A 72,089-nucleotide genomic window follows, 5' to 3' on the forward strand; every position below is an offset into this window, starting at 1 on the left:
GTTTACGCCCCATACAATGTGTTTACAACCAAACAAAGAAAAAGGAAGATGTTCACAGTCCAAAGTAAAAGAAACATTGAGTTCAAGGTCCTAAAACAATTCAAAGAGGTAGTTTACGGCCATGGAAGTTTCCAAACATGTGTTCACGGTCAAGTCCAACCGTGAACACCTTCTTATTGGGCTAAAAATCTAGGGCTAGTCCACTAATGAAGCGTAAACTCAAGCCATGACCCAACTCTAATCCGTAAACACCCCCTATATATGTTTTTACACCTTAAATCAATTCATTTCTCACATTTTAGCCATGAACACTCCCATTTTTACTCTCAATCTTCATCCGTGAACAACTTCAATTCCTTTCAATCTTCAAGTGTTTACGCCCAGATCTTCAAATCCTCATATTTCCCCACCAAGAACATTCAAACCATCTTCAGATATTCATACCAATATTCAAATCTTCATAAGCTCATATGATCCAACCGTGAACTCATTTCCCTCCTAACCGTAAACCCATAATAAACCATAAACCCCATTTTCCATAATTCCAACAACTCCCATTTAATTTCCAAGTTAATTGTAAGTCTTCCCTATAATTAAAATTATTATTTAACACATTATTGAAATTAATATTCTTATTAATTTAAATACGATGATGATTTGAATTATTTTTATGGTAACATTTTTAGCGCGTACGTTAGCACGAGGATCGTCACTACTATTTCACTACCGCTACGCTATCGAAACACGAGTACCCACTTTATGAGAAGTATACATGCATACATACATACATACTAGAAAAAGTAACACAAGAAGTATAATACACAAGTATTTAGGAAGTTAAACAACACGGGTAGGTCTAGAGATATATAATCAAGTCTTGGGTGGATATAGCTTGATCAACTATATTTAATCAGGAGGTGATTAGCATATGCATAGGAGTGGTCGTGATGTTGCAACAAGCCTAAAACTTACCAACCCTATATATACAGAGGATATCCAGAACAAAACATAAAGTAAAATACTTAGGAGTATTTTAGGATACAATAAGATAACAACAAGTCTAAAAGCATACCAAGTTCATATACCATGAAGCTCTAAAATAAAACATTCAATTAAAATACTATAAGAGTATTTTAGGCACTACAACTAACCTATGTAAAAATTTAAAAGGCACTTATTGGTGAGTCTATAATTGTGGAATGTATACTTCCAGGGTTGAATATAATTGAGATTATATAGACTTAGAATTTGTGACCTATGCTCTACTTCCTGTTCCTTGTTTGGTTGTGGTTTTAGAGTAGGGTCACTTATTCAAAGGTCTATTTAATCTTAAGTTATATACAACTTGTATACACTGTGTAGTTATAGGAAGGCTCAATAAGGATCACACCATAAAATAAAATTCATTTTATTTAAATCTCATAGATTCTTTAGGCATTCCCATTCTCGCACGAACAATATAGATAAGTAGGTGTAGCCACTCCAATACGACAATCAACATAGGAGTTAAGGAGGAGCAAGAGGAGGTTCATGAGGAAAATCCTGAGAAGGGCTGAGTCGGAGAGAAAGGCACCGAAATAATCACTGCCGCACCATACCTTAGCGAGAACATACATAGGGAACTCACTCGGACATCCAAGGTCTGACTTTCCATTGTGAAGTAATGGGGATCAATGTCAAGACCCAAAGCAGGATGGAGCATAGATTCAACACACCTACGCAGGACAAGAACACCATAGGAATGCTCAAAGACAACAAATCCCTACAACTGAATCTAGGATAAACATGTCAAGAACATAGAACAGAGGAAAACACTCACTAGCATCGCACTAATAATTAATAAACTAATACAACCTAGTGAGTTAGTTATTGCACTTCTCACACTACGTGTTAGAATTATCTTGTATTTCGTGACAACTAGTAACAAATATTCAATCCAAAGAAATTCATTCGAGGATAACCACTACTAATTCATATGTCTATTTTACATAGACCTCTGTTATGAATTGTTTTCAGAACACTATAAAAATCGAAACGTGATACACTAAGAACTAAGATAAACTTAGTTAGATAACTCCCGACTTATATCCACTACTAAATAGTCATTACCGTCTCATCTTGTGAACCTTATGGTTGAAAGATGCCTTTTTGTAAATCTATAGGGCGCGATCATACTAGCACTAAGGCACCGATTCCCCACAGAACTCCCCAACTAAGTGTTCTTGTGCAAGAGTAATACTAGAATGGGAAAAGTTAACACTCGTACGAAACCTACTTCTACCCACTACCATAACTCCATCTAAGGAATGTTTATCATAAACATTGAGAATAGTTCAGCAAAGTGCAAAATTTATATATTTATATATATATATATATATATATATATATATATATATATATATATATATATATATATAAATTGTGAGATGCAACTAGCAATGATCATCACTAATCACGAGATCTTTTCTCATCATGAAACAGAATCATGTCTTCACAAGGAGGAAATCAGCCAACCGGCGAGACACCAAATTTGTAGATAGACTCTACTCCTTTTCAAGTAGCGGTCACAGCAGCTATAACAACCATCATGGCACAACTCAATGCTAACAATGCCAACGGAAGCGGAAGCGGTGCCGACAATACTAATTGTGATAAAAATCAAGGACGCCATCAAGTGTCTACCGACATGGATGTCTTAGACTACAAACCTAAGAGTAAGAAACGAATGTTCTAGAACAAAAAGAAGCGCAATGTATCTCGAAAACTCGCTAAAAGGAAACAGCCCGTGGCCGCCCCTGCAGTCACACGAGCAGTCACGACATCTGCCTCAACATCTGCCACAACATCTGCCGCTCCGACACCAACCAGTCGATATGTTAGAACACTCCCAAAGTGTGATAAGTGCAATTTCCATCACAAGGAAGTATGTCGGGTGATACATTGCAAGAATTGCAACAAGAAGGGGCACACTGCCCATCTCTGTAAGACTTTGGCCCGACACATCACCTTGTACACCAATGATAGTGTGAGCCTAGTATGCCACCTATGCGGTGAAATGGGGCACTTTAAGAGAGACTGTTTGACAGAGAAAAATGTCGGAGGGGCAGGAGGAGTTTGACAACCGAACCATTAGAAATAACAAGGAACCTTACTAGGACTTTTGGGACAGTTACAAAAAAAACAAGAATATTTAAGTATCATATGTTTGTACGATACAGGGTTTGTTTGCTAAAACTTCTGTCAAGAAAAAGTAGTTAAAATATCCTCTCGTTCGATCAAATTACGACACTCATATAAAAATTTATACTTAGGATCCTTGCAGGTGAGCTGTTATGACTTAGTGTATACATCATGGTTAGGTATAATTAAGATCTTGCAGCCTTAGAGTGAGTGATTCCACCTTATTTCCTGTTCCTTGTCTCGTTGTGGATTTAGGGCAGAGTCACTCAGTCGACGGTCTTATCAATCGTAATTACACATGACTTGTATACACCAAGTGATCATAGAGGGACCTGATAAGGATCATAATACGAAGTATCATCACTAGCTATCAGAACACTCTTACTGCTGGTACTCGCTTGCTGCAGTACAAGTCATTTGTAGGCATAATAATCCTAATCAAACAGAATGCACTATCGAGTACACACATGATGCACTATCACATACATGCAAGACACACTATCGCCCTAAAAAATGTCTCTCCCGAACACGCTTAACACATATTTCACTAAAAAGATCCGATGTCATCATCCGATAAGGAATGGCTTGGTCCTCACCATACCACTCACATGTACTATCGAAAGGACCCTTCACTCTAACTGACCGACTCACGAGACTCTCATCTCCCTTAATGAAAAACTAGATACGAATCTCAGAAGCGTCTCTCACTTCAATCATCCAAAGTACTCATGCGAGGAGTATTATATCCTCCTAAAACCTTACCCAAGTATTTCTAGCAGACCTTTGGAAATACCACTCGCACAGCAAGTCAAGTTCAAGCACAGAGGCTAGGGACAATTACGATTAGTCTATCACTGTTAAGTGTTTATGTGAGGGTGGTATATAATTAAGACTCTACGAACTTAGGATGCGTGTTTTTGCCCTATCTCCTGTTCCTTGTCTGGTTGTGGACCTGGGGTAGAGTTATCCATCCGACCGTCTTATCAATCCTAATTATATACAACTTGTATACATGAAACGATGACAGATGAACTAGGTATGAGTTCTACCACGAACTTCAGGACAAAAGCTGCCCAGAACTACGAGTGGACATTCTATCAGTTAGACGAACATAGACAAGTAAGTCAAACCCACACACTCTCTATTCATCAGAACAACCGACCCAACAGTGAAGAACCCAAGTGCTACATAGAACTGAACTACCCACCTCTCTCCCTAGTTCATCAGAAAGCACTTAGGAGTTGAATTTCAGGATGAAATACCCTCTAACGGGGGGATGATGTCACAACTCCAAATTTTCGACCTAGCATGGTCTAAACCCTAGCTGAGTGCTAGTGTGAATCACATTGCAATCTTTATTTCATGGTGTCTTCTATAACCCTAGGGCTTGTTATTAGAGCTAACAAAGAAGTATACAAGGAAACCTTAACTAAATTAGGAGGGTGTAATTCAACATTTGGCAAAAAGGTTAAGTTTTAAATCATAAATAACACACATATATGTGTTTTCACCCATAATTAATCAAGAACAAAGGAGTTTACGCCGCATACAATGTGTTTACTGCCAAACCAAGAAAAGGAAAGATGTTCAGGTCTAAAGTCAAAGAAACATTGAGTTCATGGTCCTAAAACAATTCAAAGAAGTAGTTTATGGCCATTGAAGTTTCCAAAAATGTGTTCACGGTCAAGTCCAACTGTGAACACCTTCTTATTGGGCTAAAATTATCGGCCTAGTCCATTAATGAAGTGTAAACCCAAGCCATGGCCCAACTCCAATCCGTGAACACACACACACACACACACAGACACATATATATATATATATATATATATATATATATATATATATATATATATATATATATATATATATATATATGGGTGTGTGTCTTTACACCCTAAATCAATTCATTTCTCACATTTCAGTCGTGAACACTCCCATATTTTCTCTCAATCTTCATCCGTGAACAACTTCAATTCCTTTCAATCCTCAAGTGTTTACGCTCAGATCTTCAAATCTTCATATTTCCCCACCAAGAACATTCAAACCATCTTCAAATCTTCATACAAATATTGAAACCTTCATAAGTTCAGATGATCCAACCGTGAACTCATTTCCCTCCCAACCGTAAACCCATTTTCAACCATCAACCCCATTTCCCTCCCAACCGTAAGTCTTCCCTATAATTAAAATTATTATTTAACACATTATTTAAATTAATATTCTTATTAATTTAAATACGACAACAAATTCAATTATTTTTAGGGTAACATTTTTAGCACGAGGATCGTCACTACTGTTTCACTACTGCTACGCTATCCAAACACTAGTACCCACTAGAGGTGAGTTCACACCCCTACATCTTCACTATTTTTAAACATTTTCAGTGGGGAATACAAGTAAAACTCAAAGAAAACTTGTGTTAATATTCAAAGTATTTCAAACTGGTTTAAAGTACATCAAGTTGTTTCAACTGATTTAAAATATTTAAAAAGTGTTTTCAAACCACTTCAAATATTTTAGACATTATTTCAAAGTACAGGGTTATATGTATATGTCTTATACATATGTGAATACAAATTTTATCTTTAACCCTTTTGTAACATGTCGAGCAAAAAGGGTACCTTCCTTATCGTTTTGTAGACTTATGCAAACTGTTTAGCTACAAGATCTTTCAATGCATACAGAGCATGCATTTCAAGTATAATAGGTATAGTTTATGGAAGACTACTCTAGTTCACTACTACAATGATACACTATTAAAATAATTATTTAAGTATGATTATTTTGTATTACAAAGTACACAACTACAGGATAATACAAACGATTTATAATACAAGAGAACACTGTAACACTATATGCATAACCAGTTAATGCAGGATTGTGAGGCACTACTTCGGGTACTCGCCAGGCTACAGGTTAAAGTCCTATAAATTATAACCAGAGTCTCCCGGATGGAGAGCGTGAGATTTGTGTATAGATCTATACGGTACTGACAATCCCATATCCAAACTGCTAGCTACAGTTAGGTAGGCATGCCTGGGGGTGTGACAAATGTCATAAATACCTACGCTAGAGGAACGTCATAGAGGCCACTAGGTCATATTCGTGTTGTTATATGAAACTCAGGATAGTATAAACAAGGTTTATGGGATTAAAACTACTTCAAAGATTTCATGTTAATATTAAATCACTTTACACTACTAGGTACAATACAATTTTGTATTGGGAAAAAGGATTTCCTACATATGTTTTGATAATTAATAAAACTACAATACACTATTTTACTTTATATATGGTGGATTCCAAGCACTATTACAAACACTACAGACAATACAGACACTACAGACACTACAGACATTACTACAGTATAATGAGTACACTACATTTTCAATAACAAGAGCATAAACTCAAAATGTGCCCATAATTCAAATTATATGATCCCTTAGTTTGTACACCTGGGTGATATATATATATAGGATCTGATAAGCAGTAGAATGAGTGATTTTCACTTCATTTCCTGTTCCTTGTTTGGTTGTGGACTTAGAGCAGGTTCACACAATCTACTACTTATTCGATCATGGTTAGGTATAACCTGTATACACTAAGTAACCATAGCGGGGAAACTGATATGGGTCAGGTCACTCAATACAAGTATTAAAAAGGTCACTAAATACAAGAAACAACATACTATTTTCTAGTACAGAACATACATTTTCGTAAGTACGTTTAACTAGGGCATACATACAAAGAGGTTTGCTTACAAACATAACTGTAATTCAATGCTTTTACATGTGTGAGTCAACAAAACTTTCATTTCTTTACATCAGGAAATATAGGATTTTGTGGCGGAACAAACCAAGCTTTTTAAAGAACATACTTTCTAAATACAAATGCTTATGAACTTACCAACTTTAATGTTGACACTTTTTTTCAAAACCACTTGTATTCTCAGGATACTAGTAAACAGGTACTCGTGCAGTTCTAGAAGACGGAGCCTGGTAGCTTCAAGTCTTTAGTTTTCTATTTACTTATGGAGTCAATCATATGCGATTCAAATACAATCTAAACACTATATTGCCAATACAATGGTTGTGGTTGCTTTAATTACTATTATTCAATTGTTGTGATACTATACATGATGTCCTCTGCCCCTGAACATTTCCACCGTTCTGGTTTTGGGGTGTGACATTCTGCCTCACTCCCTCAGATGCTGGGACCCACACTCGGCCATACTGGGTCAATAGACCCTGTCCGTTACGAACAAACAAAGGAATTTCCCCCGTATTCGCTCTAACTTCAAATTTTATTTCTTTAAACCCTTCGAATGATCCCCCTTGATCATCTCTAACAAGGGAGAGATCACTGTCATCCTCAAACATACGTTCCCAATCAGGAACTTTCCGTATTGTGGCTCAATGCATCGGACACCATGTTGGCCTTTACTGGATGGTACAAGATCTCACAATCGTAATCTTTCAGCAAGTCCAACCACCTTTTTCTGCCGCATGTTGAGGTTCTGTTGGTCGATCAGGTACTTCAAACTCTTATGATCGATATAAATAGTGCACCCTAGTCCATACAAGTAGTTCCTCCAAATCTTGAGGGCACGCGCCACTGCCCCCAATTCCAAGTCGTGAGTGGGGTAATTCGCCCCATGAGGCTTTAACTGCCTCGAGGCGTAGGCGATGACATTCCCCCTCTTCATCAGTACCACGCCTATCCCTGAAATCGATGCTTCACAATACACTACCAAATCATCCAACCCCTCAGGTAGTACTAGAATCGGAGCCTCGCATAACCTCTATCTCAGGGTCTCAAAAGCCAATTGTTGATCCGTAGCCCATCAAAATGTCACATTCTTCTTGGTCAAGCGGGTCAAAGGCATGACGATCTTGGAGAAATTTGGATGAATCTCCGATAGTAACCCACTAGAACCAAGAAGCTACGAATCACAGATGCGTTCTTCTATACTTCCCACTGATTCACAACCTTAACCTTGGCCGGATCAACCGAAATTCCCTTCTGGTTGATGATATGCCCAAAAAACTGCACCTCCTGCAGCTAGGAATCACACTTTGAGAACATGGCATACAACCTTTCCGTCCTCAATGTCTCCAATACCTCCCTCAGATGCTGCTCCTTGATCTTCGAATAGACCAGAATATCATAAAAAAACAATTATTGACCGATCTGGCATCAGCTACACACCTTGTTTATGAGATCTATGAATGTTGCTGGGGCATCGGTGAGCGCAAATGGCATCACCACAAACTCATAGTGCCCATAACAGGTCCTGGAAGCTATCCTCGATAAATTCTCATCCCAAAGCCTCATCTGATGGTATCTCGACCGAAGATCAATCTTGGAAAACCAAGACTCACCCTGCAGCTGATCGAACAAACAATTAATCCTTGGTAATGGATAACGGTTTTTCACCATTAGTTTGTTCACCTCTTGATAGTTAATGTACATCCTGTGGGACCCATCCTTCTTTTTCACGAACAAGATCGGAGCTCCCCACAGGGAACTGCTCGGACAGATAAACCCTCGGTCTAGTAGCTCCTGAATATGCATAGATAGCTTCTACATCTCGGGCGAAGCTTGCCGGTACGGTGCCTTGGCTATCGGAGCGACACCCGACACCAAATCAATGCGAAACTCCACTTGCCTCTCTGGAGGAACTCCAGGAAACTCCTCGGGAAAGACATCTCGAAACTCCTGTACAATCGGTACACTGTCCAAACCCTAGGGGTCTCAACCCTCATATCCGAGATATATGCCAGAAATCCTGTACAACCCTACTGCAGAAATCTCCTAGCCTACATAGCTGAATAGAGGGTTGGACCCTGCGAGGCCCTCTCTCCATGAATAACCAGTTCTCTCCTACTTGGGGTTCGAACCCTTACCAACTAGTGCTACTAATCTATCATGGCCCCATTGGCCCCCAACCAGTCCACCCCAACAATCACCTTCAGCCCTTGCAACGATATCGAGACTAGATTAACACAAAACCTATCCTCAAGCACATTCAAGACACAGTCCCGATACACCCTCACAACACTCATGGTTCGGTCGTCTGCAATCTCAACCTCAGCGGGGAATCCAAAATCCCCAAAGTATCATGAAACTTCTTGCTAAGGGCAAGAGATACAAACTATTGGGTAGCTTATGAATCGAACAAAACATGGCCAGACATACCATTTGTGACAATAGTCAATTTCGGTTCAAGTTAAAGTCAAACAAAGTCAACAAGTCAAACCGGACGACTAAATTAGCCCTTGTATATTAGGGTTTACATTGTGTATTTATTAAACAACCCGCTATTTTAATGAGAAGACATCAATTGGAAAATTCGTATGTTTGAGTTTCCATAGCCGTGATAATGCTAAACATTGAACCAAAGCGATAAAACACTATTGCACACTCATAGGGAGTGAGTAGGACACTAAAATGTGGCTTAACAGGGTTTACAGACCTTGCATTATGAAGTTGGACACTCAAAAAGGTCACAAATGAAACCTCTCTCAATCGTTTTCACTCTATCTCTTTCTATTTGAAATCTCTCCCAAATCTCTCCTAGATCTCTCCCAAATCTCTCTCAAAAGTTCCCGTAACTTTTTGAAGTCATTCGGGTCATCCCAACCCTTAACCGGGTCAAATATCGCTTAAAAGGAGGTTAGAACGGGTAAAATACCCTCTTGGACCGGGTCAAATATCGCTTAAAAGGAGGTTAGAACGGGTAAAATACCCCAAAGGATCCGAAACCTCTCCCTAGGGCCGAAACCTCTTAGAGGTCGAACCCTCTTGGACCGGAAAAGCCTGAACCAAGGCTCTTAGGTATCCGTAGCCACCAAGCCGAAGTCCAGAGCCGCAACCATCCAGCCGTAGCCACCGAGCCGAAGCCCGGAACCACAACCGTCAAGCCACAGCCACCTCGCCTTCGGTCTTCCTGCGGACGAAGTTGCCAGCGGTAGCAGCTCGGACTGTAGCCTCCCTTCTCCCTTGGATCCGCACCAACAACCCCAGCCACTCCGGTTCTAGGCTGCTGATGCCGAGACCTCGCCCTGAACTTCGGAATTTCTCATTTTCACCTGGTTTTCGACCACAACTTCGTTTTAAGCCTGTTTTTAATTATTTTAACGTGGAAAAATCATATTTTAACATATAAGACCCTAAATATTCATAATTTGAACATATTTTTAAGGAAATCCTTATTTTAGAATAAAATCTATTAAGTAAGATTTTATGGTGTAGTGTTAACTTTACCTTAGTGTGTAACATAAGCAACCCCTCCCATGCCCACTCCATGACCAACTATTGTCCTTCCACCATACCTGGTAAGTCAAGAGTACTTTACCCACCATTTTACCAGCCATACTCTTGGTCAAGGTTGAAAATTTATCCTCTCTCCTATCACACTCTCTCATTTTCTCATTCTTCCACCAAAGATTAAACACTTTTTCTCTCTCAATCCTCTCACTAAAATTCGAGATTCAAGAGCCTTCTTCCAAGATTTCTCCCACTTTTGGTAAGCATATTCATCCTCCATATAATTATTTCACTTCCTTTTACTCAAAATCATAGATTGCTTACACAAATTCCATCACATTAGTGTTAGATCTTCGAACCTTCAAGACATCTTCTTAGTGTTCTTGAGTGGAACACTACCTTTCTCCATCATCTATCTACTGAAATCACTCAAGGTGGGTTCATACCCCTACATTTTCATATCTTTTTTAAGTTTTAAGGGGGGGGGGGGGGAATACAAGTTAAATCACCAAGGACACAACTAAATGCTTCTAACAACTTTCATCATAAAAGTTGGACTCCATTCACGGACTGTTTTGGTCAACTAAAACATTTTAGTTTTCAAAATTGTACGAGGTGGCAATAGTTCAAGTTCTTAGATTTAAAATGGCTACTTGCAAATTTTCATACGATTGTCTTACAATTTATAGTGATTTTTACAAAATTGCCTATCATTTCAAGAACCAATCTGGACCAGGTTGTGTTTATGGACGTTTTCCCCTAAGTTGGAGGTCACTAAAAATCATGGAAACATTTATGTACAAACTAGACTTATTTTCCAAACTCTCAGAATTTACGGATTTCGATTTGGATCTGTCATGAATTTTCAATAAATTTTCTAAGAGCAGTAATAAAAACTATTAATAACAGAAAAATGCTAACAATTTCATATCACCTTGTAACATGTTGAGCAAGGTGTATATCTTTATGTGAATGTCTGTTATTGCAAATAAATGACATTTTGTCTTGGTATATAGACATGCATCAGTTAATAAATGAATTTTGATATATATATATATATATATATATATATATATATATGGAATATAAAGGATAACAAAATTGTTATAATCAAAGTACATCCATTTCACACAAACATTTGAATAAACTATGTTGAATATAGTTTACGTATATTACCACTACTACCCTTGTTTTGATAAACTAAATAAGTATAGTTTATGATACATTGCATAACACACTCATACAAAAAGGGTACATTTATACGAAAAGGGATTTTCATTACATTACACGTAAATTCGTTAATGACTTTGTGAGACATTCGCTTCACATTTACCAATAAGTCCTGTATTGTAACCAGAGTCTCCTGTAGGGAGAGCATGATAGTTGTATATAGATCTATATTGGGTTTGACAAACCCACACCTTAACTGCATGCAATAGTTAGACCGGCAAGTCTGGGGTGACAAATGTTATAAACATTTTCGACGCCTGAAGAACGTCGTTCAGGCCAACTAGGTCATAGCATGGTTATAATTAACTCACATAAAGTATTAACAAACATAAGAATTTATGGGAATTTCATTGAAGACAAATTCGTTTATGTCGAGTTAAACATATATTATTTTCTATAAGTAAGAAAGGTTACTTATACACTTCGGTCTTTGGATATAAGACTACATTACACATTTTAAGGAAAATATCGGATTTTTCTAGAACAAACATGACATTTACAAGAGAAAGACTTTTATCAAGTGTAAAACAAAAGCTTATGAACTCACCAACCTTTGTGTTGACACTTTTTCAAACAACTTGTATTCTCAGGAAATCACTAAACAGGTAACCAAGTGCATTTTGAGGATGGGACGTTAAGGCGTCAACATTTCATATTTTGTCAACATAATGTAATTGATTTGGAAACATGTAATTCATACAATGATGTAACTCTTTCAATTATATATATGTTGGTTGTGTTTGCTTAAATTACTATTGCAATTGTGGTTATGGTACTATACATGAAGTCCTCCACCCCCGGACGTTTCCTACATCCTTGGTTTGGGCGTGTGACACCACTGACCAAAAAGGTCCATATACATAAGCATAATGTACACATAAGCAATGAAATAAATATAGAGCAAGAAGATAAAATACATACTAGCCACAACATCTGGCGCTGCCCGAGCCTCTTCGGTGGTCAACTGAAATGCACGACTCTTCACCGTAGGAGCATCTGCCTTAGCAGGGCGGCCATTTGTGATCCTCAATGTGGCGGGCGCAGGAACCGCCACTGCTCCTTGCCCTCCCTTCAACTTCGGACAGTCGGCCCTGTTATGAGCGATCTGGTTGTAGTGAAAACAAATCAAGCCCTTCTTGGGTAATCCTGCTGAAGTGACCCGAATGGCCACATGCATAACATACCGAACCTACTATCCAACAAGCCCTACTATGGTTTACCACACTTGGCACACCGGTCACGGCCCAGCTAGCCCCTACTAGAAGAATCTGAGGTCTTAGGATTTTTAGCCCGACCTACTGTTGTCTGTGCCTGCTCCGACCTCCGCTTGATGCGGAAGTCCAACTCCATCTCCCGCTCATAGGCCTTCAACACCATCTGATTCAGGGTTTTGTAGCATGTAAAGATAACAAAGTCACAAATATCATCCCTCAGCATGGAATGATACCATGTCCTCCTCATGTCCTCATCGGTAGCATACTGGGGAATCAACCATGCCCGTTCCGAAAACTTGGCGATGATCTCCGCCACAATCTCGGTGGTCTGCTGAAGCTCATGAAATTCCCTCATAGGTCGTCGCACCTTGATGGGTGGTGCAAACTCCAAATCAAATCTCCTGACAAACTCGACCCATGTCATCTCAGCCACATCGGCTGCTCCCACCTGGCTAGTCACCTCTCCCTATTAATTTCGGGCTCTATCCCTCGACATACATGAAGCAAACCCCACCTTTGCCGCATCAATGAAAGAACTCATACGCTGGGCGTTCTTTATGTTTTCCACCCAATGTCGGCTAATAATAGGGTCCCTGACCTCGAAAAACTCCGGCGCCCCATATGCCTTGAACTCTCGGAACGAGGAAGTTCGGGCCTCGACCTTGCCCGCAACAATCTCGGCTCTGAATGCCCTAAGCCTCTCCTCTATAATCTGCATCATGCCCTAGTAACCTCTGCTGCAATAAGCTCACACAACCTCTCTTCAATGGACTCGATAGTATCACCTGACCCAGCCTCGGATCCAGATCCCAATCCTGATCCCCCCGCTCCAAATCGTGTCACCACCATACTGCTTTGCAATACCATAAAACATAATAATCAGGATGTCCATAGAGAGGATCCTCCCACACCGGTGCTCCTTAGAGTTTCGATATCTAACACTGGTTCATGTATAGGTCCTATGCTTTCAGTAGTACGGGACCAATTCTACCTTCCACACTTACCTGTACCTTCCCCAAGGCTCTACTTGGCATCTCTAGTTCATTCTAAATCAAATAATATCTTACAGACCAACACATAGCTCAAATCCTAGGCTAACCTAAGATTCCCCCCATTCATATCAAACCAGAACTTAATCACACTAGGTTGCCTTATGCATGAAAATTATACACATAACTAGATCGAATAGGCTTTCGAATAATAGACTTTGCCCTAAGACCACAACCAGACAAGGAACAAGAAATAAGGCCAAATCAATCATTCTAAAGGTATAAGACCCTAACCATATGTAATTTTGAAAGCATACACATAGTAAGATTCATATGATTATTATAACTCACATATCAGTATAACATGGCTAACATACTGGGGGAACTACTTACTTGGCTCGGCTGATCACGCACATTGCACTCTCCTTTTTCTAATTATAAAAAGTTTTTAACTTTTATTTTTTTTGAAAACAATTTTACCATTTCCTTAGTTTGAGTCCTGACACACCTGAGAGTGTGCCCGAATCCCTTAAACCAAGGCTCTGATACCAACTTGTAATGCTTTTCATTTTTAAATTGCCAAAAACATTTACCACAAGCTCTAAAAACTCAATACATTTGTTTTCAGATTCATAAAAATAACAATATTATTTCAAATCATCAGAGTGTCCCATAAAAACGCCTAAGAGAGAGTGCATGCCATGATATCAAGCCTTGCCCTTGCCTTTGGGCTTAGATGTATTTGAAACAATTCCACAAACTATAAGTTAATGTTTAATGAGTTCCCCAGAGCATACCCATATACAATCCACATAAACACATATCATATTAGATATAAAAGCTAAATGTACCATATAAGCCATGCATACAAACATATAAGGATGCCATGGGCTCCTCCTAAGGTCTTACTCCTGGATACCATGGGCTCCCCCACATGGTCTTACACCTATGTGCCATGGGATCCCCTACATGGTCTTACATGCAAGTGCCATGGGATCCCCCATGGTCTTTACTTGAAAAGCCATGGGCTCCCCTACATGGTCTTCCATCCAAGTGCCATGGGCTCCCCCCATGGTCTTCCCTGCAAGTATCACATATATAGCTAGCATAACATTAAGCATAACTAACTATCATACCACTTATCCCTACAACAACGAGTAAACCACATATCACAAAATGGGTCAGCCTTGGTGCCTTCGACCCATTAGTATGGTGAGGAGACTCACCTCTCGTGAATGATGACTAAAAAGCTAAAATCAGATAAATCCCACATGCTGCTCCACCTCAACTGCCTTCAAATGAGTGCCCAAAGTTTGTCGATGCTGGATCTAAAATCTCCTTCCTGTTCCAAGCTTCTGAACCTTCAAACTCTTTCAACAAAAAGCACCAAAACCCCTTTCTCAGCCTCTCAAGCTCAAGGAATAGCAAAGAACGGCTTATGGTCTCTTCTCTAGGTGGTGAAGTGGTAAAGGAGGCCACACGAGGCAAATTAAGTCCTTCATATAGTGTGCAAACCCTAAAGATTAGGGTTTTCCTTTATAGTGCCTACTCGTCAAATCGGGGCCTTCCGACTGGTCGAGTATGATCTAAATTTCGTGTCCTTATAAATTATCTCTACTCGACGAGTTGGAGCTCCCCAACTCGTCGAGTCCTGGCATAAAACCCTAAACTTAATAAAATTTAAATGATACACGGAACAGGTGTTACAACATGAAACCTAATCAGAATCATAGAAAGCTTCAAGCTTTAAACTTGGAGAATTTTTTAGTAGAATTCCTTGCATATGTGTCCCTTTTAGATACTTCAAAACATGTATGACAACATCATGATGAGATTGAGAGGGATTTTGATTGAATTGACTTAGATGTTGAGTAGAAAAAGCAAATTAGGTCTTGTATGCACCAAAAAAATCAATTTTCCAATTAACTATCTATAAATTGTTGGACCAAATAAGGGATGTTCCGTGATAGGTGAAAATTTCAAATGAAGAGGTAAATGAGTACTTGTAGGAGCTGTATCAAATACACAAATAATTATGTAATAAATCCATGGTGATTTTTGGCTGATGAATGATCATTCTTTATCTGTTTCATTAAATTCTAACGCAAGAAAGAAATTGACAAAAATTAAATCTTTAATCTTGAACTGCTCATCAAGAAAGAATTTTAAATCCATAATCTCTATTGAATTATTTCCTATCACTAAAATATCATCCACATAAACATCCATTATGACAAGGGTATTAGCTGTCTTTTTTTAGAAATAATGAGTGATCATTTAATGAATGTGAATATCCCTTTGTTTTCAAGGAAATTAAGAGCTTTGCGTACCATTTCCTAGATGCTTGCTTAAGGCTATAAAGTGATTTATTTAATTTGCAAACAAGAGACGGAGTAACAAAAACCAATCCAGATGGAACTTTTATATATACTTCCTCATTCCGTGCAAAAATGCATTAGTTACATTAAATTGATGTATTTCCATCATATTTTCACTACTAAGGAAACCAATGCTCTTATAGTATTAAACTTTACAACATGAGAAAAAGTCTCATGGTAGTCAACTCCATGCTTTTGTGTAAGCACCTTTGCCTCAATCCTGGCTTTATGCCTTTCAACAGTACCATTAGATCTATATTTGACTTTATAGACCCATCTATAAGAAATAGGATTCTTTCCTTTTGGTACTTGACTATATCCCAAGTATTGTTGGCTATTAAAGCATCCAATTTTTTTTCATTGCAACTTCCCATGCAGGATTCCCTTTGGCTTGATTATAGAAGGTTGGTTCAGTATGAGAGCATGAAAAATTATTTGTAAGTGTGTCTCTACAAATGTAATCTTGAAATCTCGATGGTGGTTGAACTATTATGGTGGATCTTCTCAAAGGTGGATTCTGAGGGGTAATGAATGTAGATATGGGTTCAGTAGGATCAAGATTATTGGTAGGATGGAATGAACGAGCATCATTAGAAAACTTATTTAGGAAAATATGAATAATTTTTTGCATTATAATGATTATGATCCAACGTTAATAATGGAAACTGATCTTCAAAAAATGTTACATCCCTTGAAATGAAAATATGTTTGGTTTGCATGTTCAATACTTTGTAGCCTTTTTGAGTATACATATATCCAACAAAAACACATGGATATGATCTTAAAATAAACTTGTCCCTTTGAATAGGAGAAGAAGAAGCATAGTATAAGCAACCAAATTCATTAAGATAAGAAAGAAACTCCCAATTCAAGTGAATGGAAGTTCTAGCACATTCTCCCTAATATTTAGAAAAAAACTCCCAATTCAAAATAGAGTCCTCTTTCAACCTCCAATATATTATAGTGCTTCCTTTCAACCAATCCATTATGTTGAGGATTATGGGGAAAAAAAATTTATTGAACAATTCCATGTTGTTTAATTTTTTTTAACCTTCTATGCTTGATCCTAACTTATATGCATTGAGACTGTCAATGCCTTTAATGATTGTCCCAAATTAAGTTTTAACAAGATTGTCAAACTCTTTTATTAAGACAAATACATAACTCTATTGGATTACGTGTCTAAGTTCATAACTATTCCTGGAACGTACTTGACCCGATTAGCATGGTCCATTTGGGTTGCATGACATTGCAACACTTGGATAGAGTAAATGAGAGAAATAAAACTTATGGTTTATTAATATATTATAAGTTCTAATATATTAATAATATTATTTAATTGATCAAAAAGAGACTAATTAAATATATGGGGTTGATTGTGTAAATAATCTATTCTTGTATAGTTGGGCTAATCATCCATGGTTTATATGGATTGGGTTAAAGCCCAGAAGGTGATCCATGGATAGTCCATGGAGGTTACAAACCCATGGATCATGGAATGTGAAAAGCCATGATAATTAGGGTGTACATGGTGTAACCCTACTTGTGCCACAACTATATAAAGGCCCATATGTAAGCAAAATTGGCACTACTTGTACAAGATAGAGTGCTAGCCAATTTTAGAGTGTAAGTGTACTTCTCTCATGGTTATTCCAAGTGTTGTAGTGTTGTGTGAGACATTTGAGGAATCAAACTTGAGGTGCTAGGCTCACAAGGTTCTCAAGGAATCCCAACTACAAAAGATATGTTCTTCTTCTAGCATTTATGTTTAAAAGTTCCCCATCCTATGATAAATAGGTTAAAAACCTTGGAAAATCATTTTTGCATGTATCTTAGTAAAACATAGATCCAAGGTTTCTAGGGTTGCATGTACACCTTAGGAGTGTTAGAATGCTCAAAACCCATCAAACTCTTTATCTTTAACAATTATATCCAAGTATATCGACTACAATCATCAACAATTGTTAAAAAATATTGACAACTCTCACAACTAGCAAATTAGGGTTAAGATTTCTATCTTGTGCACAATAATTCTTTGTGTAATCTTGTAACCCTACTTTTGGTATAGGACAAATTTCAATACTATACAAGTTTATGCATCCAAAATTGTGTTTCAAGTCAAAACATCCTCGTGTAAGCCCAAAACCTAACCCAATAAGCTATTCCACTCTACTTTGGGTCTAAACTCTGAGTTCTCGGTTCAAACCTCTTAATGGACCAAGACCTTCTTACTGGGCCCTCCTTGGGCTAAAATTCATAGTTGACCTTTATGTGGGCCGGAAACCCATATTTGGGCCGAAAATCCTTATTTAACACCGTTTGGGCCTCAAGACCCTTATTGGACCGTATTGGGCTATGAAATTCATTCTTAGACCTAATAGGCCTAAAATTTTATTTTTTAGAATCAATGAACCGCAATCCACTATTAAACTTTCCATTTGGGCTGAAAACTCTTCCCCTTAATTTTATTGGGCCAAAAACCCATATATGGGCCCTAATGGGTTAAAAACCTTTATTGGGCCTAATCCAATTCCTTTGGACCTATTATTGAACCGAAAAAACACACATGGCCCTTAGTGGGCCGAAAATTAATATTTTTGGGGCCTTTGAACCAAAACTATTTATTAAGCTTTAATGGGTTGAGAACCCTTATTGGGCTAAATCGAAAATCGGGCTACTCTTCTTTGGCAACCCCTTGGGCTGAGGATCTCTCTTGGGTCAGTTGGCCCATATATATATATATATATATATATATATATATATATATATATATATATATATATATATATATATATATATATATATATATATATAAAGGAAAAGATTGCATGGGATAAACAAGTGCCACGTCATAATTGCACAACAAATATTTATGCTAATTACCCTACATACTTCCATGCAAGTAACCCACCATGTAACAATGATCTAATCTCTCCTCTCTCATCCCTCTAAATTGGCTGATTCCGTCTCTCTCACCCTCCCATTTATTTCAAACTCCACTCACTTCTCCTTTCCTCTCTAATCTTCAAGTGCTCTCTCACTTTTTCGTCGAAGAAACCGTGGGTTGTGTGTGTGTTTTTGCTCAAGAAGGTTTTTTCAACCTTACAAACTTGGTTAATTTATATCACACTCAAGATGTTTTATTTCCAACTTACACTATGATCATTCCTTAAACTACTCTATTTCTGTGTTTATGCTCTCTAGAACCTCTTGACTTCGAAAATCTCCTTAAAGAAGCAAGCTAGGCCGAAAACCCTCACCATCTTCCTGATCAAAACCGAAAAAGCCCTAAGGTGAGCTTAATACCCCTTGTTTTTGAGTTTTTCCTTCTTGGAGGGGGGGGGGGGGGGGAATACAAGTCAAAGTCTTGTGTAAATCTTTGTATATTTGCTTGTATGTGTTTGTTTTACTTGTTATATGTGTGAAATGTTGTGATATCATTCTAAAGGTCCACAAACTCAAGATTCATCCAAGTCTTAAGTTGTTAGAAACAAGTTACCTTGTGTAACTACTTATGTTTGGTTGATATGTTAAAAATGTTTTAGAATTCACCATGATACTAAAGAAAATGTAAAAATGGACCCTATTTGACAATAAAATTAAAAACAGGGTATTTTTGTTCATTTTCGGTAAAGAGGGACAATTTTTGGCAATAAAAGTAAGAATTGGGTTGTTCTTGATTTTATAGTAAAAATGGGTAGAAAATCGACTTTTGAGTAAACGTCGACCATGTTTGAACATTTTAGTAAAAATGGGCCAGAAATGGACTTTTTAGTACACATGCTCTATTTTTGAACATTTTAGTAAAAATGGGCCGAAAATGGACTATTTAGTAAACATGGGCCATTTTTGAACATTTTAGTAAAAATGGGTCAAAAATGGACTTTTTAGTAAACATGGTCCATTTATAAACATTTTAGTAAAATTGGGCCTCTTATGGCAACTTGGGTAAAATTGGGCCTTATGCGACAATTTTATTTTATTTGGGACTTTATTGACATTTTTGGTGAAAATGGGTCTTATATGACAATTTTAGTAAAATTTGGCCTTTTATGACAATTTTGGTAAAAATGGGCTATTTTTTACAACAATGGTGAAAACTTGCTATTTTGACACTTATGGTAAAATGGCTATATTCTTATCACTTATAATTTGTAATCGAAAATACACACTAGTAACATTATTTATAACGTTAAATAATGAAATTCAATGTTTGCGTAAATTCCGTTAAGGCTCTTGTGAGACACTCCTTCACTCGAACCTACCTAGCATACACAGTAATTCCTTTAGTTATAACCAGAGTCTCCTGGAGAGAGAGTGAGATATTGTTTATAGATCTATACGGGGTTGACACGCCCACACATGAGTTGTTTGCTACAGCTAGATAGGCAAGTCTAGGGTGACAATTATCTTTAAAAAGCGACGCTTGAAGAACGTCAATACAGGCGCTCTCGTCACATTAGGATGATTGTAACGACTCACTTAGAGAATAACACTATCATTTTAAAATTTACGCAAGAGATACACTCTACACGTTTATAAAGTACGAAACTACGTAGCACCTATTTTGCACTAATCTTATCAGTCGGGTCTTAGGGTTTTAAGACCACACTATTTCATATAACAGAAAATATAGGATTTTTTGGAAACACTCTCTATGAAAATTTCAAACAAAGTAAACGAAGTATACACCTGCAAATACACATGATTTAAACAAGGCTCTAAAATTATTTTTATAGAAAATATTGGATTTTCTGGAGTGTTCAAACTAATACAAAGTTTTCTTACAAACATGCTTATGAACTCACCAAAATTTTATATGTTGATGCTTTTCAAATGACTTGTATTCTCAGGAATGCATTGAGCAGGATTTATCAGCCATGGACATTGGATTTTGATGTAATTTTGAATTATCATACATTACGTGTTTTTGGTGTAATTTTTGTAAACAAACACAAAGATGTAAACTATACATGTTGATATCGTTAATGTATGATGATGGTGGTTGCTATGTTTCATTCATATTCAATTGTTATGATATTACAAGATGAAGTCACCCACCCCCAGACGTTTCCACCGTCCCGGTTCGGGGGTGTGACAGATTGATATCAGAGCATTGTTTATAGTGAACTCGCATATCTAACCATACAAGATATGCAACGATAAATACAATGAGACTAAAATACTCTAACAAAAATAAAATACATACATGTGGATGCATATTCGGAGTGTGGTCATAATAAGAAATAATTAAAATTCTTTAGAGGAGTTGAACATCGCGGTTAAACTCAGGAAGTTATGTAATCGTATTGGGAGTGATTGTGGTGGGAACCGAATCTAAAACTTACCAATCGTGTATCCAAAAGTTTTAAGGAACCAAACCTAAAGAATTAAAATACTATATGAGTATTTTTAGTGTGCTATCTATTTTCTTATACTTATACATTCTTGTACAGACAGTATGGATGGCTTTCATCCAAGTCCATACATTCCTAATCAGGGAAATGCTGGATGGTTGGAGGCTGAACCAAAGGAAGACCCCGAAGAATTGGAAGTGGAACATGAGGTGCCTGAGATAGATTTTAAGGATGAAGAGATTGATGTTAGAGATGAGGAAAACGAGGAGGATGACTCGGACGCTGAGTCCGAAGTCAATTATCCACCTTACATGGCTAGGGTCACAACACATAGGATGGGCCCCAACGGCCCTACGCCTCCGTGGGCTCACGACATATGGCGATGGAGAAGACATCATGGGATGCGTCCACTGTTTGGCATGGTCCAAGGATTTTTTGATGTTAGCCATGGAGGGCCCATGGACCATGCACTCCCTGTTATAGTTAGGCGTACCCAGGACATTGACAATCAGGCTCAGGCAACCGCTAACCAGATAGATGAGCTGAAGGTTGTGGTGGAGCACACAAAGAGGCATACCCAGGCCGTAGTAAGGGAGTACCAGGAGTGACAGGCCACCCTAGAGGTGAGGATGTGGGTCACTGAGCGCCAGCTCACTAGATTCGAGGGCCCTTCTACATCATCGTCGGCACCACCAGATACCTCCCGACGTGAGTATGACCCATCCTACTCCCCGCTGCTATTGATGGGACTTCTTTTCTTATACTTTATGTATGTACGACTGGCCCTACGATTAAGTGATTACACTACTCGTGGGATTGTTATGTTGTTTGATTTCTCTATCCACTATGTACTGTAGACCTTTAAAAGGTCAATTTTCATGTATCTATGTACTAAGCGTTATCATTTAATGAAACACTTATGTGTTTTTATTGTGACATTGTTATCTGCTATGTTTTCTCTCCTTATTTATATTTGATATAATGCAATTCAATTATAAGTACACTCGAACCACCATAACTGCTAAAACATGGATTTTTGTAAACTCATCATCGTTCCTATCTCATAACAGGAAATGCATAGAAAATACAATCGCAAAAACATTACAACGGCGCCACCACCACTACCACCCTCACCAGAGATAAATTATGCTGCAGTCGCTGCAACATTAGCCCACATCAATCAGGGCACAATGGAGGAGGTAACGGGAATGGAGCAGGAAGGTCCAACCAAGGGGATAATTATAGGCACCAAAGAACATGCACCTACAAAGACTTCACCAATGCTAAACCAAGGTCATTCAATGGAAGTGGGGGTGTAATAGCCGTTAACCCCTTAGCCTTCGACAATGCCAAATGTCTGGCACAAAAGTTATATGACCACAGTGATAGAAAAGGCGCGAATAATTCTAGCACTGAAACAAAGAAGGAGGACAACAACAAGAACAATCGGGGAAACAAAAGGAAGGGGAGAAAGAATCAGGAATCATCAAAGAAGTAGAAAATTGTAGCAGTTCACGTTGTTACTACTCAGACCGCACCAACACCAGCTAGACCAACATCAACCACACCAGCATCGGAAAATTCATACACGAGCACCTTACCAAAGTGCGATAAATGCAATTTCCACCACAATGGCACCTGCCAAGACTTGTAGTGCACCAACTGCTATCGTAAAGATCACACTGCCTGATATTGCAGGTCTCAGCCACAACAAAACAACTCTCAACTCAATAATGTTGGGGCCAGTCGTACGTGTTATGGATGTGGGGAGACTAGCCATTTCAAGCGGAACTGTGCAAATATGAACAACCAAGGTGTTGGGGGATCAAGCAGGGTCCTAACATTGGGGCAGGGAGAGGCTATGCAAGATTCGAGCATGGTCACTGGTACATTTCCCGTTAACAACATCTATGCGTGCATTTTGTTCGATAGTGGGGCGGAATGAAGTTTCGTGAGCCATAAATTAAAGCACTTACTAAATCAAAGCCCTCAGAGGTTAAATGAAGCCTTCACAGTGGAAATGACTAATGGGAGGACTGAAACAACAAACGACATTTTCATAGGGTGCACGTTAACACTAAATAATCACTAGTTTCCAATCAACTTAATGCTGGTTAATATTAAAAGCTTTGATGTGATCATCAGTATGGATTGGTTACGCCCCCACGATGCTGATATTATGTGCCACGAGAAGGCCTTTCACCTTCACCTACCCACTAACGATACAATAATTATCTACGAAGATAAACCTAGTATAAATCTATGCCTTATCTCATGCATAAAGGCACCAAAGTGCATGGATAAAAAGAACCACGCCTTTCTAGCCCACGTAGTGGACAAACAGAAAGAGGAGAAGAACCTCAAGGACATCTCGGAGGTGTGTAATTTTCCAAACGTATTTCTTGAAGACCTCCTGGGAATACCCCCTGAATGACAGGTTGAGTTTTGAATCGACCTAGTCCTTCGAGCCACGCCTATCGCCAAATCACCATACAAATTAGCCGCTGCAAAAATGCAAGAGCTATCTAGTCAATTGAGCGAGCTGCTAGACAAAGGTTTCATAAGACCGAGTTTCTCTCCGTGGGGAGCTCCGATTTTATTTATCAAAAAGAAAGATGGTTCCTTCCGCATGTGTATCGACTACCGGGAACTCAACAAACTCACGGTCAAATATCGATACCCACTTCCCCGAATTCACGACCTGTTTGACCAGTTGCAAGGGGCAAATTATTTCTCCAAGATAGATCTAAGATCTGGATATCACCAGCTACGCGTCCATGAAGAATATGTCCCCAAGATTACCTTTTAAACTCGTTATGGTTACTACGAGTTCGTTGTAATGCCATTTGGACTGACGAATGCACCACCGACATTCATGGATTTGATGAAATGAGTTTGTCGACCCTTCCTCAACAACTTCGTAATAGGGTTTATCGATGACATACTGGTATATTCCCAAAGCAGAGAGGAACATGGCCAACATTTGTGACAGGTCTTGGAGACGCTTAGAGCAGAAAAATTGTACGCAAAACTTTCCAAGTGCGAGTTTTGGATTTGCTAATTAAATTTTCTAGGATACGTGGTCAGTAAAGAGGGGATTCATGTAGATCCTTATAATGTTAACGCAGTTGAGGGCTGGACAATTTCGAAAACACCCACTGAGATCAGGCAATTTTTAGGCCTCGTTGGATATTAGAGGTTTAGTAAAAAATTCTCAAAAATCGCCAAACCTCTCACCACTCTAACTCAAAAAGGGGTGCCTTTCACTTGGGAAAAGAAGCAAAAGACAACCTCTCAAACCTTAAAGCAAGCCCTCTGCAGTGCTCTGGTCTTGTCACTTCCACAGGGAAAGGAGGATTTTGTAATATATTCTGACGCTTCCAACCAAGGATTGGGTTGTGTACTAATGCAACGTAGAAAGGTGATTTCCTATGCGTCCAGGCAACTGAAAAACCACGAGGTGAATTATACTACCCACGATCTCGAGCTAGGAGTGGTGGTCTTTTCTTTGAAATTTTGGTGGCACTTTCTCTATGGGACAAAGTGCACAATTTACACAGACAACAAAAGCCTCGAACGCATTCCAAAATCAAAAGGAATTCAACATGAGGCGGCGAAGATGGGTCGATCTGCTCAATGACTACGAATGTGAGATCAGGTACCATCCATGCAAAGCTAACGTGGTAGCCGATGCATTAAGTCGGAAGGAGTACTCAGGTCGCCGAGTGTGAACACTATTGACGACCCTCCATTCCCACTTGTCTTCACAAATTAAGGAGGTTCAGCAAAAAGATGTGAAACCAGAAAATATCACAAATGAAGCATTACACGGGATGGAAAAGAACTTAACCATCAAAGAGGACGGAGCCTATTATCTTATGGAATGGATCTGGATGCCAAAGTTTGGTGGATTCTGAAGGGTTTTGAGCATCCTAACAACCTTAAGGTGCACATACAACCCTAAATGATTTGGATCTATGTTTTATCTAATTATATATGCAAAATGGTTCTCCAAAGCATTACCCTAAGTAGCATACAATCATGGCCAATAACTAGTTAGAAGACATATTTTTTCTTGTAGCTTGATTCCTTAGACCTTTAAGAGCCTAGCACCCCAAATGTGATGCCTCAAATGCATCACATAACACCACCAACAATGGAGGACTTGAGAGAGAAGACTTGCACTCAAAAATCGGCTATAGCTCTCTTCCAAGAACACTAGGGTGCCGATGTTAGGAGCCATGGGGTCTCTTATATAGTGTGACAAAACTAGGGTTACACCATGTAAACCCTAATGCGCATGACCTTCCATATTCCTTAGGCTCCATGGGTTGTCACATGGGTTTAGTGCAACCTAAGGAATCATGGATCATTGGCCCACACCATAAGAATGAATGATTTACCAAATCAGCCCCTTATATGTAATTAGTATCTTTTGATCACAAAATTATTTCCAAATTAATTCTTGATCAATAGTAATTAAATAATATGATTTCATATTTATATATTAGAACTTTTAATATATTAATAAATCATGAATATCCTCTTCTAAAAAGTCCATCCTTACAAATTTTTCTGGTGCCATACAACCTAAATAGACCATGCTACTCTCGGGTCAAGTACATACCAATTACAGTTATGGGCTTAGACACTAAATCCAACAGTCTCCCACTTGGATAAGTTTAATAACTATACTTGCATGTACGACATAAAACACTGACTAGCAATCGTAGCTCTTAAAATCCTCTATCGAACTGTGACGCTCCATTATAGATAAGTAATCATATAATCCTCTGTTCTCAAGATATCAGCTGGACAAATACATTGAAGAACGTCATACTTATTGTCCAACGATATTTTTGACATAGACCTTAATCGAAAACATCAATTTAGTTCTGACCGCGCCTGACACATAGGTAAAAAAAATCATCGAGGGGCTCAATAAATCACTTTTAATCCTCCAAGGACTAAAAGGAACAGATCAACGTCGACTCATATGCTTGTACTAACTACTCATTAAACCGTACACAACAACACAATTTATAGCATCAAGTTACTAAAGCGGTTTCGTACTATCAATGCACAACCAACTCATAGTCAACACCTCAAATCTCTTGGTTTGAAGACTTATATGATATTATCATCTCACGATCACTTGTGATAAATTCCATTAAGTGATACAAGTGAGCATGGGTTTACTCGAATACTCACACCTTATGAGCACTCATGAATGTTGCAATAAACATTGCTATGTCTAATACAATTCAAACAATCTACAAGCCAAATTCTTGACAGTCTTGCCTCAATACCTACTTCCAACGTATGATCGACTGTGGACAATTTGAATAATATAATTATCCTGGAAGTCAAAACTTGCAAAGTGAAACAATATTAAATAATTGACACAAGACAGCAACATTACCCGTAAATAAAAAACCCTTTTATTTAAATCATCAAATGTCAATTACATTTCAACTATTACAAGTGTCAAAACTAATATCTAATCATTAAAAGTATCTAAAAAACGCCTCGCATGTTGTAAGTGCTTAATCGTACTCAGTCCCTTCGTGAGGGGATCTTCTGGGTTCTCCTTAAATGATACCCTCTTGTCCACGAGGAGCCCTTCTTCTAATCGATGTCTTATGAAGTGGTATTTCTATCGATGTGCTTGGATCTTCGATGATCCCTTGGTTCCTTGGCTAAGACAACTACACTCTTGCTATCACAAAATATATCTCCATAGGCTCCTTAATAACTGGTACAACTCCAAGGTCGCCGATGAAGTTCTTTAGCCATATTTCCTCGGTCGCCGCCTCACTTGCTACTATGTACTCTGATTCGCACATTGAATCAGCTACTGTCTCCTGCTTGGAACTTTTCCAAGTTATTGCTCCTCTATTTAGGGTAAAGACCCAGCCCAACTGAGAGCGGAAATTATCTGTGTCAGTTTGAAAGCTGGCGTTACTATACCCCACCACTCTCAAGTCATCACTCATACCGAGGGTAAGGACCCAGTCCTTAGTCCTCTGTAGGTACTTAAGAATGTTCTTTACCACAGTCCAGTGAGCCTTGCCAATATTCCCTTGATCTCTGTTGACCATGCTCAAAGAAAAAGCCACATCAGGGCGAGTACAAGTCATAGCATACATGATCGATCCATCCGCAGAAGCATATGGTATTCGAATCATCTTAACTATCTCAGCCTCTATACTCGGACTCTGAGTTTTACTCAGTTTGGTATTGCTCTAGATCGGTAAGTCACCTTTCTTAGAATCCATCATTCTGAATCTTTTCAACACCTTTTCAAAGTAGGTACTTTGACTAAGTCCAATTAGTCTTTTACTCCTGTCTCTCGATATCCTTTTTCCCAGAATATAGGTAGCTTCTCTGAGGTCCTTCATAGAGAAACATTTCCCAAGCCAGGACTTAACTTCCTGCAAGGCCGGGATGTAATTTCCTATGAGAAGTATGTCATCCACATACAACACCAACAAGATAACTATACTCCCACTAGCCTTGACATATACACATGACTCATCCTCGCTTCTCGAAAAGCCAAACTCTTTGACTTTCTCAACAAAACAAAGATTCCATCTCCGAGATACTTGTTTTGAATCCAAAAATGGATTTCTCAAGCTTACACACTCTATTAGGGTAGTTTGCATCGACAAAACCCTTTGGCTGACTCATGTAAACATCCTCACCCAACTTTCCATTAAGGAAAGCGGTTTTGACATCCATTTTCCATATTTCATAATCATGAAATGTAGCTATGGCTAGCATAACCATAATAGACTTAATATTCACTAGTGGTGAGAAGGTCTCATCATAGTCAACTCTCGGAGTTTGACTAAAGCCCTTCGCAACCAGTCGCACCTTATATGTGTGTACTTTACCATCCATGTCAGTCTTCTTCTTGAAGATCCATTTGCACCCGACTATCTCACGACCCGATACATTTTCAATCAAATTTCAAACTTGATTGTCATACATGGACTGAATCTCGCTGTCCATCGCCTCTTTCCATTTAGCTGACTCGGGGCGTGCCATGGCTTCCTTGATGTTGTTAGGTTCATCCAAATTTACCAGTGTGCTATCACTGATAAATGTATCACCTTTTGTAGTAATATGAAAGCCATAAAACTCAGGTGGAACTCTAACTCTACCAGAACGCCTCAGAGGTATGGACTCGTCAATCGGCTAAACAGGAGTTTCCTCCTCAGGTTGATCTCTAGTGTTTGAGGTTCCTTCACCGCTTGACTCTTTAAGCTCTTCAAGGTCAATTTGCCTCCCGTTGTTTGCTTAGCCTATGAGCTCTCTCTCGCGAAAGACTCCTCTCCTCATAACAAAGACAACATTGTCACTCGGTCTGTAGAAGAGATAACCAAAGGATTTCTGTCGGAAGCCGATGAAAATAGATTGCTCACTCTGAGGTTCGAGCTTGTCATGAGTCTCACATCTCACAAAGGACTGGCAACCCCTCACCTTGATGTGTGATTACGAGGGAGCCTCCCTATCCACATCTCGTGAGGTGTTTTGGCAACCTTCTTTGTTGGGACTAGATTAAGGATATAGGTCGTAGTCTCTAAGGCATACCCTAAGAATGATATTGGTAACATAGCTCAAATCATCTTGGAACGAACCATGTCCAACAAGGTTCGTTGCGCCTCTTAGCCACACCATTAAGCTGTGGTGTCCTAGGTGGCGTCAACTATGAAACAATTCCACACTCCTTAAGATAGTCTAGGAACTCGATACTAAGATACTCACCACCCCGATCGGATCGGGGCATCTTTATCTTCCCGCCCAACTGATTCTCCTTTTCTTGTTTAAACTCTTTGAATTTCTCAAAGGTTTCTGACTTGTCGTTGATTGAGTAAAGATAGCCATATCTAATGAATACATCAGAAAACGTCACATAAAAGCGGTTACCATGCCCTGTGGCAATTCAGAAAGGCCCACTCACATCGGTGTGTATGAGATCCAATAAACCTTCACCCCTTTCACAAGTACTAGTGAAGGGTGAATTGATTATCTTCCTAAGTAAGCAAGATTCGCAAGTGTCATCCGACCTTAAATCGAATGACTCTAAAACTCCAACCTTTTGCAATTTGTCTATGCTCTTATTGCTGAAATGTCTAAGACGACAATGCCACAAGCATGCCTTATCCAATCTATTGGATGAATAAATGTGAAACACATTATTTCCTAAGTGTTCTACAACCATCGCAGTTTCATATACACCATTACAAGGTAATGCTTTAAAATAAAAAACACCATTATAATAAGCATTAATAGCACCAATTTTATTATCAAATGAACAACTAAAACCTTGTTTGTACAAACCATGAAAGGAAATAATATTTCTCGCCATTTCAGACGAGTAGCAACAATTATTCAAATCTAACTCTAACCCACTACTAAGCCATAAAGAGTAAACTCCAATCTTGGTGACAGGTGAAATCTTCCTATTCCCCATGATCAAGTTTATCTTCCCGTGCTCCACATCCTTACTTCCTTTTAGGCCTACACATCATAACATATGTGAAATCCACAACCTGTATCAAGGACTTAAGAGTTAGAATGCGACTAGTTTTTAGATAGAATACTATAAATACATGCATGGGTGGGTTTAAACTTCCCATCCTTGACATCTTGGAAGTATTTGGGGAGGCTTTGCTGCCAGTCCCCTTTCTCGTGATAGTAGAAAAACTCTACTTCCTTTGGAATGGAAGAGGGATCAGCATAACCAGCCTTGGTCCCACTTGAAGAGGATCCATCAAGAGACTTTCCCTTGCAACTCTTTGAGGGAGCCTTCCTCTTCTTCCCTTTCCTTTGTCCAATTTCCAGAACAGGGGTAGTTACGGTAGGAGTAGAAAAAACATTTTTTAACTTTGAGACCACTTTCATCAGTCCTTAAAAGTCCTTGATGTTTGCTAAGTGTGACATCCTCCTTGTTCGTATGATAGGTCATGCGGAATTGATCATAACATGGAGGTAAGGAGTGTAGAATGTTATCTATAGAAAGCTCCTCATGAAAGTTCACATTCAATCTCAGCATACGATCCACAAGCCTTTTCATTTTCTGCAAGTGGCCCGTGATGGGTTCACCATCCTTCATCTTAGTTGTTATCATGGAAGAGATGATTTCATACCTCTCTTGACGAGCACTCTAATGCTATCTTTTCATCAGGTCCTGGTGCATCTCAAAAGGGTAGAAGTCCTTATAGGGCTTTCGAAGTTCAACTATCATGGTGGCCAACATGATACAATACACCTTTGTGGCATCATTCTCAAGAGTCCTAAACTCAAACGGTCTCCTCAGGAGCAACAGAAGACCCATCGATTTCCTTAAGCTCCTTGTTAAGGACATATTCCTTGTCCTCATAGAGAATGACCATCCTGGTGTTCCTAATGTAATCATTGAAGTTGGACCCATCAAATATGACTCTCCCACACAAGTTCATGAGAGAGAAGGAGCGAGTAGGGTTTGAGCTAGAAGCAGTGTTGGAAGACATCTATAAAGAAGGAAAGATAGAGTTTAGATTAGATAAAGAGTCCTAAATATAACACCAAAAATGAAATATTAAGGCTAGGAACCAACACAATATTTTAAAATTTGGAAGAAGGATGCCGTAATCCAACTTGCAAAATATTTGAAGGTAGGTAAATGACGATTTACCAATTTCCACCATGAAAAAGAAATTGTTATTAAGTTTTAAGTGGATTGAAATTCCTAGATCCTTTGAGATTCATTGAACATTTCAATGGAATGTTTAAATCTCGATTATGCGCTTCAGGTTTGTGACTGCGATGTTGAGGATCAAAAACAAGGTATGAATAACCATGAAAATGTGCTTGGTACTCTCGATGTCATTTATCACCCAATCAATGTGTCGGTTAACCACACACGCTCCATTGATCTTATGATAAACTTCAAGCTAACCTTTTCCACCCTTACTAGTCCAAGTTAATGTGTCGGTTAATCACACACGCTCCATTAACGACTTGGCAATGTGCAGAGTGCAATTTCATGGATTAGCATCAATTTCACATTTTCCTAAAGTAAGTAAGATTGGGAATTTCAATAAAACATTTAGTTACCTTATTATTATCATTATACTTTTAATGAAAATTATAGTCCCATCCTTCCCATTCGTCTAACGACCCTCCACCAGTCAAGGAAGTGGTGGGTGAGAGTGGACACCCATTAAACCACCATTTTATAGGCAGTAACCTTATAACCCCCTTATAGACCGACTTCGTGAATAAGGCCTACTAACAGTAAGACTGACTTGATCTTATACACACACACACACTCACACAATATATATATATATATATATATATATATATATATATATATATATATATATTATTAAACTTATAATACTATAAAGTATAAGAGTTGAATTTTATACTTTTAAAATTCTAGGGTTTGGACTTAAAGAATCTTAAGTGTGACTTTACAAATTCCAAAACTTGAGGACAAGTTTTGACACTATTCAAAACTTTTCATTTTCTTACCTTAGGAGTTTAATGACTTTTATCAAAAAGACTTTTGGTATTCCATAACTTGAGGACAAGTTATGGAGTCCATTAAAAGACATTTAGATCAACAATTAAACTAAAAAGAGGTATCACATAATATCTATGATCTAGACAAACTCATAAGACAAGATAATTCACATTAACAATTTTTAAGAAACCATATAAGCTAATATAAATCTTAAAACTTTTACAATTATCTTTTAATTGGACAAGCGTGATCATTACCTTTTGAAAAAGCAGGTTTCATGGTTCAAAAAATAGTTTGGGGTAATAATCCTAATTAAATTTCTGGCCAAAAGATGAAAATCTGCCCACAGAAGCACCAACTCAACGAGTACAAGAAGTGGACTCGTCGATTTGGTCATTTTACAAGGGAACTCGGTGAGTCACCCAGTGGACTCGGCGAGTTCACTAGGCAGAAGGCATAAATTTGATTTTTTTCACTTTGAAAATCAAAATAACATCAAGTATAATAGAAAACAACCTTAGGCTCTAATACCACTGAAGGCTTTTGAGCATCTTAAGAACCTTAAGCTTCACATAAAACTCTAAATGCTTTGGATCTATGTTTTCTCTAATTATACATGCAAAATGATTCTCGAAAGCATTACCCAAACTACCATACAATCATGGGTACTTGTATAACAAAAAACTAGTTAGAAGACATACATTTTCTTGTAGCTTGATTCCTTGGACCTTTAAGAGCCTACCACCCCAAATGTGATGCCTCAAATGCATCACATAACACCACCAACAATGGAGGACTTGAGAGAGAACACATGCACTCAAAAATCGGCTATAGCTCTCTTCCAAGAACACTAGGGTGCCGATTTTAGGAGCCATGGGGTCTCTTATATATTGTGGCAAAACTAGGGTTACACCATGTAAACCTAATGCGCATGACCTTCCATATTCATTAGGCTCCATGGGTTTAAACCTCCATGGATCATCCAAGGGTTTAGACCAACCTAAGGAATCATTGTTCATTGACCCACACCATAAGAATGAATGATTTACCAAATCAACCACTTATATTTAATTAGTCTCTTTTGATCAAGAAATTAATTCCAAATTTATTCTTGATAAATAGTAATTATATAATACGATTTCATATTAATACATTAGAACTTATAATATATTAATAAATCATGAATATCCTCTTCTCAAAAGTCCATCCTTATAAATTTTTCCAGTTCCATGCAACCCAAATGGACCATGCTACTCTCAGGTCAAGTACATACCAATTATAGTTATGGGCTTAGACACTAAATCCAACAGCCTCTCACTTGGATAAGTTTAATAACTATAATTGCAAGTACGACTTAAAACACCGAATATTAATCATAGATATTAAAAGCCTCTATCGAACTGTGATGTTTCATTTTAGATAAGTGATCATATAATCCTCTGTTCTGAAGATATCAGCCAGACAAATACATGGAACAACTTCATACTTATTTCCCAACAGTTTGTTTCCCGATTTCCGATTTGTTTGACATAGAACTTCATCGAACACATGAATTTACTTCTGACCGGGCTAGATATATAGGTCAAAACAATATCATTGAAGGTCCCAAGATATCTCTTTTAATCCTCCAAGGACTAAAAGGAACAAATAAAGTTCGACTCATATGCTTGTACTAACTACTCGTTAAATCATACAACAACACATTTTATAGCGTCAAGTTACTGAAGCAGTTTCGTACTATCAATGCACAACTAACTCATAGTCAACAACTCATATCTCTTGGTTTGAAGACTTATATGATATTATTATCTCACGGTCACTTGAGATAAATTCCATTAAGTGATACAAGTGAGCGTGGGTTTAATCCAATACTCACACCTTATGATCACTCATGAATGTTGCAACAAACTTTGCCATGTCTAATACAATTCAGACAATCTACAAGCCAACATCATGACAGTCTTACATCAATACCTACTTCCAACGTATAATCGACTGTGGACAGTTTGAATAAATTGAAAATCGGGCTACTCTTCTTGGGTCGAGGACCTCTCTTTGGTTGGTTGGCCCATCTATATATAAAAAAAAGAAAAGATTGCGTGGGATAAACAAGTGCCACCTCATAATTGTAGCAAAAATATTTATTCTAATTACCCTATATACTTCCATGCAAGTAATGAATACCAACCATGTAACAATGTCTAATCTCTCCTCTCTCATCCCTCTAAATCGGCCTATTCCCTCTCTCTCTCTGTCTCTCTCACCTTCCCATTCATTTCAAACACCACTCACTTATCCTTTCTTCTCTAATCATCAAGTGCTCTCTCACTCTTTCCTCTAGTAAATAGTGGGTTCTTTGTGTGTTTGCTCAAGAAGGTTTCTTCAAGATTACAAACTTGGTAAATTTATATCATTAAGATGTTTTATTTCCAACTTACACTAAGATCATTCCTATAACTACTCTATTTCCGTGTTTATGCTCTCTAGAACCTCTTAACTTCGAAAATCTCCTTAAAGAAGCAAGCTAGGCCGAAAAACCTCACCATCTTCCTGATCAAAACCGAAAAAGCCCTAAAGTGAGCTTCATACCCCTTGTTTTTGAGTTTTTTCTTCTTGGGGGGGGGGGGGGAATACAAGTCAAAGTCTTATGTAAATATTTGTATATTTGTATATTTCCTTGCATGTGTTTATTTTACTTGTTATGTGTGTGTCAAATGTTGTGATATCATTCTAAAGGTCCATAAACTCGAGATTCATCGAAGTCTTAAGTTGTTTGAAACAACTTACCTAGTGTAACTACTTATGTTTGGTTGATATGTTAAAAATGTTTTAGAATTCAGCATGATACTAAAGAAAATGTAAAAATGGACCCTATTTGACAATAAAATGAAAAATGGGGTATTTTTGGTCATTTTCGGTAAAGAGGGACAATTTTTGGCAATAAAACTAAAAATTGGGTTATTCTTGATTTTATAGTAAAAATGGTCTGAAAATGGACTTTTTAGTAAACATGGGCCATTTTTGAACATTTTATTAAAATGGGCCGAAAATGGACTTTTTATAACAAAAAATATAGGATTTTATGGTAACACTCTCTATGAAATTTTCTAAAAAAGTAAACCAAGTATACACCTTCAAATACATATGATTTTAAAAAAGTCTCTCAAACTACTTTTACATAAAATATTGGATTTTCTAGAGTGTTTAAACTAATACAAAGTTTTCTTACAAACAGGCTTATGAACTCACCAACATTGTATATGTTGACGCTTTTCAAACGACTTGTATTCTCAGGAACACATTGAATAGGTTTTCTCAGCCATGGATATTGGATTTTGATGTTTTTTTGAATTATCATACATTAAGTTGTTTTGGGTGTAATTTTTATAAACAAACACAAAGATGTAAACAATGTATTTTGATATCGTTAATGTATGATGATGATGGTTGCTATGTTTGATTCATATTCAATTGTTATGATATTACAAGATGAAGTCACCCGCCCCCGGACATTTCCTCCGTCCCGGTTTGGGGTGTGACAACAACCATCATGGGTAGGATGAATGTAAGGACCCCATATATCAATATGAATAAAATGGTTTGAGAGACACTAAATAACTTTTTGGAAAAGGAAGTTTAGTTTTTTTAGCTTGAGAACATGTAAATAAAGAATCAAGAGATTGATTATCAACATGAGATGGAACAAGCATTAAATGTCTCAGTTTATTGATTGGTACATGCCCAATTCTAGAAGCGAAAGTTTTATATTAGACAAAGAAATAGAATCTGTATTACAGAACTTGAAAACTGCAAAAAATCAAGCTAAATGAAAGATTATCTTTAATGTATTGATGATTAAACACTTAAAGATCATTGAACTGATTTCCAAAAGCTCATAGAGCAAGGTAATTCTTGGAAGGGTCCTACATCAAACATTGATTATTAGTATATATACCAAATCTATTAAACTGTGTCGTGAGTTTTGGAACATAAATGAAATTGTGCTTGAAAAAGGGTACATATAGAACATTGTTAGAACAATGGAATCATGAAGTTTAACATTACTATAGTATAAAACAAGAGAACTATGGCCATTAGGCATACCAATCGAATATAGCTGACAAAGTTTATGTGAAGAAGAGAAAAGGGATTGGTTAGAACACATGTGGTATGTGGCTCCAGAATCCACAATCCAAGAGTTATGAAGTTTTAGGAGTGAAGACGATTTGTAAACATTAGCAATGAAATGTTTAAAAGAGAATGGAATACCTACTAGATTCACAAAGTGTTTAGTAATTGTAGAACTGACTTGATTGACTTGACTTAGTTTAGAATGAATGCTATTGTTGTTCAAAATATTAATGAGTTGTTGATATTGATCTTGGGATATTAAGGGTGATATAATGACATTGTGAACAACAATATTTGAATCTTCCTTCTTATTCATGGCAAAATTAAAATTTGAAGGAAACCATTAAGACTGTAACATGGAGATTTTGTGTGTCCAGAATTTTTGCAATGAGCCCAATTCATCGATTTCTTGTTATTGTATTGTTCATTTGAGGCGAGCATAACAACCAATTCTGAATTCATCATAGATAAAGAATGAATTTCTCTTTGTCGTTCTTCTTGAAGTAATAGAGAATATGTAGTGGAAATCAATGGAAGAGGCTTTATCATCAGTATTTGGCCTCGAGTGACTTTATAAGAGTCATTGAGTCCAATTAACAACTGAAGTAATTGTTATTCATTGAGAAATTCACGAATTCTTGCAGTAGCTCTATAAGAACAATTGGGCAAGACTGAACAATACATAACCCATCCTATATCTTTGAAAATTTTGTAAAATACATTGGAAAGTCATCAGTACCTTGAGAAATCGAATAAATTTGAAATTGAATTTGATAGATCATTGCTCCATCTGGTTGAGAGTATCGTTGGTTGAGTTCGTTCCAGATGTCTTTAGGAGTAGAGATAAAAAACACAATATCTGCAATATTCTTTTGAATAAAATTCAATAGCCAACTCGTAACAATTGAATTGATGCGAAACTAAGTATCATAAGTCTCAGAATTAGATGATGGTTGTTCGATCAACCCACCAACAAATCCAAGCTTGTTCTTGGATGAAAGAACAATCGCCATTGATTGCTTCCATGATGAGAATCCAAATCCATTAAATGCATTTGAAACGAGCATAGAACTTGGATTATCATATGAACTGAGAATATATGGACTCGAATGATCAACATAATTATTTTGAATTCCGTTGTTAGATTGCGGAATCGGCATGATGATGAATTAAAGTTAGAAATCATATCAATTTGAAAGAAAATGATGAACGGATTAAACCCACTTTGATACCATGTTACGAAAGAATGAGGAAGACGAAATAAGAGGAAAATTGTTTTATTGATTTGATTATCATAATTACAAATGAGTCGGAAGCAAAAAACTTATATACAACTATCTAACCTTTCTCAATAGTTAACAAGTCAACTTAACTATTGCAACTAAGTTCTAACAAAAAGTGTAACTAACTTGACACGTGGAAAATATAACCAACAAAACTCATGAATCTTAAACCTAAAAAATACCTAATAAATAGACTATTCATAGCCTAAAAATCACAATGAATAAAACCAAAAACCATGCACTATCAATATCAAAATCAAAATCAAGAACCTTTTTTTTTTAGAATAAAACTCTATCATCACAAACTAAAGCATTGTGGTATTGTTGTTAATGTTGGGAAATATAGATTAGAAAACCATCTCAATAGTTCATCATAAGATATTTAATGTTGGTTATCAACATGCAAGGGGTTTTTTCTTTTGCAATTTTACTACAATCAGATGCCTTTGGCTGATATTGAGTTGGTATCTGGTAAAACTATCAGTTTTGCCGTTACAATGATTGAAGATATTGATAAATATAAGGATGGGGAGATTGTTATTAAAACTTGAGGTATTGTTTATATGGGAAAGAAGATAAAGGGTAAATAGAGACGTTTTTTTTTCTAGGTTGATCAAAAAGAGAAGTTTCCAAGTACCAACATTCAAAGTCTTATGATATAAATCTCATCTTGCAGTCCGAATTCTGAGAATGATACAAGAGAAATGAAGTAATTTCTTACATAGTAGTTGGTAGTGCAGGTGGCTTTGTTTAGTGTGACTCATATCTGCAAGTAACTTTCGGAATCCATCGACTCTTCACAAAGAGGGAGTGTAGAGGTAAAGTTTTTTTGAGAAGCAGTTTGAAGCCAGAAAGTCATTGATGCTGAAGACATGAAGCTTTTTAGATATTTTAATTGCTTAAGTAGTCTGTAGAGTATATTAATTTCCTTTTGTATTTACTTAACCTTGTGGGATATTATACTCCTAACAATATGTGTATTTTAGTCTAAGAAGGGAAATATCCTTAAATGTTTATCTCCATGTGTATTTATGGTTGATTGTACTGCACCTCGTCTATCTTATGTATAAGAGATGTTAGTCCTTAGTACTTGGAAATGTTTTTAGTCTTTAAGTATGCTCATAACCTTTGTTATTGGAGCTAATATTGTAATAATGTTTTAGGGTCAGTCAAAGAGTTTAACTAGTTAATAGTTACATAATTATGTTCATTCTATCCATCTTTTCAAATTGGGTGAATTTCATATATTCCCCTCTTAAACTTCAAAATATCATATTTGCCCAGCTTAATTTTTCAATATCATATTTCCCTTCATAAACCTTTAAAATATCATATTTGCCCAAATCCTTTTTTATAATGTTTTTAATATTTTATAATCATTTTTATACCTTTAAATTATTATAATAATTAATAAATTTAACCATATTATACTTACGTCTATGATAATGGAATATGAACTTCTAAATTGTTGGAATGTCGGCCTCTTGACCGACAAAAAAATTCATCTTCAACCCTTGATATTGAATGTATATTTTGATTGTTTAGTTTTTGTTGTTGTTGATTATCATTATGTTGTAGATGGATGATATTACCATTGATATTTTGATGTTTAAAAAGTGCATATACAATATTTTTATATTTAAGTAGGGCATATATGATATTTTGATGTTTAAAAAGGACATATGTGATATTTGGAAATTTTATGAAGGGTAAATATGATATCTAGAAATTAAGTTGAGTAATATGATATTTTGATGTTTAAGAAAGATATATATATATATATATATATATATATATATATATATATATATATATATATATATATATGAAATTCTTGATCTACGAGTTACTTATTTTTGGAGAACGAAAATTGTTATTGTTTGCTATGCTAATAGTTTATTTTGGGTTTAATGAGTTGTAACATGTTTCATTTGAAATGTTTTAAACAAAGTCCATTAGTTATAATTAATTATTTTATTTCTTTAAGAAAAACAGATCTTGCAATTTAAGGGAAATAAGTTCTTTAATTGTTTAAGAATGAATCAAATTAAAGAAGATAAAATGGATCTAAAGTACCATATCAGGGCTAGCCATATATATATATATATATATATATATATATATATATATATATATATATATATATATATATATATATATATATATATATATATTCAAGAGTTTCAAGCCAACTAGGTGCTTCATTGGTACGACTTTTGTATTCGTTGCTAACCAATATATGGCAAGTGGCTTAATATATTTTTCGAAGTGTGTATTCTTGCAGCTTTGAGCAACTTTGCATCAATATCACTTAGGTTATTTAGGACTTAAATCTTTATTAAGATCACACTCAAATATAGCGAGCTGTTTGTTTGCACTAATTTTTCTGAATATATTAAGAAGAAATTGCAAGATAAGAAATTAGTTGGAGCTACATTATATTTATCAAGATATCTTAGATCTTAGTGGGGCAAATGTCATATTAGCCCATCAAACATTTCGTGTTTGTTTTTAAAGGTCACCAAACTATTTTTTTTGCACATTAAAGGAATATACTTTCATATGACCATTTAATTAAATCCTTTTCCCGATTGTAGAATGTTTACCCCATATTTTCGTGACATGTGGCTCCACCGTAGACTATTACTGTTGTAATCTTGGTCCCCAAGAATTTCCAAGTCATCGTTAATGGTCCCCCTTATAAATATGTCTTCCCCACCACTTTGTTACCCTAATCTGTAACCTTCACATAATACCACCGAATTCGCTTATTTGCCAACTACAAATCAAGAAGATGGCCTCTGAACAAAGCTTCTCCTATGGTGGTTTCAGAGTTTCGGACCTAGACGTACCAACTGATTACGAACTTCACGCCATGGAAACCCAAGTGTAAATTGAGGAAATGAGAGATGACATCCGACAACAGCTTGCCGAATTTAGGGAGGAAATACGCTACTTGAAAAAGAAAGTGACCATGATGGGTGTTTTTGGAGTTGCAGTGATGTCGTTAATCGGGGTTCGTGTTTGCGTCGAATGTACTGGATGGGGATTTTGGTGGGTGTAGTTTAGTTCGTAGCTAGCATGATGGCAATTAGCGTTTTTTCGGTTATCAGGGTTGTCGAAGGTTGTTTGTTTTTTTATCTAATTTTATCATCTGCTAGTATTATATGTATGTATTAGGTTATCTGTTGTTGGTTGTTTTGATTAGTGGTGCCCATTATCGATGTTATCGTTTTTAGAACCATATTTTTTGGAGGTTTTTGGTAACATAATAACCTCAGTTGTAATGGATGAATTAAATGAAATGTAGTTCCTATTAACCATTGTTTTGCCCTTTGCTTTACGTATGATGTGATCAATTGTAATGAAATGTACTTATGGTTATGTTAATGGTTTATTGATTTTTTATGTGCTACCACATTGTCATGTGGAAGTACATTGTTATATGAAATTACTTTGTTAATGCGAATTACCTTGGAAGTATAATTATAAAAAAACATTCATGTTATGTTTTAAACTAAAGAAACTAACATTCATGTTACAAAAGAAAAACAAACATGCATGCATTCATTAATTTCATAACTTGGTGTTTTAAAGACATGTAAGCAAGACCATAACAACAAGACACCTTTAATAATATACTCCAAAAACACAACACCTTTAATCCAAGTACATAGGTTTGCTTGATGCATCACCTTCACTGTTTTTGCCTGCAACATTTTTTGCCAATTTTTTCGTTAGTATCCTCTCTGACTTTTTTCTTAATTTCAATGTACCTACTTTTTTTACCATTCTTCTTAGTCACACCACTTGTTGACCCACATTCACCTTCTCCCTTTTCAAAACCAAATCTACTTCCAGTATCACCTTCACCCTTTCCCTTTCCTTTTTTTACACCATTTCCACTTTGCCCTTGACCCTTTCCTTTCTTCAATGCGCTGGTTTCACCTTCACCTTCAGCCTTCCTCTTTTTGACCTGACTTTTTTGGGGCTTTGACACTGCATCACATGTTGACTTATTGTGTCCTGATTTCTTAAAAACACCATAGACGACCTTTTTCCCTACCTTGGATACTCTGTGTGATCCACTAACCTTGGTACTGTCCCTCTTTCTCTTAATAGTGGGTCTCCCTGGCATCTTCCTTTTCAATGGTGGCAAAGGTGGTATGTAGTCTGTTAGGGGCGACATTGCAATCCAATTCATGCATTCTATTGAGTACTTGTAGGTGTTCACATATATGAAAGCACGATATAAATCATCAACAAATGTCTTTACATCTCTATTTACATAACTAATGGCTGCCACTGAGTGTACACAACCATATCCATTCATTTTCTAAATCCTACAAGTACATGTTTTCTTTTCCAATCAACACCATAAGACTCTCCTAAGTTTCTAGTTTCCAATGTATCCAGGCCACTAGGAAGTACTTGACAGTAGATACAAATAATAACAGTTAGCAGGGCTAATAAAGTACCTTTGTTTTATATTCAATTAAGTTATGGTGAATAATAAAGTACCTTTGTTGGACCTTCATTTCATTTATGGCAAGCCTTATGTTTAGGCATACATCAAAATGTCCCCATCCACTTCCTTTCTGCCTTAAACAACACATCCTCTGCATCACATACAGTCTAATATCCTTTAACATTGTAATAATTGGCTTCTTCCTAGCATCCAATATAACATTGTTAAAGCTTTCAGACAACCCATTCTCAACTACATCACACCCCCTTTCTATTTGAAAAAAAATGTTCTTGACCATGAGTTTGGATTCCTTCTCATAACTCATTTGAATCTCTTTCATTGCAAAATTGAAAAGAGGTTCAGTTGAGGCCTTACAAGCCTTCCAAATAATTTCTCATATTGAGCCCCAGGGAATTTCTTTTTCAAATTGGAAAGAACATGCCTGACACATTGCCTATGTTCTATCTCTGGAAATAAATCTTTCACTACTTCAATTATCCCCTACATTTACATCATCATAATATTCAAAAGTATATCACATTTGAAACAAATAAAAGCTATGGGATTATAAAGTAAAAACATACCTTATGTTGATCTGACATCAATGTCTTACCAAACCCACCTTCAAGATGCAAATCTTGCAAGTTTTCTAAGAACCATTTCCAGTTGTCTTTATTTTCAACACAAACTACAGCCCAAGCTATTGGGTATATATGATTGTTACCATCCCTACCAACAACACATAATAACTTACTAGTACACATTCCTTTTAGAAAACACCCATCTAAGTTTATTATCCCTCTACAACCACTTCTCCAACTCTGCTTTAGTGAATCATTGAAGAAAATCCACAAACTCATTGTATGACATACCAGCAAAATCGATGTTCTCGAACACATGATGAACACCATCAGAATAGAAAAAAGGTTTGTTGATGAACACACATTGGAAATGAACTTTGATTGAGAGGAATATAGTCATCGATCTTCAGTAACTATGGTGGGACGATGGTTTTTTTCAATGAGGAGGGGTTACTTCAATGAGGGGGAGGGGATTGTATAACACAAACGGTTTAATTTACAACAAATTAATATTAAAGTACCACACGTGGCCATTTCATTAATTGAGGTGTCACCGATATTTTCCCTCATGGCATGTATATTACCTTTCAACCCGGTTAAAGGTAACATAAGGGTATTTTAAAATAGAGATATGAAAGTATATTCCTTTAATGTGCCAAAAAATAGTTTGGTGACCTTTTAAAACAAATAGGAAAAATTTGATGGGCTAATATAACATTTGCCCATTTAGTGAGAATGTTTCATGTTTATATGCTAAGATAACATGCCAGTTATCTACCGATGTCTTTCGAAAATTGGTTTTATAAAACATGAGTTCTGATGTATTTATTTTTCTATTGCATAGAAACCTGGTGGCGTTATAGCACTTCTTGGTGAAGTTGGTAAGTTATTCTCTTTACTTGTTTCTATAATGAGCTTTATATGGCTTTTTTTTTTCCAAATATAGTAATATCAAGTGGGAAAAGTGTTTAAATTTTATCTTTTATTTTTATTTACAAAGCGACAATAAAAACCATATGATGTATTTAGAGGAGGACACATTATGGGTACAAACAATCTAATGAAGAAACTAAGAGCCACATGATGAATTGGAAGCCTTAAGATGAAAACTTTAAAAATGCAGCAAAAAACTAAATGTGTAGTTGGAAATCATTATGTGATGCAGTTATGTAATGAAGGTGTACATAATAAAATATTGGATATCCTAATTCGTGGTATTCTTTGAAATGCTTAAGTCAATGTCTGATTCACCATTAGGTATATTGGGTCCATGGTACAGGGAAAAGAACATGACACCCCTGCCACGATTGATGTTCCCATAAACTTATTTTGCCTATAAAAGTTTAACACATTCTGTTGACACTTTGTTTGAAGGTTAGTATTTCTAAAAAACATCTTATCCTAGACTTTCTTTATTAACATTTTGATTTTTTTTAATTATAAGAACATCAACTAAGAAAGACAAAAAGAAAAGAATTAATCAATTTAAAGTACATATGTTGGAAGTGGACAAATAGAAAATAAAATATGTTTTTGAACCTTGGTCGATTTAATTTTAAAACTGGCATATTTCTACATAATAGATGACGACATTTGGATATCCTTGGCACGAAATTGGGAGAGTGTTTAGGATTTGTTTTGATGTGTTTGAGATATATTCATTGGTACTTGAATAAGGAAAATGGTATTGGAAAGATAGTTTGAGTGGTGTTAGTCAATGTTCTTCCTCATTTTCAAAGTGTTATACAAAGTTTCGGTGTTTGCTTTTGGTTTTTCCCAAGTTGAGAGGTCTTACATTTTTTTTCAAACTACACATGTTAGCTTGGGGTAAGTCTCCTTTAGGTTCGATTTTTTATCTAATTTTCATTGCTTCTTGATGGACAAAATATTAGGGTGCGACATTATGTAGGTACTGCCTTGGTTATACATAAAGCTTCAATGCTTAGATTTGGTTTGAGTGTGATGTCCTTGCTGTCGGTCTTAGCATTGAATTTAGTTCATGTATAATTTAGGCATTGCTGTTTTCCTTTTTGTTTCCTTTTTAATTTCCGAGCATCCCGCTGGCTTGTTTGTCTTTTTCCTAGATAAAATTTTCGTCGTTCAACAAAATATATTTATAAGGGCATTCTAGCCTTGTAGCTTTCATAATTAAATTCTAAACTACAAATTGTTAATTATTAAACTTCTAAAACCTAAATTGTAAAACTAATATACATAAGTTACATATAGTTAACTCCATGAAATAGTTTAAATCTCGTTATTTCCATTTAATGCTACATATCTTATTAGTTTATGCATGTATATTTGAGGATAGCAATGGATATGAAATACCTATGGACCACATAATCATGTCATATTAAAATAAAGCCACATAGTGAACTTTTTAGTTTATTGTAGAAACTAAAATATTCCATTTGTAGGGAAAAGTGGTTGTTTTTGGGAAGAGATTTCAGACAAATTCTATCTATTATTTTTTATGACAATAGACAAATCATTGTTAATGCTTATTTGAGTTCTTCATATTTATGGAAACAATGAAAAATCTATAAATTAGAAAACATGAGGCTAACTATTGGAATGACTCCATCTAATATTCCAAAAAAACGTGATTTTTTGAAATTGACTTTTGGATATAGGAGAAGGCGGCTTCATGGTTTGAAGAATGGTGAGAAGAGTATTGATGTTCTAGAGCATCTAACGGCCCAAATTTTAGAAAAATTTTAAACTTTTAATTTCACAAACATCATCCATAGGAGGTACAAAAAATCCCAATACGTATCCATATTAGTTTTGATTTCAGATTACAAAAAAACTAATTGTGAAAACACTGTAGAATGCATGCCATGTCATCAAGTCGGGCGTTGCCTTTATCAACAGAAGTATCTAAAACATCCAATAAAACTGTAACCACAAGCTTAGTGAGTTTCCCAATCACACAAATCATATAATCACATAATGCCATGCTTATACATATACAAACAAGTATGACATGGACTCCCTCCAAGGTCTTCAATGGAATGCCATGGCCTCCCCCAATGGTATTGCTAAATGTCATGGGCTCCCGTATGGTCTTTATATAAACCCATACATAAATTAAATATCAAACCATTACACATTCAAAAAAAACATCTCATATCAATTGATGGGCCAACCTTGGAGCCTTCGACCCATGAGTGTGGTGAAATTGTAACGACCCAAAATTCAAGAACAAAAATTTCTTTTAATAAAATATTACTTTAAGCAAAGTCATCATTCCAAAACATAATCAGAGTATTAATTATCAAAAAACATGTTCGTTATCAGAGTAAACATTCCCAGGCTGTCTAATCTATGGTGTGTGCCATGCGATCACCCCGAGCTTTTCCTTCCGCTACCGGAAGTACCTGAAACCAAAACTGAAAACCGTAAGCACGAAGCTTAGTGAATTCCCCACCCTACCACATACCATGCATAACCACATACTGCACATACTGGGCCAAGCCCGCTATCTTGGGCCTCGCCCCCTCCTTCGGGCCTCGCCTGCTACAACGGCCCCGCCGCTCCAGGCCCTGCCTGGCTTCGAGCCCCGCTCGGATACAGATCTGTTTCACTTAGGCCTCGCCTGTCACAGGGCCTCGCCCGCCAACATATAATAACACATAAACATAACACAACACATAAGCTAAACTCATACGACTGATCCTGTCCTAAGGCCTCGCCTATCCTGGGCCTCGCCCTTGTCCTGCTACTGATGAGTCATGGAACCCCGCCCACGCTCCTACTGCTAGTGAGATACGGGCCCAACCCACTATCACTCCTTCCCTAACTTGGGCCTCGCCCCTGTTCTGCTACTACGGAGATATGGAACACCATCCACACTCTGCTATTGGTGAGATATGAGACCTCGCCCACACTCACCTCCCTATCAGGCACATACATGTATCACGCAGACAACAAGCATAAACTACCATATAAACAAATACTTGGGCACCCACCCGGTATTAATGGACCTCGTCCGGAATATCATACTAGCATACCGTGCTTAGGGCTAACCCCCGGGCCTTCAACTCATAACTACATGGGCCGGCATTGTGGCCTTAGACCCATTCACACAAAGGGAAACTCACCTGCACTGGCTGAACTTGCAGATGATCTCACTTGCTGCTGCCCGACAACTCTTGCTCCCCTTGCTCCCCGAACTACCAATATCAATGCAACACTGAGTCTAACTGACCCCCGAGAGACAACCCAGTCAACTCTGGTCAAAGTCAAAGTCCTGGTCAAGGTCAACCTTCCAGGTCAACCCTACTCGCCGAGTTACCCTACTGACTCGTCGAGTTCAAGAACAGACTCGCCGAGTACAAGGCAATCTTCATCTGACTCAACGAGCTGTTCATCCCACTCGTCGAGTTGCTCCTGCTCTTCATGCTACTCGCCGAGTCCATTCAGATCTCCTTACATGCAGAGGACTTTTGAGTCATGCATGGACTCCAAACTGTGGATCTACCCTTCCCAAGCCTATTCCTCACGTAAATTTGCAAACTTTACGTGTAGAGAAGGAGATCTAGGCAAAGTACACCATAAACTAGGGTTTAAGGAAAAGGGGCTCTGTAATCAACTCAAGGGTTGATACTTTATGCTTCTCAAGACCATAATATGCTTAGATCAGAAGTAGCAACTTCAGATCTGGCTTCTAACTCAAAAGAGATAAGTAATCATGGCTAGAAAACCCCCAAAACTCACAACCATACTAGATCTAAAGGAGAGAACGACTTAATACCTTCAATATCTCTGAAAGCTTCCCCAAATCTTTAGATCTAAAGCCAATCCTTGAAGCTTCAATGATTCCCCTTCTTCTTCTTTCTTCAAATCACCCAAAAATGGCTTGGAAGCTTGAATGAGCAACAATGGGGCTTAGGGTTCGATGTTCTGGGTGAAAGAGGCATTAAAAGAACCCTAGGGGAGAGAATGAGACGTTTAAATAGGCTCCAAGTCCCAAATTTAGGGTTTTCCTCGCACAAACTAGACTCACCGAGTCCCCTTGGCCGACTCGCCGAGTCGGTCACTTACTTCTCGACCTGGATCCCGCTCGGACTCGCCGAGTTCCTCCTTGGACTCGCCGAGTCGCCCTTTAAAATTAGGGGTTTCTTTCCTTTCTTGGCCTTCCATACTTTGGGTGTTACAACTCTCCCCCTCTTAAACTAAACTTCGTCTTCGAAGTTTGCTATGATCCACCGCCTGCGATCTGCCTTCAATACCCCACCATTTATTCTAACACCAGCGACCTACCTTCGCTGGCCTTCCGCTCAGTCATTCAGACTAACATCAATCCTTACGGATAATAATCTCGGGTCCATCCTGACCCTGAACATTCTGGAAACACAACTTACTCAACCGACAATCCTTCTAGTAATCTCTAATTACTGCACTGACCCCATAGGGGTCCACCCTTTCTTTCCTTGCGCGATTTCCTTGCCTTCCCAAGGCAATGCTCCATAACCATCTATTTCCTCTGCCACTGTGATGACCCTGTCTTCACCAAATCTATTACTCCTGCTACTCCCAATACGGGTCATTATCGCCAATACCCATTGGGCGTTCTTTCTACTATCATTTGGTGTTTAGCACCCCACGATCAACTAACTGAATTCCACCATACGCTGCATACTCGCACTGCTACTGAATGAAAATTATGCTATCCCTTATCAGGCTTCCGGATGAACTGAGACCACCCTGTTCCCTACCAACCTATCAATATATGGATTACTGGCTCCCACCGATCGCTGACCCAACACAACTACTAGTCGCTCCCAGCGACTTTCGAAGAAGATTCAACCACCTAAACTTGCTCAATCTATCCTGCCATGCAAGCACTTACAATTTCCAGGGATCCCCGATCCCCTATCTAGACACTAAGATCCCTACCAGGTCCCACCTGTGCTGCTAAAACTCACGGTCCTCGCCCACGGGTCTCACCCGCCTCTAACCTTCTAGCCCCACTTGTCTAACCACTCTCGCTTGGGCCTCTCCCACGGGTCTCACCCAACCATACTATTGAGCAACCCTGCTCTCAGGTCTCACCTATACTGCTACTCTCATACGGGCCTCGCCCACGGGTCTCACCCAACTATATCCTAGAACGGCCTCTCCCAAGGTCTCACCACTCTAGGGCTATACAGGCAAACTTCCCATCATTCTCATCCATTACCCATTCCTGATACCTATCTGAATGCTAGGAGATAAGGGCCTCGCCCCAACTCCGCCAACGAAGCTACTACGGAATGCTACGGCTTACCCGCAGTCTTACATCATCTTCTATCACCGTCTGCTAGTGAATGCTATGGCTTCCCCGTAGTCTGACAACACTTTCCACCATTGACTGCTAGTGAATGCTACGGCTGCCCCGTAGTCTTACAACACTTCCCTCCACTGACTGCTAGTGAATGCTACGACTGTCCTGTAGTCTTACAACACCTTCCACCACTGATCGCTAGTGAATGCTACGGCTTCCCCATAGTCTTACAACACTTTCCACCATTGATCATTGCTGAAGAAGGCTGAGGGTCTCCCGCCGCTCTTCCATACTCTACATGTTTTCTCTACCACTATCTACTAACACGAAAGCATCCCATGCTATCTGTCCTCAAAATCTTCATTCCGAATCACATGAGTCCTACAGGCGATCCCTAAATCCTGAATTCCGGACCACATACTCACCATCACCATTACACGCACGAACTGATGGGGAGTTTTTCAAACTCCCAACCGTGAACTACTCAATCCATCAAACGTTGAACTACCTATTTTCCTTCTCAGAAATCGCGTACTCGTTCTGGATTTGTGTGCTCTTACCCTTGTACACTCGGAGGATTCTCCCCCACCTCGATCCTGCTTACACCTCGTTGCTCAATGAATAGAGATCCCAATCCTTGCTACCATTCCATAATCAATCTGCTGAGGAATCCCAAGCTTACCATAGCTAGGGATCTAACCAGTCCATTTCTAAAACTTATATGGCTCCAAACTAGCGAGACATACCGAGTCCCACCAAGGCATGCTACAGTTACTGCACCCTAAGTAACCTTCTCCAATAGAACCCATTCGTTAACTACTATCCAAATATCCAAGGTATGCAGATGGCATATAACTCGATCACAATCACACCGCTCAAAAATAAAATACTCATACTGATAATGATGTAGAACCATAACAATATAATCATTCATAAATAAAAGAACTGAAAACGGATGTCGCATACCTGCAACGTCCGGTGCTGCTCGCGTCTCCAAGGTAGCCATCTGAAAAGCCCTGCCTCCTACCGCAGGCACCTCTGCACGGCTCTGACGGCCATCTGTGATCCTCAAGGTTGCAGGGGTAGGTGCCATCACCCGTCCTGTTGAAAATAAACTGGGGCACTAGGCCTTCTTGTGGCCTCGCTGATTGCAGTGAAAACATATCAAGTTTGATCCCTGAGTGGTGGTAACAGTACAATCCTTGCTAAAATGACCAGTCCGACCGCACTTGAAGCAGCTAGACTCACCACCGCTACCACTCCTGCACGCGCCCCCATGCGCCCTGCCACACTTCCCGCACCGGCTGCGGTCCTGGTAATCCCTCGATCTCGAATCCGATCCCTTGGGTTTTTTTCCCGAATTCGCGGCTACCTGAACCTCATCCGGATTCCTCTTCCGGATCTGCTCCAAATCAATTTCCCTCTCTCTCTCGCCCGAGAAATCATATCTTCCAGCGTCTTACAGCCGGACCTGCTCACGAACTCCCTGATGTCAGCCCTCAACTTCTCATGATATCGGGCCTTCTTCATCTCCTCATCCGCAACATACTACGGTACGAGCAGATCCCTTTCCCTGAACTTGGCGGTGATCTCCGCCACAGTCTTAGTGGTTTGTGTCAATTCCTGAAACTCCCGTGCCAACTGCTGCACCTCAATAATTGGTGAAACCTCCGCCCTGAACCTGGCTGAAAAATCACCCCAAGTCATCGCGTCCAACGCGGCATCATCACCCAAAGCATAACCAATCTCTTCCCACCAATCCCTCGCTCTATCCTTCAGAAGACAGGAAGCGAGTCTGACCTTGTCCTCCTTAGGACACTGACTCGTACGAAATGCGTTGGCAACATCAGCCAACCAGCTGCTGCTAGCGATGGGGTCCCTAGCCCCATGATAATCTGGTGCCCCGCAAGCCCTGAAATCCCGAAATGTCAAGGTACGCGCTCCTATCAATGCCATCATCTCAGTACGAAAGGCTCCCAGCCTCTCATCCAAAATCTCCAATATACCATCGTTGACCGTGCCCAAGATCACATGAGTCTGATCTAGAATACTGCGCGAAACCTCAGCTGATATCAACTCCCTCATCCGCTCCTCGAGCTGCTCGGCCCCTGAACCCGAGGCTGATCCCTCTCCGCGCCTGATCCGCCCGCTGGTCTCTCTCGCAACATCACCATGGTGAAACATATAACATAACCACTATCAGAATACTCCTCACTACTGCGAGACTAAACATACGCACTACCAGATTCCCAGACATGTCTCGGCCTTTCCCGAATAGAGTACGGATCCTCTGCATTCAGTAGTACGGGCTCATACTACCTTCCACATCTATCCGTACTTTCCTCAAGAACTGCTTTGACTCCACCAGGTCCCTTTTCTACAACTACTGCTCCCAGCACTGCCTCATCCTATGCTCACCCTAGGGAAATCGCTGACTCAACTCAAACCAGTCCTCAGCTGCTGAAGGTCTCCTTGTGATGCCAATTAGCCATCACCTGGATACCATCACATGTGACGAAGCTCAGATAATCCTTCAAGTAAATGACTCGTCCCTACAACGGTTGGACTCAAACAAGAGTTGGGCAATAGGACCAAAGCCAACACTCTGAGATTATTCAACCCTGATCACGTGTGACGTGTCGTATCCACCTAATGGCTAACTCCCATCACTCATAATCCCACAATGAACAAAGCAAGCAACATTCAGACAAAGGGAAAGTCTAACCAGAACATACTCAAGCAATCAAAATATCATACCAATAATCTGAACTAGCATGCAACACAAACTCATAAACTCAAGCATAACCTAAACATGTTATCCTACTACTGTCTAACCAGTACTATCATGCAGCTCAAAAGCACATATAACAGGCACATAAGGCATCCTCCCTAGATCCTTAGTCCTAATCTAGCATGCTGTTCTATTAACTGATAATCAAAACATAGACTTGTATGGGTATTTTTGGGTACTTACTTGAGCTCGGTTGATTGCATGCACTACACCTCTTTTCTCTTTTCAAAGTTCTTTTCTTTCTGAATTATTTTTGCTTTTCTAAAACTGTTTTCTTTCTCAAAACTCTCTTTTTACAAAACTATCTTTTCATTTTGAAAACCTCTATACCAATTCCTCAGTTTGAGTTAAGACACACCCGAGAGCATGTCTGAATCCCTCAAACCAAGGCTTTGATACCAACTTGTAATGATCCAAAATTCAAGACCAAAAATTTCTTTTAATAAAACATTACTTTAAGCAAAGTCATCATTCCAAAACATAATCAAAGTATTAATTATCAAAACACATGTTCGTTATCAGAGTAAACATTCCCAGGCTGTCTAATCTATGGTGTGTGCCATGCGATCACCCCGAGCTCTTCCCTCCGCTACTGGAAGTACTTGAAACCAAAACTGAAAACCGTAAGTATGAAGCTTGGTGAGTTCCCCAACCTAACACATACCATGCATAATCACATACTGCATATACTGGGCCAAGCCCGCTATCTTGGGCCTCGCCACCCTGCCTCGGGCCTCGCCCGCTACAACGACCCCACCGCTCCAGGCCCTGCCTGGCTTCTAGCCCGACTCCGATATAGATCTATTTCACCTAGGCCTTGCCTGTCACAGGGCCTCGCCCGCCAAGAAATAATAACACATAAACATATCACAACACATAAGCTAAACTAATATGAGTGATCCTGTCCTAAGGCCTCGCCTATCCTGGGCCTCGCCCTTGTCCTGCTACTGATGAGTCATGGAACCCCGCCCACACTCCTACTGGTAGTGAGATACGGTCCCAAACCAATCTCACTCCTTCCCTAACTTGGGCCTCGCCCCTGTTCTGCTACTAATGAGATATGGAACACCATCCACACTCTGCTATTGGTGAGATACGGGACCTCGCCCACACTCACCTCCCTACCAGGCACATACATGTATTACGCAGAAAACAAGTATAAACTACCATATAAACAAATACTTGGGCACCCGCCCGCTATTAATGGACCTCGTCCGGAATATCATACTAGCATAATGTGCCTAGGGCTATCCCCCGGGCCTTCTAATCATAACTACATGGGCCAGCATTGTGGCCTTAGACCGATTCACACAAATGGAAACTCACCTGCACTGGTTGAACTTGCTGATGATCTCCCTAGCTGCTGCCCGGCAACTCATGGAACTCTTGCTCACCTTGCTCCCCGAACTACCAATATCAATGCAACATTGAGTCTAACTGACCCCCAATGGTCTTGCTAAATGTCATGGGCTCCCGCATGGTCTTTATATAAACCCATACATAAATTAAATATCAAACCATTACACATTCCAAAACAAAACGTCTCATATCAATTGATGGGCCAACCTTGGAGCCTTCGACCCATGAGTGTGGTGAGATTGTAACGACCCAAAATTCAAGACCAAAAATTTCTTTTAATAAAACAATACTTTAAGCAAAGTCATCATTCCAAAACATAATCAGAGTATTAATTATCAAAACACATGTTCGTTATCAGAGTAAACATTCCCAGACTGTCTAATCTATGGTGTGTGCCATGCGATCACCCCGAGCTCTTCCCTCCGCTATCGGAAGTACTTGAAACTAAAACTGAAAACCGTCAGCACGAAGCTTAGTGAGTTCCCCACCCTACCTCATACCATTCGTAATGACATACTTCACATACTGGGCCAAGCCTGCTATCTTGGGCCTCGCCCCTCTCTGTTGGGCCTCGCCCGCTACAACGGCCCCACCGCTCCAGGCCCCGCCTGGCTTCGAGCCCCACTCGGATACAAATCTGTTTCACTTAGGCCTCGCCCGCCAAAAAATAATAACACATAAACATATCACAACACATAAGCTAAACTCATATGACTGATCCTATCCTAAGGCCTCGCCTATCCAGGGCCTCGCCCTTGTCCTGGTACTGATGAGTCATGGAACCCCGCCCACGCTCCTACTGGTAGTGAGATACAGGCCCAGCCCATTCCCACTCCTTCCCTAACTTGGGCCTCGCCCCTGTTCTGCTACTAATGAGATATGGAACACCATCCACACTCAGCTATTGGTGAGATACGGGACCTCGCCCACATTCACCTCCCTACCAGGCACATACATGTATCACGCAGACAACAAGTATAAACTATCATATAAACAAATACTTGGGCACCCGCCCGCTATTAATGGACCTCGTCTGGAATATTATACTAGCATATCGTGCTTAGGGATAACCCACGGGCCTTCAACTCATAACTACATGGGCTGACATTGTGGCCTTAGACCCATTCACACAAAGGGAAACTCACCAGCACTGGCTGAACTTGCAGATGATCTCACTTACTGCTGCCTGAAAACTCACTGAACTCTTGCTCCCCTTGCTCCCGAACTACCAATATCAATGCAACACTGATTCTAACTGACCCCCAAGAGACAACCCAATCAACTCTGGTCAAAGTCAAAGTCCTGGTCAAGGTCAACCTTCTAGGTCAACCCTACTCGCCGAGTTACCCTACTGACTCGTCTAGTTCATATGTTCAGAGTCCTTCCATTTGCATCTCGACTCGCCGAGTCTGTCCATGACTCGCCGAGTCTACCGATTTCTGAGTCATGACCTGACCAACTCACCGAATCTCCACTCGACTCACTGATTCGAGTCTCAACTTGAAGGGTTTGGGGTTTCGTGACCTGACTCGTCGAGTCCAAGAAAAGACTCGCCGAGTACAAGGCAATCTACATCTGACTAGACGAGTTGTTCATTCCACTCATCGAGTTGCTCCTACTCTTCATGCTACTCGCCGAGTCCACTCAAAGGACTCACCGAGTTCATTCAGATCTCCTTACATGCAGAGGAATTTTGAGTCATGCATGGACTCCGAACTGTAGATCTACCCTTCCCAAGCCTATTCCTCACGTAAATTTGCAAACTTTACGTGTAGAGAAGTAGATCTAGGCAAAATACACCATAAACTAGGGTTTAAGGCAAAGAGGCTCTGTAATCAACTCAAGGGCCAATACTTTATGCTTCTCAAGACCATAATATGCTTAGATCTGAAGTAGCAACTTCAGATCTGGCTTCTAACTCAAAAGAGTTAAGTAATCATGGCTAGAAAACCCCAAAAACTCACAACCATACTTGACCTAAAGGAGAGAACGACTTAATACCTTCAATAGCTCAGAAGGCTTCCCCAAATCTTTAGATCTAAAGCCAATCCTTGAAGCTTCAATGATTCCCCTTCTTCTTCTTCCTTCGAATCACCCAAAAATGGCTTGGAAGCTTGAATGAGTAACAATGGGGATTAGGGTTCGATGTTCTGGGTGAAAGAGGCAGTGAAGGAACCCTAGGGGAGAGAATGAGATGTTTAAATAGGCTCCAAGTCCCGAATTTAGGGTTTTCCTCGCACAGACCAGACTCGCCGAGTCGGTCACTTACTCCTCGACCTGCATCCCTCTCGGACTCGCCGAGTCGCCCTTTAAAATTAGGGTTTTCTTTCCTTTATTGGCCTTCCTGACTTTGGGTGTTACAAAGAAGACTCACCTCAATACTGCACGGAAGTTAACTAGGTCGGGACTCCAATATCCGCTTTACACAACCCTATAACAGAAACAATTTCTTAATTATAACTCAGTATGTTCCAAAAACCCTTAAAGGTCAAACTTGGTCAAACACTAAGGTCAAAGGTCAAAGTCATCATCTTGAGTTGACCCAACTCGCCGAGTTGCCCTCAACTCATCGAGTTACTATGTTACCCGCACAAATCAGGAAAAATCCCATCAACTCGTCAAGTTCACTATTTGAACTCGTCGACTTGGCTACAAAACCAACCTATTAATGCATAAAGCTGAATCCAACTAAACCACGAACTACAAAACTCAGATTTCTTCCAAAATGATGTTTAGAAGGTTAAAGTTTTGAAATTTACCATTAAGAATCATCTAATAAGAAGCAAACCAAAACCCTAGGTTCTTTTAAGTGAGTTGTAACGACCCAATTTTCACATCAATTTTTTTTTTTGTTTAAAAACGTTACTTTAGAAAATATTAATAACTAAAACATCATCCGATCATCCATAATATAAACTGAACCATGTCCAAAAACCAAAACATACAACTAATCAGAATATCAGAGTATCAATCCCAGAAAAGCTCGTAAATGCGGAAACCGAAGAGGGTGTGTGTGTGACATGCTGCTACCGCACCGGCTCCTTTCCGCTAGCTGAGGAGGTACCTGAAACCAAAACTGAAACCGTAAGCACAAAGCTTAGTGAGCTCCCCCATAATACCCCATACCATACAAGCATTTAACAAATAACATGCAATTAGGAGATACAGGCCCCGCCCACACTCGTGAAGATACGGGCCCCGCCCACACCTCACTTTCTGAGAGATACGGGCCCCGCCCACACTCGTGAAGATACGGGCCCCGCCCACACTTCGCTATCTGGGAGATACGGGCCTAGCCCGCACTCCATTCTCGGAGAGATACGGGCCTCGCCCACACTCAACCGCCAACTCATATCATACAAGTATCGCACAGACAACAAGTGTAAACAATGCTATCATACTGGCATATATCATAATCAGCTCAACTAATAGATACGGGCTCGGCCCACACTATAATACTAACGTCTCATCTATACGGGCCGGCCTTGGTGCCTTAGACCTGTTACTACTGGAAGGAAACTCACCTCGAAATAGCTGCTGGTCTGTGTGGGAATTGATCACCTACTACTGCTGCTGCTGCTCCGGAAACTCCCCGTCTGTAATTCCCACAATATACTTAATCATACACTGCTAACTGTCCTTTGGGTAAAAAGACCATTTTACCCCTAGTCTAGCCCTAAGTCAATTTGAAGTCAACTTTTAGTTGACCCAACTCGCCGAGTGGATCACCACTCGCCGAGTCCCTGTCCAGACTATTGTACTGGGTCCCTGACTCTACTCGTCGAGTTGGGCTATGACTCGACGAGCTCACCTTCTAATCTGTCATTCAACTCCTTCATCCTACTCACCGAGTTGTATGAACAACTCGTCGAGTTCATCTTCATCCGAAGAACACATATGCTAAGACTCGCCGAGTTGTACGAACAACTCGCCGAGTCTGTTCTTGATCTATGAAAATTGCCTTGGACTCGCCGAGTCAAGGCATTGACTCGCCGAGTCCTAACATGGGTGAGTTCAGCTCCCAACTCACCGAGTCACCCCCTGTGGCTCACGGCTCAACTCGACACATCATGAAGGGACCAGTCCAGTGACTCGCGACCAGACTCGTCGAGTCACATATACGACTCGCCGAGTCGCAGCCATGCATCCATCAAATACGCCGATTTGCTCAATTCCAGTCCATGCCATTCACAGATCCGGGCTTCTAGGACACAAATCACACGTAAAGTTTCCAACTTTACGTGTAGATATTCACCAATATGGATTTTAAGGCTCAAAGTGCACCAAAAGAGGTAGATCTAGGGCTTTCATGCAATATGACCCCATAAAGGCATTAGATCCAAGTTCCAGGGACTAAATCATGCCTAGATCTAAAGGCTAACAACTTATTATAACCCACAAAGCACAAACAAGCTTGGGGAAGAGCCCAAGAAGGACTCCTATGAAGCTAAAAGAGATTACAAGCTTGAAAACAGGGGGAAAACGAGCTATACCTCAAGGAAAACGTTGGGATGACACAAAGATGCCTGGTCTCCTTCTCCTCTTCTTGATCTACTCTTCTTTCTCCTCAAAATCTTCAAGAACACTCCAAAAACACTTCAATCTCTCAAGGAAATAAGGGAAAAGCGAGGTTGGGAGTTCTGGGGGTGAATGGGGACGAGGTTGGGGCGGAATGAGGGTTTAAATAGGGTGAAAACCCTTGAAATTTAGGGTTTCATCCAGCAGCGGTGACTCGCCGAGTCCGGGATATGGACTCGTCGAGTCGCCAACTTAAACGTGTCCTGAGTCTCGTCCCTACTCGGCGAGTCGGACCTTATGACTCGCCGAGTCCAAGGCTAAAATAGGGAAATGCTCAAATAAAATTCACATACCGGAAACCAAGTACTACAAATCTCCCCCACTTATTTTAGACTTCGTCCTCGAAGTCTGCTGCTCGATCCTGAAACAGCTCGGGGTAATGCTCCATCATCTCATCCATCGGTTCCCAAGTCCATTCCGAACCCTTGCGGTGCTGCCATTGCACCTTTACTAGTTCTACCCTCTTGTTTCTCAAAGCCTTTGACTTCCTGTCAAGTATTGCGACTGGGCGCTCAATGTAATTCAAGATGTCATCAACCTGAATATCCTCCAACGGTACTACCGCTGAATCGTCCACCAGGCACTTCCGCAGCTGCGAAACATGGAAAGTGCTGTGGATCTGACTGAGCTCGGCTGGCAGATCCAGCCTATACGCCACCTTGCCCACCCGGGCTACAACCCTGAACGGCCCGATGAATCTTGGGCCCAACTTGCCCCGCTTCCTGAATCGAATGACGCCTTTCCTAGGCGACACTTTCAGGAGAACCATATCCCCGACTTGGAACTCCAAGTCGGATCGACGATTATCGGCGTAACTTTTCTGCCGACTCTGAGCAGTCTGAAGTCTGCTCCGAACCTACTGGATCCTCTCGGTCGTCTCTAGCACCACCTCGGTGCTTCCCATGACTCTTTGGCTAACTTCACCCCAACATATCGGGGTTCTACACCTCCGCCCGTAAAACATCTCGAACGGTGGTCGGTCAATACTCGCGTGATAGCTGTTGTTGTAGGAGAACTCAGCCAAGGGAAGATAGGTATCCCAGCTACCACCGAAATCCAACACACACGCGCGCAACATGTCCTCCAAAGTCTGGATGGTCCGCTCACTCTGACCATCTGTGTGCGGGTGAAAGGCGGTGCTGAAATGCAGACGAGTGCCCAACTCGTCATGGAATTTCTTCCAAAATCTGGAAGTAAAACGCACATCCCTGTCCGAGATTACCGATACTGGCACTCCATGCCGAGCCACAATCTCCCTGATATAGATGTCGGCCAATTTTTCGGCCGATATGCGAGTTGGGCACTCGTCTGCATTTCAGCACTCTTGGTCAATCTATCCACGATGACCCAAATCGAATCCACTCCACGTGTGGTCCTGGGAAGCTTTGTGATAAAATCCATCGTGATATCTTCCCATTTCCACAGTGGAATGTCCAACGACTGTATCTTGCCATGCGGTCTCTGATGTTCGGCCTTGACCTTCCTGCAGGTCAAACACCGCTCGACGTACCATGCCACATCCCGCTTCATGCAGGGCCACCAGTAATCCGGACGAAGATCCCTATACATCTTTGTCGCCCCGGGATGAATAGAGAATCGGGACTTGTGCGCCTCCTCCATCAAAATCTGACGCACGCCTCCGTGATACGGCACCCACACCCTACGGTGTAGTGTCAAAAGTCCTCTGCCATCATAATCAAAGGAGGAAACCTGACCCACCACACACTCGCTCTTCCGATGCTCCTCCTTGATAGCCTCCTGTTGAGCCTCCCGAATCTGCTCCAATAGGGGAGTCACCACGGTCATCCTCAAGCAAACATCCCTGATCGGCACCGTCTTGCGGCTAAGCGCATCGACCACCACATTGGCCTTCCCCGGGTGGTAAAGGATCTCGCAATCATAATCCTTCACCACGTCCAACCACCGACGCTGCCTCATGTTCAGATTCGGCTGGTCCATGAGGTACCTCAAACTCTTGTGGTCCGTGTAGATGGTACACCGAACCCCGTAGAGGTAATGTCGCCAACTCTTGAGGGCAAAGACCACCGCCCCCAACTCCAAATCGTGCATCGGGTAGTTTGCCTCGTGAGGCTTGAGCTGCCGTGAAGTGTAGGCAATGACATGCCCCCTCTGCATCAGAACTGCGACCAACCCCGAAATGGACGCATCGCAGTAAACCACAAAATCCTCTACGCCCTCAGGCAGGGCTAGGATCGGCGCCTCACACAATTTCTGTCTCAGCATCTCAAACGCAGCCTGCTGCTCGGGTCCCCACCGAAAGACCACGGCTTTCTTCGTCAGCCGTGTCAGGGGTACGGCTATCTTGGAGAAATCTTGGATAAATCTTCGATAGTAGCCCGCCAATCCCAGGAAGCTCCGAATCTCAGATGGAGACTTCGGGACCTCCCATCTCATCACGGCCTCGACCTTGGCCGGATCAACCAGAATCCCGTTCTGGTTGACGAGGTGTCCAAGAAATTGCACCTCGCGCAGCCAAAACTCACACTTGGAGAACTTGGCATACAAGCTCTCCCTCCTCAGGGTCTCCAATACCTCCCTCAGATGCTCCTCGTGTTCCTCCCGAGTCTTGGAATAGACCAAGATATCATCGATAAAGACTATCACAGACCGATCCAGCATCGGTCTGCATACGCGGTTCATGAGGTCCATGAACGCGGCAGGAGCATTGGTGAGCCCAAACGGCATCACCACGAACTCGTAATGACCATAGCGCGTCCGAAACGCGGTCTTCTGCATATCCTCCTCCCTGACCCTCATCTGATGATAACCCGAACGCAAATCAATCTTGGAGAACCAAGATGCCCCCTGAAGCTGGTCAAACAGGTCATCAATCCTTGGAAGCGGGTAACGGTTCTTCACCGTTACCTTGTTCAGCTCCCGATAATCTATGCACATCCGATGCGACCCGTCTTTCTTCCTTACAAACAGAATCGGGGCTCCCCAGGGTGAACTGGTCGGACGAATAAATCCCTTGTCTAGCAGCTCCTGTAGCTGTGTAGACAACTCCTGCATCTCGGGAGGGGCCAACCGATACGGCGCCTTGGCGACCGGAGCCGCGCCAGGGACAAGGTCAATCCTGAACTCCACCTGTCGCTCCGGAGGTATCCCAGGAAGCTCCTCCGGGAAAACATCTGCAAAGTTTCGAACCACCAGAACCTCGCTCACTGTCGCCTTACCCGCCTCCCGGGTATCTATCACATATGCGACATATCCTGCGCATCCCTGCTGGAGGTAGCGCCTAGCCCTCGCAGCTGAACATACAGTGGGTCCACGCTGAGGCCTCTCTCCATGAATCACTAGCTCTCCCCCGCTTGGGGTCCTGACCCGTACTAGATGCTACGCGCAATCTATCACCGCCCCATTGGGGCTTAGCCAATCCATACCTATAATCACCTTGTTCCCACGCAACGGAATGGGAACAAAATCTACCAAAAAGCGCTCCTCGAACAAACGCAACACACAATCTCGGAATATCATCGATGCACGCACCGATTGATCGTCATCGATCTCCACTTCCAAAGGGCAATCTAACTCGCCCGATGGCTCATGAAAATTCTTGCTAAGTGCAAGGGAAACGAATGATTGGGATGCTCCCGAATCAAATAACACTTGAACTGGGAGGCCGTTCACATGGAACGATCCTAAGGCATACATATACATATAGAGCACATATCAATAACATAACATCATCATAAAAAAAATATAAAGGGGAAGAGTCATACCCGTCACCACATCGGGTGCGGCGCGTGCCTCCTCGGAAGTCAACTGAAATGCCCGACTCCTCACCACTGGAGCCTCTACCTTGCCCTGCCGACCATCCGTGATCCGCAGGGTCGCTGGAGCTGGCGCCTTTACTGGCGCTGCAACTGTTAACTGGGGGCAATTGGCCTTCTTGTGGCCCCTCTGGTTGTAGTGAAAACACAGCAACTCGGATGTCTGAATAGCTGAAACTGGAGCAGTACAATCCCTGCTAAAGTGCCCTGTCTTACCGCACTTGTAGCAGCCTCCTGATCCTATCCTACATATCCCCACGTGCGTCCTGCCACATTTCCCGCAGCGGCTCGATCCTGAATGACCTTTCGGCCTACCGTCTGATCCCTTGGGCTTCTTCCCCGAAGCCCCTCCTGCCTGACCGTCCTCTAGTTTCCGTTTCCGGATGTGCTCCAAATCTATCTCCCTCTCCCTAGCCCTGGCAATCATAGAGTCCAGGGTAGGGCAAGCCGAAAAGCTAACATGCTCCCGAATGTCAGCTCGTAGCATATCATGGTAACGAGTCCTCCTCATGTCCTCGTCACCAGCATACTGGGGCACCAATAAAGCCCTCTCCCGGAACTTGGTGGTGATCTCCGCCATAGTCTCTGTCATCTGCCTCATGTCTTGAAACTCTCTGGCCAGCTGCTGAAGCTCGACCGCCAGTGCAAACTCTGCCCTGAACCTAGTCACAAAGTCCGACCAGGTCATTGCCTCGATAGCTGAGGCTCCCAACGAGTCACCCACTGACTCCCACCAATCCCGGGCTCGGTCTCGTAAACACCCTGCTGCGTACCTCACCTTCGACCCCTCGGGGCAGAAGCTAGTCAACTGGGCAGACTCGATATCTGCAATCCACCGCCTGGCGACAATGGGGTCCTTCACCCCATGGAAATCTAGCGCACCACTGCCCCTGAAGTCCTTGAAGGACAGTGTGCGAGATCCTGACTGGCTACAGGCTAAATCGCTCCTGAATGCCCGTAGGCGATCCTCCATCAACTCTATGATCCCTTCCTTGATCGACCCAAAGAGAATGGGGGTCGACTCAAGGATGCCCCTGGTGATCTCCGACGTGATGAACTCACGTAGCCTCTCGTCAATCGGCTCAGAGCCTGATCCCGAACCTGACCCCTCTCCTGAACCGCCATTTGTCGGTCTCGGTCGAAGTACCACCATTCTGCAAAACATCATAATAATCATTAGTGATACCGCTACTTTCTGAGGGATCTCAACTACTTACAGGTTCCCTGGTCTCATCTTGGCCTTCCTTGGTTCGGGTACGGATCCTCTGCTTTCAGTAGTACGGGCCCATACTACCTTCCACATCTATCCGTACCTTCTCCAAGGAATTCCTCGACTCCACCAGATCCCCTTCACTACTGCTGATCAAAGCTATACTCATCCTAGGCTTGCCCTAGGGAGATCTCTAATTCTACTCTACCCAGTCCTCAGCTGCTGCAGGCCTCATTATAATGCCAATTGGCCATTACTCGAATGCCATCACATGTGACGAGGCTCAGATAATCCTTCGAGTACCGGACTCGTCCCTACAACGGTTGGACTCAAACAAGAGCTACGCAGTAGGATCAAATTCGGCACTCTAAGATTATCCAATCCTGGTTACATGTGATGTGACGCATTCGACTAATGGCTAACTCCCATTATTCAGAGTCCCTCGAAGATTGAAGCAAGCAGCATTCAGACAAGGGTAACAATCTCACTTAACTCTATCCACTGTCAGGAACTGAGCTAGCATATAGTGCTAAGCTCATACTACCAGGCATAACCTATTCAGGCTATCCTACTTACTGTCTACTCCTTAACTAGCATGCAATTTCTCACACAACTGAAACACAAATAGTAGGCACATAAGGCATCACTCCTAGATCCTTAGTCCTATTCTAGCATGAGGTTCTACGAAAGCTGATAAACATAACATAAACTTGTATGGGTACTATGGGGAATACTTACTTGAGCTCGGCCGATCGCGCACGTTACACACTTCGCTCTTTCTTATGACTCTTTTCCAGGTTTTAGAGAACATTTTCTTTTAGAAATTCTTTCAATCCCTCGATTTGAGTTCAGACACTCCCGAAGGCGTGTCTGAATCCCTCAAACCAGGGCTCTGATACCAACTTGTAACGACCCAATTTTCACATCAATTTTTTTTTTGTTTAAAAACGTTACTTTAGAAAATATTAATAACTAAAACATCATCCGATCATCCATAATATAAACTGAACCATGTCCAAAAACCAAAACATACAACTAATCAGAATATCAGAGTATCAATCCCAGAAAAGCTCGTAAATGCGGAAACCGAAGAGGGTGTGTGTGTGACATGCTGCTACCGCACCGGCTCCTTTCCCCTAGCTGAGGAGGTACCTGAAACCAAAACTGAAACCGTAAGCACAAAGCTTAGTGAGCTCCCCCATAATACCCCATACCATACAAGCATTTAACAAATAACATGCAATTAGGAGATACAGGCCCCGCCCACACTCGTGAAGATACGGGCCCCGCCCACACCTCACTTTCTGAGAGATACGGGCCCCGCCCACACTCGTGAAGATACGGGCCCCGCCCACACTTCGCTATCTGGGAGATACGGGCCTAGCCCGCACTCCATTCTCGGAGAGATACGGGCCTCGCCCACACTCAACCGCCAACTCATATCATACAAGTATCGCACAGACAACAAGTGTAAACAATGCTATCATACTGGCATATATCATAATCAGCTCAACTAATAGATACGGGCTCGGCCCACACTATAATACTAACGTCTCATCTATACGGGCCGGCCTTGGTGCCTTAGACCTGTTACTACTGGAAGGAAACTCACCTCGAAATAGCTGCTGGTCTGTGTGGGAATTGATCACCTACTACTGCTGCTGCTGCTCCGGAAACTCCCCGTCTGTAATTCCCACAATATACTTAATCATACACTGCTAACTGTCCTTTGGGTAAAAAGACCATTTTACCCCTAGTCTAGCCCTAAGTCAATTTGAAGTCAACTTTTAGTTGACCCAACTCGCCGAGTGGATCACCACTCGCCGAGTCCCTGTCCAGACTATTGTACTGGGTCCCTGACTCTACTCGTCGAGTTGGGCTATGACTCGACGAGCTCACCTTCTAATCTGTCATTCAACTCCTTCATCCTACTCACCGAGTTGTATGAACAACTCGTCGAGTTCATCTTCATCCGAAGAACACATATGCTAAGACTCGCCGAGTTGTACGAACAACTCGCCGAGTCTGTTCTTGATCTATGAAAATTGCCTTGGACTCGCCGAGTCAAGGCATTGACTCGCCGAGTCCTAACATGGGTGAGTTCAGCTCCCAACTCACCGAGTCACCCCCTGTGGCTCACGGCTCAACTCGACACATCATGAAGGGACCAGTCCAGTGACTCGCGACCAGACTCGTCGAGTCACATATACGACTCGCCGAGTCGCAGCCATGCATCCATCAAATACGCCGATTTGCTCAATTCCAGTCCATGCCATTCACAGATCCGGGCTTCTAGGACACAAATCACACGTAAAGTTTCCAACTTTACGTGTAGATATTCACCAATATGGATTTTAAGGCTCAAAGTGCACCAAAAGAGGTAGATCTAGGGCTTTCATGCAATATGACCCCATAAAGGCATTCGATCCAAGTTCCAGGGACTAAATCATGCCTAGATCTAAAGGCTAACAACTTATTACAACCCACAAAGCACAAACAAGCTTGGGGAAGAGCCCAAGAAGGACTCCTATGAAGCTAAAAGAGATTACAAGCTTGAAAACAGGGGGAAAACGAGCTATACCTCAAGGAAAACGTTGGGATGACACAAAGATGCCTGGTCTCCTTCTCCTCTTCTTGATCTACTCTTCTTTCTCCTTAAAATCTTCAAGAACACTCCAAAAACACTTCAATCTCTCAAGGAAATAAGGGAAAAGCGAGGTTGGGAGTTCTGGGGGTGAATGGGGACGAGGTTGGGGCGGAATGAGGGTTTAAATAGGGTGCAAACCCTTGAAATTTAGGGTTTCATCCAGCAGCGGTGACTCGCCGAGTCCGGGATATGGACTCGCCGAGTCGCCAACTTAAACGTGTCCTGAGTCTCGTCCCTACTCGGCGAGTCGGACCTTATGACTCGCCGAGTCCAAGGCTAAAATAGGGAAATGCTCAAATAAAATTCACATACCAGAAACCAAGTGCTACATGAGTCTTAATCCAATAAGCCCTTGAACTCTCCTAATATAGTCCCAAAACACATATCTAGAGTCCAAAGGTTGGTTAATCACGTAATCTTTCCAACTTTACGTTCATTCAAGTTAGAAATACACTCTAGAGCTTAATAAGAACTTAGTAAGGGACTTATTGCATGAATGGGGCTTGGAACTAATAAATTTTGCAACTTGCACCCATGAAAAAACATGAAGGGGATAGATCTACCATAACAACCCCTGGAACCTCCACTATCTTGGCTAGGCCGAACAAAATCCCATAAACTTGCTAAAACATCCATTAAAGAGATCTAGGAGATAACAAAGAAAGATGTCAACTTTATACCTCAAGTGGACTGGTTTTGGTGTTGAGTTTTTGGATTTATATTCCTTCTTCTAAACAAGATGCTTCCAACTTCTAAGCTCCTTCCAAAGAAACACCCAAAATCAATTCTCAAGGCTCACATACTCAAACTTGAATGTATAACAAACTTAGGGTTTTCTGGACAAAAGGAGGCTGGTAAGGAGGCCATCCAAGGGGTTAAAGTCCTTTAAATAGGGTGCAACAGACTAAAATTAGGGCTTCATCATTAGCCGTCAACTTGTCAAGTTGGGACTCCCCAACTCGTCGATTTGGATCATTAAATGTCGTGGACACAAAAGTCTCTACACGATGAGTTGGAGTAACCCAACTCATTGAGTTACCACAAAAACCCTAATGTTGAAAAATGAAATAAAACCTGTAACAGCCTGGAATTGTCATAATATTGTTTTTGGGGTGTTTTAGGAAGGGACTCGGTGAGTTGGAGCCAGACTCGCCGAGTAGGACCACAAACTTGGTCGCGGGTTCGCGACTGGACTCGACGAGTCCAGATATGGACTCGGCGAGTCTGCGCTGTTCAGCGGAAACCCTAGCCGTTTGGTTTTGGAACGTATATAATGAACTTATAGGCCGTCATTAGCCTACTGAGAAGAACCCTAATCGGTTGTGTGCATCTGGAGCAAGGATTGAAGGCCATTGGTGATCTTGAAGAAGTTATTGTGCAAGGAAGAGAAGGGTTTGGCTAAAGGAACAGCAAGGGAATCAAGTTCTAAGGATTGGGGACACAGAGAGTGCATTATTCAGGTAACAATTCGGATTATAATCTGCTATGTTGATGTGTGCATGGATTTAGGGTTTATGGAACCCTTTTGTGACTAGATTGATTGTTATGCTTGTTTCCCAAACGATTATAACCCTGTATTAGGACCTTTAGAGGTCCAGAATGTCCCATGCCTGTGTATTTTGGAAATTAAGAGAGGTTTTGGATTGGAATCCTTATGCCTTAGGTCAAAATGTAAATTATAGGCCTTGGGGTGTAGCATGAGCACCTAAATGAAGGCCTTACGTGTTGTACCAGCTTAGGAGGACCAAACCTATGAATGGTCGGGACAATACTGATCTCAGGAAGCAGTTTGATCGACTGCATGGCATGGACTCGCCGAGTCCAATGAACAGACTCGACGAGTAGCTTGGAGAATAACTGGGACTCATCAAGCTGTTCTTCAGACTCGGCGAGTGGAGTCGGGGTGGCCTCGCGATTCTTCCACGAGGAACTCGTCGAGTCAAGAGGGATACTCGACGAGTAGAAAGGGAACATCAGGATTTGGTGAGGACGTCTAGACTCGCCGAGTCCAGTCAAGTTGACCGTTGACCGTTGACCAGATTTGACCTACATGTGATTTCTTAGGGTCAGTTGTCTTGAAAGATAAAAGTATTAATAAGGGATATATGATATTATAGGGAGTCTGTAGCTCGGCGGATCGAGTGCGAGTGATTTCAGGAGTCGCTAGCTTTCATTACCCACGAGGTGAATCTTCTCGCTATACTGTACCCGGAAGGGTTTGACTGTGTGACCGGAAGGTCGGATATGATATGTGTTATAAGTACTATAAATGGAAAGGTAATTGCTATGCGTGCTATGTATGTTTATATGGGCCGGAAGGCAATATGTTATGTGACCGAAAGGTCGGATATGATATATGATATATGTGCTATATGTGTTAGGATAAATGTATTATGTGCTGTGTATGTTTATGGGCCGGAAGGCAATATGTTATGGGCCGGAAGGCGAATATGTTATGGGCCGGAAGGCGATTATGTTACGGGCCGGAAGGCTATGTGTTGTAGACCGGAAGGTCAGGGCCTGGAAAGGCGTATATGTGTAAGTAGTATACTGGGGAACTCACTAAGCATTTATGCTTACAGTTGTTATGTATGTGTTTCAGGTACTAGCGAGGACCGTGGGAAGGCGCCGGCGTGATGTGTACACACTGTTGTTATTTTGAGATCTTGGGGATTTTATGATTGTATTTTGATATGAAACTTGGAATAATTATATTTAGTTGAATAAAATCACTTTATTTTAAATGAAAAATTTGTTTAAAAATTTGCGTTGTTACAATTGGTATCAGAGCCTTGGTTTGAGGGATTCGGGTGTACCTTCGGGTGTAACTGAACTCAAACCGAGGATTTGAGGAAAATCTTTTAAAAATAATAAAGGCATAAACTTTTATAAATGGTAAAGTGGTAAACAAGAAAGAAGCAGTGTGTACGATCAGCCAGCGCCCGAACGGTAAAGATCCCCAGAATACCTTACAATGTTATGTTATGCAATGAAATTATGAATTGTTATGCATGCTAGAAGACTAGGTATTCATGATAGGACTAGAGTGGCCTGATTTGTAATGCCTTAGTCTAGGGAGTTTGCCGATATGAGATATTTGGTAGCGTGCAGGTAGATAGTGCATATCAAAAGTAGAGTACTCACTATTCGGGGTTTGGGGAGGAAGATTTGGGACGAATGCTGATACGGTGTGGTCGGTAGTATTGGGCCCGTACTACCGAAGACACTGGGTCGGTGGAAGACCCAAGTAAGAATTCCTGGATATCGGAGACTGAGTAGGGTTGCGTTATCGAGTACAATTGTACTTGATGGAGTCTCTAATAATTTTATGTTGTATTTCAGAGACATCATGGTTACCACACGCCACGGGGCGAGTTCGAGCAGTGTGAGCGACGAGGATATTCGTCAGATGATTCAGGACGAGGTAGCTGTAGCGATCCGGGCTGAGATCCCGGAGATGTTTGGGTCTATTAATATCACTCTGATGGAGACGTTCGAAGAGCGGTATGCCGCACTGACCGAGGCTACAGCCGCTGCCGCTACCGCAGCCGTGGCCGCTGCCAGGCTACAAGGGGGCGATTCGTTGCTATTCCGGGAATTCAGCAACACGAAACCCTCTGAGTTCGATGGGACGCAGGATCCGATTGCTGCGATGAGGTGGATCGCCGACATTGAAGGGTGCTTCTACACTTGCTCATGCCCGGAGCACCTGAGGGTACGGTTCGCTTTGAACTAGCTCCGTCTGGGAGCGAAGGATTGGTGGAAGTTCGTGACGGCGAACTTCACTCTGGCGGAGATTACAACAGTGACATGGGAGAGGTTTACTGACATGTTCAGGGACGAGTACGTTCCCCCAGTGGAGAGGGAACGATTGATTCAGGAGTTCTTGACCCTTAAGCAGGGTACTGATTCGGTTGCGGTGGTCACACGGAAGTTTCACGAGAGGGCGATGTTCTGCCCCGAGCTGGTGTCTACAGAGCAGTCACGGATGAGCCGGTACTTAGGCGTTTTGAGGAGGGATATCCGGGAGTTTGTGTCAAACTCCACCTATCGTACTTTCACTGAGCTTCAGGCGAATGCCAGGAAGCGCGAGATCGAGTTGGAGACCCAGGCCAGGGAGGAGGCCGAGTCTCGGCAGGTGGACCGGCGGCCGGCTCAGTCTCAGCCGACAGCCAAGCGGACCAAGTCCGCTGATTTGAGGACGGGAGGTCCGAAGGGCCACACTTGCGGAAAGTGCGGCAAGGGTCATGAGGGGGCGTGCCGAGCTGGTGGTTGCTACAAGTGTGGCAAGGAAGGACACATTGCCAGGGATTGTCCTAAGGGGTTTATGGTTTGTTTTCATTGCAACCTGATAGGCCATCGGAAGGCCGAGTGCCCGCAGCTTTGTCAGGGATCTACACCTACTACCAGGACTACTGAGACTCGACCGGCGAAGGTCGAGGCCCCGAGGGCTCGCGGGAGAGCCTTTCAGCTGACTGCGGAGGAGGTCCGCGCTGCGCCCGATGTTGTGGCAGGTATGCTGTAATTCATGTATTTATTTAAAGTCGAAATGTTATGCTTATGTTAATATATGTGTAGGTACTTTTCTTGTGAACTCTATACCTGCTCTAGTGTTATTTGACTCGGTTGCGAGTAGGTCCTTTTGTATCTTTAGCTTTTAGTCAGCATATCAGCAGTAGTCGTGAGCCGTTAAGTCGGCCTCTGAGCGTTTCTATAGCGGCCGAGAAGGTGATTTGTGCCACGGAGGTTCTTCGGGGGTGCGTACTAGAGATTTTCGGGGTTGAGTTTCCGATTGACCTAATTCCTATTGCGATGGGTGATGTCTGTGTCATCGTGGGCATGGACTGGTTGAGTCGATTCAGCGCTGTCATCGACTGTGAGCGCCAGCTGGTGACTATACGAGACCCTAGTGGGGGAGTTCTTACGGTGTACGGCGAGGGTACCCGTTCGGGATCAGCTTTTTGTTTGGCCGCTAGGGCGAGGCAATGTCTACAGCAGGGATGTAAGGGTTTTGTGGCGTATGTGATGGATATGCGGGAGGCTTCCGAGAGACCGAGGTCAGTGGAAGAGGTCCCAGTGGTGCGTGAGTTTCCAGATGTTTATACCGAGGAGCTGCCGGAAGTACCTCCTGCGAGGCAAGTAGAGTTTGGTATCGACCTGATTCCGGGGGCTGCGCCTATTGCGAAGGTGCCTTATCGTCTCGCACCTCCAGAGATGCAAGAGTTGTCCTCGCAACTCCAGGAGTTGCTGGGGAAGGGATTTATTCGGCCGAGCAGCTCGCCGTGGGGAGCACCGATCCTGTTCGTCAAGAAGAAGGATGGTTCACACCAGATGTGCATTGATTACCGGGAGTTGAACAAAGTGACGGTCAAGAACCGCTATCCGTTACCGAGGATCGATGATTTATTCGATCAGTTGCAAGGGGCATCTTGGTTCTCCAAGATCGATCTGAGGTCAGGGTACCATCAGGTAAGAGTGCGGGATGAGGACGTCCAGAAGACAGCATTTAGGACGCGATATGGGCATTACGAGTTTGTGGTGATGCCTTTCGGGCTCACCAATGCCCCGGCGGTGTTCATGGACCTCATGAACAGGGTATGCAGGCCGATGTTGGATCGGTCAGTGATTGAATTTATCGACGAGATCTTAGTGTATTCGCGATCTAGAGAGCAACATGAGGGACATTTGAGGGAGGTCCTTAAGGTACTGAGGTCGGAGAAGCTATATGCAAAATTCTCCAAATGTGACTTCTGGTTGCGAGAGGTCCAATTCCTTGGACATGTTGTTAATCAGGCAGGGATATTGGTCGATCCGGCCAAGGTTGAGGCAGTGATGAGTTGGGAGGTACCGAAGTCACCTTCCGAGATCAGGAGTTTCCTTGGGTTGGCAGGGTACTATCGGAGGTTTATTAGGGACTTCTCCAAGATCGCAGTACCGCTCACCAGATTGACCCAGAAGGGTGTTGCATTCTCATGGGGACCCGAGCAACAGACTTCTTTCGTGACACTTCGCCAGAGATTGTGCGAAGCCCCAGTATTAGCTCTCCCAGAAGGGATGGAAGATTTTGTCGTATATTGCGACGCATCGATTTCGGGACTGGGTGCAGTGTTGATGCAGAGAGGTCATGTGATAGCTTATGCATTGAGGCAGCTAAAGCCTCACGAGGCGAGATATCCCACGCATGACCTAGAGTTGGGGGCAGTAGTGTTCGCTCTCAAGATTTGGCGTCACTACCTGTATGGGGTTTGATGTACGATATACACGGACCATAAGAGTTTGAAGTATTTGATGGATCAACCCAACCTAAATATGCGTAAGAGGAGATGGTTGGATGTGGTCAAGGATTATGACTGTGAAATCCTATACCACCCGGGCAAGGCTAATGTGGTAGCCGATGCATTGAGCTGCAGGGCGGAGAGCACTCCATTGCGAGATGTATATCTGAGACTGACGGTGATGACTCCGGTATTGGATGCTATTCGTGGGGCGCAGGCCGAGGCTGTGAGATCCGAGATGCAGAAGAAAGAGCGGGTCATTGGGTTAATCTCAGAGTTCGTTAAGGATGGACGAGGACTTCTGACGTTTCAGGGTCGGATTTGGGTACTGTTCGTGGGCGGTACGCGTGCTACTTTGATGGAAGAGGCTCACAGATCGAAATTCTCGATTCATCCCGGTGCTACAAAGATGTATTTGTACTTGAGGAAGGAATACCGGTGGCCTTGTATGAAGAGAGACGTCGCCTGGTTCGTTGAGAGGTGTTTGACCTGCCGTAGGGTTAAGGCCGAGCACCAGAGACCGCATGGCAAGTTGCAGCCTCTGGAGATTCCTGAGTGGAAG

The sequence above is a fragment of the Lactuca saligna genome, chromosome 9 (assembly GCF_052625555.1).
Source record: "Lactuca saligna cultivar CGN05327 chromosome 9, ASM5262555v1, whole genome shotgun sequence".
Lineage (NCBI taxonomy): Eukaryota > Viridiplantae > Streptophyta > Magnoliopsida > Asterales > Asteraceae > Lactuca > Lactuca saligna.